The 72089-nt window shown below is 42.7% G+C and overlaps 1 protein-coding gene across 1 annotated transcript; it reads right to left on the reverse strand.

Annotated features, from left to right (window-relative positions):
* Positions 1-12250: 12250 nt before the first annotated feature.
* Positions 12251-58471, reverse strand: LOC124595048 (dehydrogenase/reductase SDR family member 11-like). The gene is made up of 6 exons (XM_047133612.1): positions 58287-58471; positions 50586-50748; positions 38177-38306; positions 25609-25738; positions 22024-22170; positions 12251-12485 (listed from the first exon to the last, which is right to left on the reverse strand). The coding sequence occupies exons 1-6, from the start codon at positions 58422-58424 to the stop codon at positions 12444-12446; spliced, it is 750 nt and encodes a 249-aa protein (XP_046989568.1). The 5' UTR covers positions 58425-58471; the 3' UTR covers positions 12251-12443.
* Between the last annotated feature and the right edge of the window lie 13618 nt (positions 58472-72089).

Genomic DNA, 72089 nt, shown 5'->3' on the forward strand with positions numbered 1-72089 from the left:
CTGCTTTCGTTAATGGGAACTAACCTTCTTCCTGAACACTAAACACATCAAAGAGGGGAGAGGTTTCTGTGGGTTTGGCAGGGGATGTTGAGTCGCGCGGCTCAGCTTCCTTCTAATTTCCAGAACTATCTCTCTTTGTTTGTTGGGTTCTGAGATGTTCTTACTTTGTTAGAGGCGCTGGCCTCGCGGCAGGAGCTCGATTTCAGCGATGGTGGCCGCGAAAGGGCGCGATCAGCAGTATGGTGGAAGGAGTGATGGATGCAAGACAGTTGGGTGGTGTCGCTCTAGCTGGATTGAAGTGTCAGATAGAGTTAGTACACGACCGCCATAGTGGACAGGAGGAGTCCATTGGTTTCCAGAACGAGAAGCCAACAGGTGTTTACGTTTAATTGAAGGGGATCGTCGTCCACCCTGGTCGTTTTCCACTACTTATTGATCTTTAACTCCTGGTATTCAGTGGAGTAGCTGTAGTACTGTGATCCCGCACATTAATTTTGATCCTAGTTACAAAACTCTGACTGCTGGTGTAGTTCAATTTCTGAAAGAATGAACCTAGATAGTGTCGCCTTAGTGACAGTTGTTTCATATTTGTTCAGTTAATCTGAAGGCCTACCCGGTGTTCTTTTCTAGATATTTCCTGACATCTTCGATGTAATGGGTGTTTATCCTTAAACTCTATCACTGAAGTGTGCAAGTCGCTGTCTTCTCTGATCTTGACTTAAGTTGGACAGCTATTTGATTTAGCTTTCCCGTCTGTCTGCCTCATCGTGAATTGTTCTGGGTCTCTGTACCGTCTCTCCTGTTTTTGGTTCAATACGGCCAAGTGGAGGTTGTGAGCCTTGGTTCCTGCCTGCCTTTTGTGCTCCTGATAGCCCTGTGGTTTTACAAAGGCACTGAGCTATTTCGCACTGGTCTTATACTCCCCTCCCATGTGTATTCATTAAAACTACTCCAGAACAAGAGGTATGGAACCGACCATTAACACACACCTAAGTGTATTCCAGTTTTGCCAGCGTGAGGGCCACCCCCTGCAGAAGACGTCGCCGATTTGATGGGTAGGAAGGATGCTCAGCCCTGTGACAACCAACGGACTTAGCTCTGCAAACGACTCACCGAATAAAGAGTTACTTAAAGCAATTTATATGCGTTTGCAAAATTTCTCTTAAATGGTGAATGATTTAAGAATTTTCCTGTTTGTTTAACTGAAAAGAAATTGTAAGCTTTTGATAAGTATGATGGAACCACTGATACTGAAATATTTTAAAGAAATTATACATAATTAGAATTTTGCCCTGAAAGTACAGTGTTGGGGGGAGGGTCTTTCAAAGCGTGGTTTTTTAAATGGATAATACTTTAAGAAATTTCATGTTTGTTTAATTGAAAGAGATTGTAAGATTTTATTAAAGGTGGTGGAATCACTGAGACCTTAATATTTAAAAGTAATTATACTTTTTTAATAGAAAAAATCCTGTTGTTTGTTCATCGCTAAACTTCTGGACTCATTGGGAGTTTTAATGGATTTGAAAACACGCCTTTAGGGAGTCTCTTAAATTTTTTTCTCTTAAGTGGTTAACATTTCCTTTCAGAATTGGGCAATGGCAAATTTTTTCAATCGCATGAATACCCCTTTAGTCATGCTACGTGTTTTTTTATTTGAATTGTTTAAAACCTGTTACTATATTAATTAAAATATTGGAAATGGTTTCTTATTAAAAAGATTTTGGGTCTTGGTTAAGTAACGTGTATAAACTAAAAGGTGAACGATGTTTTCCCCAGACCTTGCCTAGCCATTTCACGTTCCCTTGGATTTGTTTCTAAAACCGTTATTACGTTCTGACTGGCCGTGTCATACATAGACAGTGTGTCATAAAGATGTATTGGTGAAAAAAAAGGCGATTAAACACGTAATTACGAGGTGCGACAATAAAGTAATGAGACTGATGTGAAAAAAAATGTTGCTCACTGTTTTAGTCAAGTTTAGTGTTGTTTCCTTCGAAGTAGTTCCCTTCTGACTGCATCCACTTTTTCCAGCGCTTCTGCCATTGATGGCAACATCTCTGGAAATCATCTTCTGTAATATCCTCCAAGACCATCGTCACAGCTTTTTGGACATCTTGTGTTGTTTGAAAATGGTGTCCCTTGAACGCCGTTTTGACTCTTGGAAATAATAAAAAGCCGCACAGAGCGATATCTGGTGAATAAGGTGGCTGTGGTAGTACTGAAATTTGTTTTGAGGTTAAAAATTGCTGTACTGACAGAGCAGTATGGGATGACGCATTATCGTGATGTAGAATCGAATTACCAGCAATTTTGGCATGGACACAAAGAACTCTTTTACGAAGTCTTCCTAAAATTTCTTTGTAGTTATATTGGTTAACTGTTTGTCCAGGCGGCAACAACTCGTTATGAATAATTCCCTTGGAATCAAAGAAGCACACAAGCATGCATTTCATTTTTGACTTTGACATTCATTCTGCCTTCTCTGAACATTTTGTACCAATGAAAAACTTGAGCTCTTGACATAGCCTCCTGTCCAAAAGCCTTCTGAATCTTACCGTAAGTTGTCGTCGCGTTTTCACCCAATTTAACGCAAAAAGAAATGGCATACCGTTGCGCAGTATTACGTGGTTCCATTTCCATGATGAGGGACACAAACACGTGTTAACTTATTACAGCACAACTCATGACTGAGCAGTTTCATCGATGTGCCGCTGGGACTAGTAGAAGCTTATAGACAAGGTCAAAGATATTGTGCCTAGGCAAGCCTGCAGGGTTGCCACATCTCGCAAAGAAAATCAGTCTCATTATTTTATTGTCGCACTTCGTAGGTAACCTCAGAACCATAGTGATGACTGCATAACCCTTGCCATGCATTAACGAAGTCAGTTGAAGCAACATTTACGTCTCAGACTGGGTATTACGTACATACACAGCTCTGCCAAAACGTTATGACCAAATAGCCAGTATGCCCACCTTTAGCATGGATAACAGTGGCAACGCATAGCGGCATGGAAGCAGTTAAGACCTTGGTAGGTCTCTGGAGGGAGTTGGCACCACATTTCCACTCACAAGTTACCTAGTTACCGTAAAGTCCTGGGAGGGGGTCGACAGGTTATAATGCCATATTCAATCACATCCCAGATGCGTTCGATTGGGTTCAGAACTGGAGAGCTGGAGGGTCAGCACATCGATTTAAACTCGATACTGTGTTCCTCGAACTTCTCCATCACATTCCTGGCCTTGTGACATGGCGTATTATCTTGTTGAAAAATGCCACTGCTGTTGAGAAACATGATCCCAATGAAGGGGTGAATGCAGTATGCAGCTAGTGCAAAATACTCCTTGGCCATCATGGTGCCTTGGATCAGCTTCATTGGATCCATAGATACCCATGTAACATTGGCACATGCATGGGTCGTCAGCTGTAGCAGCCCATCATTAGGAGTGTTTGGTGCACTGTGTGGTCAGACACACTTGCACTCCATCCACTATTAAAGTCTCATGTTGTTCTGTCACTGTTGGCTGCCTGCCTGTTTTACCAGTCTGCCTAGTCTACGAGGTCTGAATTCTGTAATGGCTGACCAATCCCATGACGTCTGACATGCTTTCATCTTGGTTTCCCCACATGTTGAAGACACTCACCTTAGCACTCTTCAAATACCCAGCAAGTCGAGAGGTTGACACGCCACTCTCTCACTTTAACAACACTGTCAGTTAGTGTAATATTCATATTTTAGGGCAGGATCTCGATGTTCCCCGGTACTACATTTGGAATGTGTAGTTTATGACTTTTTTACACGAGAAAATTGTGGGCAGAATGTTCATATAACTGCATTTGTAGCCCGAGAGGCCATAGTAGAGGTGATGGAGAACAGGGAGAGAGATGGATTGCGGGCCATAAACGCTGAATCCAGTGACCTGCCTGAGCGAATGAGTCTGGGGACCAGTGCTCTGTGGATTGTACCAGTAGAGGGACTTCAGACCATGGCACTCCCCTCTTTGAGCTTAGGTTCGGAGAAGGGGGGCACCTGTTTGCAATATATTTTACCTGAGCTAGACAACAGTTCATCGCAAAGGTGGCCAGTTGGCAGAAAGTGGGTGGAGGAAGCAATTTAAGGGAGACTACTGTAATCTGAGCTTTTGCGTAAATGGTGGGAAGGTCACAAAACGCTGAGCATTCTGATGTTAGAAGCTGTGATGATACGGACAGAGCAGCAAGACTGTAACTCCCTTGACACCAGGAAGTCGCCAAATTCTTTTAGCGAGCGAAAAAAACATATATTCCATGGGCACGACTGACTGGGAAGTTCAACAGCCTTCCTTCAGAAATTGGAAATGATCAGCCTGGAAAGATTAGAGCTCTCCATAAATGAGAGACTGTGGTCCTGTCTAGGTGGACGTTTCTTGCCGAAACATGGGCATGCCCTAGTCCAAAATCTTCTTTTTTCAGACAAGAGAGATTGAATCGCTGATTGGCTCCTTTCAGTGTATGTAAAGTAGAGGCTTGCTCCGCTAGCATGGGAACCCCGTGCGTGTCTGGATTGACTACCAGGCCAACAGAACAGACAAGAGGAGAGATTCAGTGACTGAGGATAGTTCGATTGGTTTGTAAATGTGGAGGCAGTTTCTTTTGTGCTAATTCGGCTCCCATAACGAGGCCTGGTGAAGGTGGTTATGATTCTTGGCTTTCTTCGTCTTCTCGTCCTCCCCTGGTGGAGAATTTCAGGTCTTTCCCGAGTGGGGGAGACCTGTGGTCCGTATCTTGTGGTGGACTAAGAGCCACTCGCAGTTCCCAACCGCGCCAACAGGGGTACTGGATATCATCTTGGACATATCGTGACCTTATTCGTCCTGAGTCAGCTGTGTGACATTTGACAATACTAGCATGCACTATCTTGCCTGTGAGTCAAATAGTTTTGGCCAGACCAGTGGACGGGCGCACATCACACTGAAATCTGCTGGGATTTCAGGGCTCTGAGAGGGAAGTTTCCCACGTTCTAATGATCAGAACACCAAACTGTGTAGTTTGCAAGTTTTGTGGACACGTTACAACATTAAAATTGCCACAGCACGCCACTCCTCGCCCACAGAGCGCCGTTTTCTGCAGCCGCCTGAATCGAGGTGAAAGGGTAAAGTATTGCTGCACTGGTGTAGGGTTATCAAATGGTATTTACATCCCTGTTTTTCAGTGAACTGTAGTTTGTGGAGTACTTCTTGGTCGTCGTTGATTCCAATTGAACAGAGTTGTACCTCACAGTGGATTCATGTAAAGTATGTCAGATTGCATTGAAAAAGTGATTAATTCAGAGGAGAATTTGCATAGCTTCCAAACCAATGAATGCTTTGCCAATCAAGCACCTTCCCTTTTCTGATATGTGTTAATCATTTTTTGTAACATTTATGAGCTCTTTATAGTAATAAAAGTATTAATGAAAAGTTGTCATTATTTTGGCAAGCTTAATTACGCCACTGTTCTCAGTCATGCCCCCTCAACTATTCACTGTTCTTATTTATCATCGTGATACATAAGTAAACCAGCAATTCAAGGTTCAATCTCATTAAATTAGATAATTTGATTATTAATTTGAGTTCTGAAAGAGGCAGCAGACAAGGCAACAAAAGTGCTCTGAGTAAATTTACTAAGTCCATATATAAAAATTAAGGGAATTGCTCACGATTTGAAAGTTATTGAGAAGATGATACTTTTTTATGTAAAGATAATAACATTTAGCATCACTCAGAGATATATTTATGATTGAAGCAAGCGTTGCCTTGCAAAGTCGTGCAATTTCCGATATGCTCGTGCCAAGCCTCTTGGCCATCACGGTCTGCCCTCGATCAAGCTCAGATCAACCATCTTCCCCATCCCACATATGGACAGCATGAACACTTATACTGCTAGCACCGTGCATGTGTCGGACTAGCAATCATTCGTCACCAGGCGACGCTGCCATCGTCTGGAAGGGTCTGTATCGATAGTAGGTCGGTGTTCATAATGTTCTGGTTGATTAGCGTATTTTACATGCAAAAGTACGGTGTGTCTCGATAACGGATAATGATGTCCAAAATCGTTTATACTTACCCCAAGAACATATAGTAAGAATTTCGACAATTTGCCTTGAAGAGATATTATAGAAGTATCCATACCTACAACTTTTACTTTTGGTGCACAGAAATCATGGTTTTTTTGGATATATCTTGAAAACGAAAAAATATTTTTGAAAATGGGTAAATGATGTTTCTAGATAAATGTCTAAGGAAAGTGCAGTTAAAGTTTGAGGCATTTTCTGTAGTTAGCTGTCTAGGTAATTGTGGCCCACAGTTCAAAAAGTGCTAAAAACAAGTTTTTGGTTTTTGCGGTTTTCTGCATAAACACGGTAACTTTGAATCTCTTCGTCTCAGTGACGAAAAAAGCTTCTCCAAAAAATGGCTCTGAGCACTATTTGACTTAACTTCCGAGGTCATCAGTCCCCTAGAACTTAGAACTACTTAAAACTAACCAATTTAAGGATATCAAAAACATCCATGCCCGAGGCAGGATTCGAACCTGCGACCGTAGCGGTCTCGCGGTTCCAGACTGTAGCGCCTAGAACCGCTCGGCCACCTTCAGTTTCTCAGCATGAGATCGAGATGCAGTAGTACAAAATTTTATATAAATTTGTAATTGTCATATACTTCTATATAATTTGTGTGATGTCCCTGTTTCCTCTCCTTCCTCGTTCTATCAAACAATCTTGTCCTCACCAATTCTGTAACTATTCCATTGTCAAAACTTTTCCTCTCTGCCAGGATCACAGGTACGGTTATACCACGTTTATTCTCCGCTTAGGCCGTATTAAGTTTCCCGCGCTATTCCGAGAACAGAACTTGAAGTGGGTGCTAACCGGGGACTGTACTACTCGTAGTGTAGCGATCTGGATGAACCGAGAAGATAATAAGTAATCTTTCTTACCTCTTATTCCTGTTAGTCCTTTATTTCCATTCTGATAATCCGTATCTAAGGATTTCGTTTACCCAATCAACTAAGTACACAAACAGCGATTGGCAGTAACCCGTTCGGGTTTATTTATTCAGTTCATCTAGTATAACCCCGTCCTATTTTGTCTGCGGGAAAACTTTTTCTTTCCAAATGTTATGGGGGTGCCTTGGCAGTGACATCATGTACACTATGCACACATTCAAAAATCAACTTACGATTCGTTTAGAAACGAACTTAGAATGTGTTCAAAAATGTTCAAAAACAAACTGGAACGCGTTTCAAAATCATATGAACTCTAGATAGACCAACGTGCGTTGGATGCTAGGCGCTTTGTGAAACAAATTTTTTTTTTCTTAAAGAAGTGGCAAGGTATTTTTTTTTCCTCAAGAATATGGATTTGGCGCCCCCTGAAATAGTCACCTGGGGCAGATACCCCGGTTTGCCCCTCCCCCCCTCCCCCCCCCTCCCCACCCCCCCCCCCCCCCCCCCCCCACCCCCCCCGTAGACCTGGGCCTGCGGTGATTTCGCTTCGGCATAACAAGCCACACACTGCGCTCATTCCTGAGAGGTGTTGTGACTTCCGATAATTGTGTAGCAGTTGACGCCTGCCCTATTCACCGCCACAGCCTGCACAAATACAGAGGTTTCTGGCGGTCGGGACTGTTAATGTTCATTTTAAAGTACTAAGGACAACGGCTGTTCTCCACGAGAATTGCTCTCAAAAATTAAAAATAATTACTTTTTTTTTTACATGGATTACCGCATTACAAGTTTGAACTCACTTCCATCATAAATTATCCACAGCAACAATTTAAATGGCTACATGATTCCCCTCGATACTTGCGCCGGATGCAGGAATTACTTTCTTTACTTAAGTATTGTAGTTGTTTCCACTGGTCATCACATCGACAGAACACATAGTCGCGATTCTTTAGCAGCTCTTATTTCTGCTGCAGTTGCCGTGGCAAGCACCTGTCTTTTAATATCAAATTGATCTCGTAATGAGAACGTTTATACCATACTTTTGAAAACACTTATATTATGTGTTATATTCCTTTCTACTTTACAGATATTCTCGAAAAATAGCAGCAACGAACTGTACTTAATTTTGTTATTTTTTAACGCCGTGGGCTTTTATATTTCTAAAGTATTGCAACTTGAAAAACTGGTAATATTACCAGACTCGTCATCATTCAAAAGATTGTTAATTTCCTCATACAGTTCAGAGTTATCATATGGAGAGGCTGGACGCGATCGTTTAGTTGGATGCGAGCACATTCATCTTCCAATAATACAGAGGCAAAAATAATAGTTCTTTTTCGAAGTTTAGAGCTGTTTAAAATGCTAAAAATGAATTAAAAACTTGCGTGTTTGCTACATTATTGTTACTGTCTCTTCCCTGTTACTGTATCTCCTTGAAGAAACCTCTGTCCAGTTGACCTTGCTTTTAGCACGCCTAACCTGTGACGTTCTCTTGCCAGAGTTGGGATGAAGACCAGCAGCCTGTGGGACAGCGATGTGGGACCAAGCGCTCACAACTGCGGTTTAAATGGCTGAAGCAGAAGTCCCGTCTGTGTGTGTTGGTACTATAATTGCTAGATCCAACACGCAGAAAATCGGTATTTTAGGACCTGTGGTTCAACAATTCGGTGGGACAAGAACACAAAAGTTAGGACAGAAGAAAGGAAGTAATTTTCGATCATTAGGTATTGTTTTATAACATGTTACGAACTAAAGTAGTACAATGGTACAACTGCACTCAAAAGTACTTTTCTGTTCATAAAAAATACCGGTATCTGGCTGGTATTTGGCAAAAAGTCTTCTTGCCATCTATAATTGATAAATTCTTCTACAAACATTCCTCATTACAAATAACTGCTCATTAAAGAGTTGTATGGGAAGAAAACACGCATAATTAACAAGTGTATACTTTGTATTTCTTGAGAATTCTAATGTAACATTAAGACATCACATGGGCCTGTGTTTAGGGCTGATAGTGTAGTTACTTAATACTCACAAACTTTATAAAGCTTTTTTCAAATTGTCTGTATTTTCACCGACCGAATGAACTGAGAACATCGACGGGCGTTGTTCACACAATTGAAAGTCATCGCCTCTGTATCTCTCTACAGACGAAAGCATGAATCGAAAAAGTACGCTGGTGCAAGATGCGATCACCTCCACGGAATGGAAGTGCAAAGAGAAGTCTAGAGAGTACAAAATTTGGATCGAGAGTTAACTGGAAAAAGACAACAGTAACAGGAAGTAACAGGAAAGAGAATAGCTGGAAACATAACGATAAAATTAATTAACAGAAAATACACGAAGTTACGACATTCTGCTTCATTAGAAGCAAAAAAAGAAAAAAGAAAAAAGACATGACTGACGAAGCAAGGAGACATAAACAGCAGACTAGCACAGGGTTGGTTCAAATGGCTCTGAGCACTATGGGACTCAACTGCTGAGGTCATTAGTCCCCTAGAACTTAGATCTAGTTAAACCTAACTAACCTAAGGACATCACAAACATCCATGCTCGAGGCAGGATTCGAACCTGCGACCGTAGCGGTCTTGCGGTTCCAGACTGCAGCGCCTTTAACCGCACGGCTACTTCGGCCGGCCTAGCGCAGTGAAAGAGGGCCTTCCTGGCAAAGAGAAGTATACTGGTATCAAACATTGGCCATAATTTGAGGAAGCAGTTTCTGAGAATGTACGCTTCGAGCATAGCATTGTATAGTGGTAAAACATTAACTGTGGGAAAATTGGAAAAGAAGAGAATCGAAGTATATGCTGCTATCAATAGAATGTTGAAAATTAGATGGACAAATAAGATAAGAAATGAGGAAGCTCTCCACAGAAGTAGATGGTAAAAACTGTAGAGGAAGACAGAGATTGGAACACATCCAGGAGGAAATAATTGAGGACGCAGGGACAAGTGTTACTCTGAGGTGATCAGGTTGGCGCACGAGACGAATTCATGGCGAGCCGCATCAAACCAGTCACACGACCGATGACGCAAAAAACAGCGGCGTGCCGATAATAATACAACAATGGAACTGTACAATTCGCGCTTGTCTTTAGTTCAACGGCGGATCACAGACTGGCGTTTTTAACACTGTAGGATCTGAAAATGTTTATGGATATTTACGAGTCACCACCCATCTTCCAAAGTATTAAAAATACACCACACTCCCTCTACAAACTGCTGCATTGGTGTCCTTGCCCGGATAAACTTCCATTTGGATACCACCATCGACGCATTCAGAAACTCAATTGGGAACTTTTACACACACAGTTTTGAAATGAATATGGATTATACTTCATATTGTTAGCAGTATTCAGAAGCCGGGACATTTGGCGTTCCGTGTATGGCTTATGCCCCCAACAATCGGGTCATCTCAAGAATATCTGGTAACCTAGCGGAGACACGGTCAGAGATGGCAGCAACATCAAAAGTGATTAAGTTGCGCAACATGTGCTATTTAGATTTAACTTAACTGAACCTCTTACGAAAAATCCGTGCCAAACTGATCATTTTCTACCCTGGCAACGAAAAAGGTTACAAGGGGACAAAATGGGTACTGCTGGGATTGAAATTAATACAATTACCGCAAAGAAAAAGAAACGACAGAAAGCAAAGGAATTAGTAAATTATCCAACGCTTTACTGCTAGGTGATGCTGTTACAAAAACTTCTGCCAGAGTTTCAATTTGGATACGGTAAACGCGGAAGAGACGAATATATTTATACACTCTTATGAGTCATAGAACAATAGCTTTTTTGAGTCATGGAATAATAGTGCAATATTTTTGCAGCATTAAGTATTAATCCTAAACTTGAATCATAGTTTTCATTATGAGATACAACAGTTGTTATTTACGGTATTTCATGTGGATAATTGTATCAAAGAAAACAAAAATTTTAGTTTTTGATGTAGCCTTCATAATAAAATTGGTACTGGTTGCTAAAGTAACAGCCATTTTGTTGGTAAATTTCAGAATGTTGTACGTTTCAGCCTTGAATTACCTTGCCCCCCCCCCCCTCTTCACCACACCTACGCCTCTAAAAGTAATAATTCTGCTGCCATTGTGGGTTGTGGGTTTGAAACTTTATTTCTCAGTCTCATCTCTCTTCATGTTAAAATAATACATAATTGTAATTTCCATACCGTGTGCGACCTTCCAGTAAACCCACTGATGGGTATCATTGTTAGATAATGCAAAAAAAATTTTGCCGCATTTTTATCATTCTTTGGGCCACGGGTTTTTTGTGCTTTACTTCATTTAGGGAAATAAATTCCATCAAAAGTATCTATGGAATGGTAGTTATTGCTTGTAAATTGATATTTGCCGCATGATTTGAATGGTTCAATTACTAATTTTTATAGATGGCGTTGTCCCAAAACTGCTTTGTGTAAGGTATAAACCTAATATACGTACGTAATCTGATAATGCTGGGTTGTTCATGTGATTGTGAGTGTTCCTGGTTCTTCTCAAAAGTTAACAATTACACATTGGACCTATGGGATTTATATTGCTATAGCACAATAATTGTTGCAGTAATGGTTTCATGTTCGTCTTCATCATTCATTTAATGTATCCACCATTATCTATACGACGTAGCCTCCGGAAATTTGTAGCACATCAGTGCGTCAAAGATGCGCCAAGTCTCTACATTACCAACAGATCATGTGATCTGCAGTTCTATCCAGCATTCGAACTGTGGTGTCCAAATCGTTTCATTACGGCATACTGTTTGCCTAATCGTTTAAATTTGCGCATAGTATTTGTGCCAACAACACTGAGAAGATACTTTGTATCAATCTATTTAATGGTATGTCTGAACTTGTAATTGCCATTGTTTTTCTCCCACTTTAGATCCTTCTATACTGTCTTATCAAGATGGCCTATGGCCACTTCACCTATAGTTTTCAGTTTGCACTTACGTCGTATTAGCAATCTTGGCAAGATACTTTGTGTTGATTTTTTCATGTCATTTCATGTTTTCTAACACACGCATAACAGTTTATCTGATATTTTGTCCTTGTACGTCTTTTTGAATACGGACAGTGACCCAAAAATGTCAGTGAATTAGTAAAATGCAAACTAGTAAAATAATTCCGTTTAAGACACATATGCAATTAAATTACATGGATAAAGAAAATAGTGTTTCAGTAAGGCCCTATTACGCTGTGTAATTTCTTTGACAAACGTTTTACAAAAGCTAGGTCTAAGTTAAAATTTGTGTAAGAGATACATTAAATGTGCCGGAGTACACCAGCAAAAATTTTATGATACGTCTTTTACAAAATACATTTGACAAAGATCTTTTACAGTGTAATACAGACGTAAGAGATTAATAAAGAAACAAATATTTAGTTCGAAAGTTGAATTAAGTTACATGTATTACATGCAAATAAATGTAAAATATAACAGCTGGTTTGTTTGACGAGATACATAGCGTCGTCACAGTGTACTGCCAGTAGGGTGGACAATGACCTCGTGTACCTGAAACAAATAACGTTTCACTTAGATATTCACAAGGCTACTACAAAGATTTTAAGGACACTAAAAATAAAGATATCCTGATCCTGAAGATCAGTTTGAACATCCAGTACTTTACTAGGTGTGGTATGCATTGTCCTTTTGACTTACCAGCTGTCTCTACCCACTGAGATATAGGAGGATCTGCAAAGCAACACTGAATCTGAACCATCCTGTAAGTTGGCGTTTTTATCATTAACAAATCGTGGGCTAAAGAAGTCACACAGCAAAAGCCTAGAACCAACTGATGGCCAAACACCGGGGCTTACAGTTTATCGTTTGTCACAGGCTGGCTTACCTAACCAAAGCGCCACTAACTGTTTACTGAGCGACTAACACGGTGCGGGTACAGTTACAGCTTGCCTATCGAACGGATTACAGTGGCAATAAAAATTTGATTTCCAGTATTTCATAAAATTATTAACTGAATTTAAAAATAAATATGCTGTCACAATCTACACGTTGGGAGCTATAATTTAATGTTAAGGGTTTAACACAGTAAGACAAGTACTGTAGGTGGAAACGGAACAAATCATAAGGCAGCGTAACTCGGGGTGCGCCTATTACTTACGAGGAGAACACGGCAAGTGCCATATCCCGATTTCCCAGAAACTTCGTTCAGTGGAAGAGGGGTCAAAGTAAACGAAAACGTGTCTCGATTTATCCGTAGTTCCTTGGTCTTCACTGAGTAAACGACGGTCAAAGATTTCTACGTAATTTAGATGCTTTACATCGCACGATGTTCTCAGCCGAAATGGTGGCACTATGAGCTGCGTTGGGGCCTCTAATTTTTTCGCCCCGTGCTCGAAACCGATTATTGTTTTCTTTTATTCTTTTTTCTTTCTTTTTCATTTATTTCCCCATATAGAAGGTTACCCCATACGAATGTTTCTAATCAAGTTAGGTGATACAATGACATATTAACTGTAAAATTACAACTTGGTTTTACAGTTTCATACATTCATATAAGTGTGTATAGTATTTTCAGCGGTTATATGTTTTTAAATTCTGGTATTCCGATATTTCATTCTTATGATCATTATTATTTTTTATTCTTATCCTTATTTTTCAGGAAGATTTGGTGCATTCCCTTGGATGATACCGACCATAGAAAGGAAGATTTGGTGCATTCCCTTGGATGATATCGATCATAGAAACAGCCGAAACATGGGAATTTAGAACATCACAAGCATCGCGCGAAAGTGGATTTGCCAAAGTGACATTTATTCGTATGAATCTCACTCGGGAACGAAATGTCGTTAACACTGCCAAAGATTTCACATGTTGGAAATAATTTTGCGGCAAACGAGACATAACACAACACTTAACCGAAAATTGGCGTTTTAATTGATTATGGATCAGGATACACAACAGAAATTTCCAGGAGAACAATTTGAAATAATTCCTCATTCATTTGTTACTTTTATTTTTAAATTTTCTTAAAATCCATTCGCCAAACATGCAACTAGTAGACGAAAAAGGACAATATTATTTCAATATGCACAGGAAAACATTAGAGTGGTAATGATCTACGGACATTAGTAAAATAATGAAAAACAAAAATAAATATCGGGTTTTGAAGCCGGGATGATAGCCACTATGCCACAGTTTTGGTTGAACCATTTACTCGCTACAAGGTACATAAAGAACCTGGAAATTCTGACCTTTGTTTTCTCAGAAACAGTCGAGTATCTACGAATAAGCCCAGACACATATTCGTTACTTTTCACTCCTCTTCCACTGAGCGGAGTTCCTGGAAAATCAGGTTAGGAGACTTGTCGTATTCTTCTCGTTAGAATGTATTTATCCAATATTTGAGAATGAGAGTACAACAAACTTTATACGTACATAACTTCATATCTTAATGTAAGTCTTCCTCGCTGACACCCCAGCCCTCACAAAATGATGAAATAAAACAAGTTTATTCCTTACAATATCTTCGTTGTTCGTGCAGTAAAACTTCAGCATCATGCATGATATTTTAATTTATTACTTCTTTGCTACAAATTCTATTGATAACATGTGTTGCAAACATTACCTCCATATACTGCTGAAAGCACTTGCAAAATTATGTCACTGTACGACACATAACTCGGGAGATATTACGTGTGAACATTGTGATGCTTTTATAAATTACTCAGATTACACTCATCTGTTTTTCATAATGTGATTACTTAATGATTTCCGACAAACTTTAGACGTATAATTTCAAAGCTTTTGTGAATATTTTCTCGTTTACATCCTTAACGCAGAATATTTAACACATTGACTCATTTTCTAAAGCAATCAGACGTTTGAAGCTGTTTTATATACGGGAGTTCTATTCTTTACAGTATCGCGGGTTTACTGGTACAAACTATTTCCCGAATCGTCGCCTAAGATCTACAAGCGGTGTCAACGTTGGTTTTGCACGTCAGTATTTCGGTTGCTGTCGGTTTATTCATCAACTGTCATATATTATTTGTAGTTCACTGTAGCTGCATCAGTTTACACATTGTCATCGTCAACTGGACATACTTAGTGATGTTGTGGATGCTACAAAATGGAGTGCCAAGTAGAGAAATAGGAACATTTCCGACATATTTTTGTGTTTGATTTCAAAAGATGGTGACAGCACCGGAGGCTATCACAAACATTTGCGCCGTAGTTGGAGATTATGCCACTCGACAGAGCAGGGCAAGAAAATGGTTTTCCCATTTAAGGGGGATCATTCGACGTTAGTGACTCTCTACGTTCAGCAAGACCTAAACGCATTAATCGACAATGATCCACGACAGTGTACTCGAGAACTGGCAAACGTGATGAACTGTTATCATTCTTTCATCGCCCGACATTTGCATTCAGTGGGAAGGCTCAAAATTCTGGTGTATGGGTAATGTATGCTATAAGCCAAAATTACGAAAATCAGCGGGTGGCTATATATGCATCTCTGCGTGCTCGTCAGTAACTGGCTTGCGAACAACACCGACCATTCCTATCTGCGTCGTTACTGACGACGAGAAATGGTGTCGCTATGCCAACGTAAGGAAAAGGAAGGAATGATAGCTCAAACAAAGCAGCAACTCTTCGTACATAGACCAGAGTAGACCCAGAAAAGGTCATACGATTGCTTCCCCGAGGTGTATCCATAACTACTGGCACTTATTGTCAAAAACAGGAAACTCTTGCGGAAGCAATCCAAGGCCAAAGACCAGGAAGACTGTTTAAAGTGTTGTTACTCCACGATAATGCCTGCCCGTAGTCTGTTTACTGCACAGAAGTTGGTTGGACAAGTCATTCCGCGCCCACCTTTTTCACCTGTTCTGGCGCCTTCACATTTTTCACCTTTTCCGTTCTCTATCAAACAACTTCCAAGGAACTTCCTTTCCGGATGAATATACGCTCCGAACATGGCGCGACGAGTTCTTCGGCTCAAAACCACGTGATTTCTACAGTCGCGGAATAGAAAAATTACCCCAGCGTCAGCAGAGTGATGTAAATAGTGAAGGAAAATACGTTATTGATGAGTGAAGTCTTTGCTATGTCTATCTGTTGTGTTTTTTTAAACTTATGTAAAAACTCTACGACGACGTGCACCAACCTTATAGTATATGAATCAGTTATCGATGCAAGGTAATAACGCAGATTCGAGTCATGACCTAAAACTCAACTTGAATGTAAGCTATGTCGACATACCTGTAGAAAGTGGTGATTTGATCTGCTATTTAGAGATTCAGTCGTGATTTTAGTCACTGCACCAATTAAAGTCGCTTAACCAAATAAGTCTCGTTCAGAGCACTGAAGATAACATTGTTATTATGGTCTTCAGTTCGACGACTGATGCAGCTCTCACGTTAGTCTGGTCTGTGCACGCCTCTTCCTCTCTGCGTAAGTGCTGCAACTGATATCCATTTGAACCTGTTCACTGTAGTCAAATCTTGGCGCCTCTCAACAATTTTAACTCCCCCCCCCCCCCTTTCCAGTCCATCACGCACCCACCCACCCACACACACACTCACATACACACACACACACACACACACACACACACACACACACACACACACACACACTTTAGTTACCAAACTTACAGTTCCCTGATGTTTCAGGTAGTATCCTATCAACTGATCCCTTATTTTAGTCAAGATGTTCCATATTTTTCTCTTTTCCCATTTCGGTCCAGCATGTCTTCATTACTTATTTGATTTACTCATCTGAACTTCAGGATTCTTCTGCAGCACCACAAATTAAAAATAAACTCGTTTCTCTTCTATGAACGGTTTATCGTTCACGTTTCACTTCCACACTAGGCTACACTCCAGACAATATTAGGTACAAGCAGGATAAGTGTTGATGTGAAAAATAATATTTATTGTCAATATGGTGTTTACATAGGACTCCATTGCAAGATTATTGGCATTCCGCACTGTCGGTTGTAAATGTCACACTCACAATTGTACTGTTTATTCATGGAGAATAGTAGCTGACGAGAGAAATTTGCGAAACAAATGCATCGGGTATAGTCTACAAAGACTAATTTAGCTATGCAGTTAACAGAGTAGGAAAGAGTGTGTACACTGTACTTTGTGTGCCCGAATGTCCCAAGCTGGGGCATGGGCCTGTGAAGTGTTGCTGAACACACTCTGAACTTCAGTCACCGGATGACGTTCACGAGAGCTCGCAGTCGATCTCAAGCTTATCTAGATGATTCCAGGGACTATTCAATACTAGCAACAGAACTACTTTTCTAAGGGTTTCTTTTTAATTGTCGAAATTTCATTATTTTCTCGCCAAGCCACGTGCACTGTTTACTTTTGAAAAATGTTATCGATGTAGAATATCAGTTATTTGACAGTCAGGCTCCTCCGCATGCTGCTTTTTTTTGTGAGCGATGGAGCTTAGAGGTTACAGCACCCTGTAATACAGTTTCCTTTTGAAAATGATTGTCACTTTTTGTCCAGAATATTATTCGAATTAATTTTCTAGTTTGCTATTGAGAGCCAGGAACTGTGTGTATGATCGGATATCTAAGATGAATTATTTAATTATATTGCAGAATAAAGCAGCTAATTGAATAAGTAAATTCCTTGTGGACCTGTGACCGCACCGTCACTGCGTAAAACTTGCTACATTTCGGTCACTACTGCAAGTGGCATTCCTCAAGTAAAAGTTTGGTTCTTACATACTAATGGAAGAGGCTGTTATCGAAATCTGACAGGCTACTGAGGATGAGGAGGAGGGGCAGTAGACGTCATTTATTGGTATTTTCATTATTTCTTTTCGATGATGGAAGTAGTCCTTCTTCATTGATGTTTGCTTTATTGCTTCCCCCTGGTGGAAATAGGCGGATGGGAAATGGGCAGCAGTTGTGACGCAGCGCTGTCTACGTCTACTTGCTTCCTAATGACTGCTGGAGAAAAAAAGAAACACCCTGATGAGAGCCACTAGCAATAGTGGCCGAAACGTTGGAAGTTTTACACAATCAAAAAACGGACGATGTGGCAGTTATTTGATAATCCTGCAAATGTCCAGTGCACCTCGCAGCACCCAGTCCTGCACAGCATGGAATATCAAAGCTGGACAAATCAGCGGTCGCGGACTGAAGGACATCTACTCAACTCATTGTTGTAACTCCAACTTCACCAGTTACACCAAGTGTTGACATAAACGGAGATAACGGCCAACTGACCCACTATGTCCAGAACTCAGCCCTTTATGTCCTCTAGTCGGCTCACTCGCTGACTCGCTCTCCCCCCCCCCCCATCCCACCCCCACCCACCAAAATTCTCCTACGCCCATCTCTATTCTCTGCTGTTGATGGCTTGCCTGAACATTTGTTTGAGCGTATTTACACTCCTGGAAATGGAAAAAAGAACACATTGACACCGGTGTGTCAGACCCACCATACTTGCTCCGGACACTGCGAGACGGCTGTGATCACACGCACGGCACAGCGGACACACCAGGAACCGCGGTGTTGGCCGTCGAATGGCGCTAGCTGCGCAGCATTTGTGCACCGCCGCCGTCAGTGTCAGCCAGTTTGCCGTGGCATACGGAGCTCCATCGCAGTCTTTAACACTGGTAGCATGCCGCGACAGCGTGGACGTGAACCGTATGAGCAGTTGACGGACTTTGAGCGAGGGCGTATAGTGGGCATGCGGGAGGCCGGGTGGACGTACCGCCGAATTGCTCAACACGTGGGGCGTGAGGTCTCCACAGTACATCGATGTTGTCGCCAGTGGTCGGCGGAAGGTGCACGTGCCCGTCGACCTGGGACCGGACCGCAGCGACGCGCGGATGCACGCCAAGACCGTAGGATCCTACGCAGTGCCGTAGGGGACCGCACCACCACTTCCCAGCAAATTAGGGACACTGTTGCTCCTGGGGTATCGGCGAGGACCATTCGCAACCGTCTCCATGAAGCTGGGCTACGGTCCCGCACACCGTTAGGCCATCTTCCGCTCACGCCCCAACATCGTGCAGCCCGCCTCCAGTGGTGTCGCGACAGGCGTGAATGGAGGGACGAATGGAGACGTGTCGTCTTCAGCGATGAGAGTCGCTTCTGCCTTGGTGCCAATGATGGTCATATGCGTGTTTGGCGCCGTGCAGGTGAGCGCCACAATCAGGACTGCATACGACCGAGGCACACAGGGCCAACACCCGGCATCATGGTGTGGGGAGCGATCTCCTACACTGGCCGTACACCACTGGTGATCGTCGAGGGGACACTGAATAGTGCACGGTACATCCAAACCGTCATCGAACCCATCGTTCTACCATTCCTAGACCGGCAAGGGAACTTGCTGTTCCAACAGGACAATGCACGTCCGCATGTATCCCGTGCCACCCAACGTGCTCTCGAAGGTGTAAGTCAACTACCCTGGCCAGCAAGGTCTCCGGATCTATCCCCCATTGAGCATGTTTGGGACTGGATGAAGCGTCGTCTCACACGGTCTGCACGTCCAGCACGAACGCTGGTGCAACTGAGGCGCCAGGTGGAAATGGCATGGCAAGCCGTTCCACAGGACTACATCCAGCATCTCTACGATCGTCTCCATGGGAGAATAGCAGCCTGCATTGCTGCGAAAGGTGGATATACACTGTACTAGTGCCGACATTGTGCATGCTCTGTTGCCTGTGTCTATGTGCCTGTGGTTCTGTCAGTGTGATCATGTGATGTATCTGACCCCAGGAATGTGTCAATAAAGTTTCCCCTTCCTGGGACAATGAATTCACGGTGTTCTTATTTCAATTTCCAGGAGTGTATTTGAGCTAACGCTCTCTTGGTTCAGATTATATGTCTGATCAGTCGAATATTTTGCTATGTATACAATTGTGCGTGTGATTTCTGTGTACCACTGACAGCTTCATTGTAGTGTATTTGTGTTGGCTACACGCAGTGTGAAAGGCTAGATTCCGTGGTTAACCTCAGTGTTAGATTTTACCATTGATATGGTAAAATTATTTTGTCAATAAGCTGTGGCAAAAGTTTTGTGGTTCATATTCTGATCTTAAGTTGTTTTAAGCATTTTGCATTCAATCTCTTATTTCATATTATGTTTGCTTTAACAGAAATTACCTGTTATTAACGTATGTGGTAAAATTGTGTTGCAGATTTCCTTGTCTAAATACCACAGAATCAAGCATAGCTTGTAAGATATAATTATTAAGGACCACCTCATAGAGGTAAGCTTGTCATTTTCCTTACATAACTGTTTGCTTCACCCAAGGTTACTTGCCATGTCGTTTGGCTAAATTACTGTCACATTCTCTAAGCAGTTACTAAATTTTCTTGTATCAAATTGTATTCAACTAAATTATTCAAGACACATTACCCTCGCCACTAATACCCATTCTTAATATTTTGTAAATTTGCTTAGAGATAAATTTTTGAAATTCGGTTAATATTAAAAGGCCTTATGCTGACCATTTCTCGAGATGGTTACCATTAATATTTCCTTAACTTCTTTGTTTGGCCTACGTTTCACCTACGTGATGTTTGTTAACAGCCGTAATTTATCTTCTGAGCTTCGTGGCTGGTTCTCCAGTGACCGTGGTTGCGTGTTACAGTTACGCAACGCCTTGATGTTTATTGGCTGCCTCTGAGGGGCATCCGTGATTGCCTTAGTTCCCTCATTCGCGCTACCTGCTAATAAATTTTAAAATAAGTAGTGGGTATATCACTTAAAGTTCTGGTCTAAGGAGACTTATTTAAAGTTTTACTTGAAGCTGTACATCTCCCTTGGAATGTGCTTCTATTGCCCATGTTATGAATTTGAGGTAGCAAAGTTTTTTTTAAGTCTTGATTATTATGCTATGTGAATATATCCGAATCATTTAACCGTAATTACTGGTTTTAGCTTAAACTGGGATTTTACTTACTCACTACTTGTGGACAACCTTGATCTATTTTTCTGTTTTGGTACTTGATTTTCAGTAGATTTTAAGCTGATTTTAGCTGTATGTTTGCCGTCTTGTGTGTTAAGGGCCTGTTTCAGTTTTAAAAAAGCTGAAAATCCTTTGAACGCCTCAAGTGACCTTTCTTTAAATTGTCTTAAAAGTATCTTTGATGTTGTCCTTCGAGCAGCTTCTGTTTTATAAGGAAAGTAGTTTTCTTTAAAAAAAATTACTGTTTTATATTTCCTCTAGCACTGTTTTTGTGACTTGCTGAGATAAAATCATCTTTTAAAGCCGATTATTGCTGTAATCAACTAATTAACCTTACCTTGTCAGTCATAATTATTTGTGGTTATTGTATTTATTTATTCATGATATTATGTGATGGTTAAAGTGACACTGCTATTCTGAGTTCGCCCTTCCATGCTTTTCTTGTCCTACCCCACTCTGTGTTTAGGGATTTCACTTACCAAAGGGTAAAAAGAAAGTGATTGCTAAGCATACTTCCTAATTAAAGTGTATTCAGAGATGCTTGTTAGAAATGTAATGTATACTGAAATAAAGGCCCACTGTCAGAATAAAGAAATTTAGCTAGAATTTAAAAAACTAGGAGAGAATCAAACTTAATTTTTGTTCTTTCCAGAATTACTACTGATCGTGCAAGAAACGTACAACCAGTCATAGCGTATTGCGCATCTCCATTATGACAGTACTTTGAATGGAACATCCTCGGATCTGATCTACTAGAAACGTTACTCTACAATTCAGGCAAGGTTGAAATGGCTCTAAGCACTATGGAACTCAACATCTGAGGTCATCAGTCACCTAGACTTAGAAAGTACTTAAACCTAAGTAACTCAAGGACATCACACAAATCCATGCCCGAGGCAGGATTCGAACTTGCGACCGTAGCGGGCGCCTTGAACCGCTCGGCCACAGCGGCCGGTTTAAGGCAAGGGAAAGCAGGATCAGGCAGATGGTATAAACCATACAGTGAAACAAAGAGCTACCCACGATGGTATTATAAGCCTACTAGCAAATGTTTCTTCACGATCCATAGCATCTCAAATGGTGGAGAAAAAGTATCCGAAACCTAAAGTAAAATTCAAGGGCTGCACTACCTTACCTGGACTCGAGGGTGTTGGGACAACATGTAGACAACAGCCTCCGCCACGTCTTCAGACTCCAGACAGGGTACTGTGTCGTAAACAGTGGGTGTAATCGACGTCATATTGACCAGGAACTCAGTCCTCACGATTCCCGGAGAAACTTCCTGTTGAAGGAGAAAATATTTTTGATCTAAATAATTAGTGTGGAAAAAGACTGTTTAACTACAAACCAAACAGATACAGCAGCTATTTTCCAGTAAACTATAATCAAATATCATTGTCAGTCGTGGTCGTACGTCGACGTAACATCGACACTTATAATATTCAGGGCATCAGACATGTGTTACTACAGAAAGGGGAGTTCAGTTTACCGCACAGTTGATCCAAGTATTCCATCAAATCCACCATAATCTACTTCCATATCTACATCTGTACTCCACAAACAACGTTATGGTTTGTGACAAAGGATACTTTTGGTACCACTTTCGTTTCTACCCTTCCCTGATAAATTCGCGAATGGTGCATTGGAAGATGGCTCCCGGTAACCCTCCACTGGGCTCTAATTTTTCTGCACTTCCTGTCGTGGTCATTGCCAGATATTTATGTGGAATAATACTTCACATGCTTTCCGTCCGAAAAGTTACGAGGCTGATTTTATTCCGAGAGTAGAAGCAACGTCAGCGCATTAACTGCGGTGTCATCTTCAACTAACAACTTTAAACAACAGACGCATTAGACAAATTAGTTGTGAGCAGGCGATGTTAAGTAGCGGGCAGATTGGAGTATTGTGTCTATGGTGTTGTGTCGCAAATAGTAATGGAGCAACATCTCCAAATCAAGTACATGAAAGACGTTTTCCAGAATTGATTGAAATGTAAAACGCTGACAACATTTTTTCTGAAAAGATCATTACGGGTGACAGAAATTGGTGTTGTCAATACGAACCTACCGCGAAACGACAGAGTGCAGAAATTCACAGGAACGGTCGACGCTTTGACGGCGTAACTGACATTTAAGTCAGTGTGTCGGGTGAGCAGAACAACATCCCTAACAAGGATTTTTCTGGTATATTTACATGGTATGCTGCCATAGTCCCATCGGAAACTTTTTCACATGAATCACCAGCGTACAGATGACAGCTTCGTCAATGCACTGAGCTTTAATCCCTTGTGTACAGCATACTACCGTCATCTGCATACATGTGCAAAAAATGGTTCAAATGGCTCTGAGCACTATGGGACTTAACATCTGTGGTCATCAGTCCCCTAGAACTTAGAACTACTTAAACTTAACTAACCAAAGGACATCACACACATCCATGCCCGAGGCAGGATTCGAACCTGCGACCGTAGCAGTCGCGCGGTTCCAGACTGACGCGCCTAGAACCGCTAGACCACCGCGGCCGGCTATACATGTGCAAATCGCTATTCCATCACTTTTGTCGACTCGCCGTATTTCACCCTTTCAACTATATTTAGGCGCCACGGAAGAAGAAAGCAGGTACAAATGCTTCTGTGTATAGACATGTAAATATTTTCAGCTTTTTCTTGCAAAGAGTTTCAGATCTTGAAGTTACAGAAATTCAGAGCGTTACAACCCGTCACAGCACGTGACTCTTGGTTAGTATCAAATGGCGAGCACCACAGGTAACTCGACCCGATCTTGGTATTGGGCAGCTTTGTAGAGCCGAGAGTTCCTGAACCCGGGTCTGGGGTGCGCCGCCTATCCTCTGTAGCCCTGAGCCCTGGCCACGCTTCGTCAGCCACTGTGCAGCGTGACGCTGGACACTTGAGTGACATCCATTATTAAAGAAAAGCCGCACAGCCTCTCATTGTGATGTTTGTTGGTGTGGACGAAAGCAGTCGTTACTGGCATCCTCAGTGCCTCCGTGGACCTTGCTGTACACCTGCTGCTTTAGGCTTGATAAGGTACTAGTGACCCTGGATGAGTCGAGTTGTTTATAATTGAAGCCAGTGTTAATTTTCAGAAAAAACACTCTTAATTACTGGGTGGACCGCTTGGCGTTACTACGACTAAAACCAGAAAAATATTATGATGAACTCTGTACGCTACAGAAAATGCAGATTATCTTTACCACTAAAGAATGATAAAGCCCTCAACTTCAAAAATATTACCTCCGTCTATAGACATGTGCAGATGCAGGATCTCCGTGATGGACTGCAGTGACGTCAGAATTCCCTCAGTCACTACTAGCTATGATCCTTACTCATAACCGATGGCTCTCCACACGATGAAGTCAGGAGTAACACTCTTGTGCCTCTACAAAACTGTGGATTACTGGGGCCTCTCCCCAGAGTCCTGCCATAATCGCCGATTTGGTCATCCAGGGTAGTCCACAACCACGGTTCATCTCTGAAGACCATGCGACACTATTCACCAGCGGTTGTTGATTCGTGTCACAGACCCACTCCAAACGCAGCCGTCTGTGTAGGTCTATTGACGGCGGTCTATACATGGGACGGTAATTCCATAGTGAGGTTGCTGCTATTCTCCGACTAATAGTGCAAGATGACGCAGAATACTGCAGAGTGTCCATCATTTATTCTTCGATGGGAGGGAGCGATGTGAAGGGTTCATATGAAGAGGTTACTGTGTTGTTGGTGCAAATTATGGCGATCCTCCATCGGTGATTTACATTTACATTTACATTTATACTCCGCAAGCCACCCAACGGTGTGTGGCGGAGGGCACTTTACGTGCCACTGTCATTACCTCCCTTTCCTGTTCCAGTCGCGTATAGTTCGCGGGAAGAACGACTGTCTGAAAGCCTCCGTGCGCGCTCTAATCTCTCTAATTTTACATTCGTGATCTCCTCGTGAGGTATAAGTAGGGGGAAGCAATATATTCGATACCTCATCCAGAAACGCACCCTCTCGAAACCTGGCGAGCAATCTACACCGCGATGCAGAGCGCCTCTTTTGCAGAGTCTGCCACTTGAGTTTATTAAACATATCTGTAACGCTATCACGGTTACCAAATAACCCTGTGACGAAACGCGCCGCTCTTCTTTGGATCTTCTCTATCTCCTCCGTCAAACCGATCTGGTACGGATCCCACACTGATGAGCAATACTCAAGTATAGGTCGAACGAGTGTTTTGTAAGCCACCTCCTTTGTTGATGGACTACATTTTCTAAGCACTCTCCCAATGAATCTCAACAGCTAACCTTCAGTACCGCTACCTTAAAGATTTCTGCTTCAGTGCTCTGCTTCTTTCGCAACAGAGCTACGATTATTCTCAACTAAAATGCCGATGCTAGCTATACCTTCGCACTTTGACCTGCTCCCTTCTTTGAACTGCCCGTCAAAATTATTGCCCAGTGTTTCTTTAGAAATACCTCGGCAACACCACCAAGTTTTCAATAAACAAGTGTGGATATGTTTAAACAGTTGACATTATTCAAGAACTTTTGCGTAGAGTAAAATCTGACACTCCGAGAAAAAATTATTTGCCAGCTAATTCTGATCGTCCTTCATAGTCTCGACTGCATCAAAAATTTGTGGTGCTAAGTAACTTTCCATGTAAATAACATTATACGCTCAGATATCACTGTCGCCAGCTGTTTGGGACTGTGGACTCACCCCAACGCGGATCTTGCTCTTCTTGGCGACCAGGTCCTTCCGCAGGCCTTCGAGAAGCGTCCTGACGGCGTGCTTGCTCGCCGTGTACATCGCTGCGAAGCTGCTAACTGGCGGCACGTGTCCCACTACGCTGTGTACACAAAGAGAAGACAGGAAAACTTATTCACTGACATTTAGCGTTCAATGACCATGGAAGCGAACGAAAATCAACATTACACAGGAAACACTTTTCTGGCGCTCTGTTAAATCTGTACGAGCGATATATACTTGCCTCACACGACATTTTGTCCGTTTTCGCGACATTCAGTTGTCACCAGACCATGGCCTAATAAGCTGAAAGCCATATAAGCATAGAAGTAATATTTTGCATAACATCACAAAAGTCTTTCCTGTTTAATGTTGTTGTCTGTCATGTTCTATCAAGCATCGACGGAAAATTCAGTTAATGTAATAAAACGCCGTCATGTGTTCGTCGGACAAGTAGGAGTAAACAATACATTGTAACGGACGATTGTGGTCAGCATTTTCACGGGAGTTGTACATCAGATATCATTTGACAAAAAGCTAAACATTTGCTTGCAACAACGTATGTTCACACATGCAGTACACATAGTCATATTTCCCGAAACACAAGTTCCTGTGCTATCGTAGGCTCGTCCATTTTACGTTCTACAAAAGCAAATATGGCATTTCGATGGCGTAACTAAAACGAAGCAGGATGAAAGAGTATGCTCGCTTGACGAGGTCGACATGTGTACATGCAGACTTATCTTCACTGAATAAGCTACAATGATATCAAAAGCTGCAGTTACCAGTGCTATTGACATGCGGTTTTCACAGAACGGATTGGTAATCAGGGGCTCGTATTGTTAGCCAATTAACAGACCGCAATGGTACTTAGACAGTATATTTTTATGCAAACATACACTTTTCTAAATGGAACGATGCCCATTGACATTAAAAAACTAAAACTAGGATATATTAGAATGTCAGTGGTATTTGTTGCAGAATTCTAGTATGAGTCTTTTGCGTGGTATCGTATTTCGAAAAGTTGCCACACCGACATATGTACAATACATGTGGTAGCATACATTAAAGAATAAAGCAAGTGCACAGACAAGTTATGTGAATTTTGACTAGTAACAATACAACTGACCTTCACAGGTTGTGTTCAAAACGATCGCCGGTAGTGACAAAACACGCTTCCAGTCTGGAATGGAGATGTCCGAGCAGGTTGCGGTAACGCGTGTTGCATAGCATCGGGTGTAGTTGGTACGTCCTTGCAGACAGCGTCCTTCAACTTACTCCCACAGAAAAAAATCGACAGCGTCAAATCCGGAGAACGGGCCGGCCAAGGTATAGGTCCTCTGCGTCTATTCCAACGATTTGGAAATAGTTCGTGAACATATGCTGTAGTGCTTCGTGCACTACAGGCTTGAGAGCCATTATGTTGGTACCACTTGTTCCTCTTGGTCTGCAAATTAACGTATTCTAGCATCCGTGGAAAATGGTCTGTTTGGAGGCTGCGATACTTGTGTCCGGTCAATTTTCGGACTATAAAAAACGGGCCTTTGACCTGATGGTTCGCTATCCCACACCACACGTTTACATTCCATGGACGCTGACGTTCCACCTGACGAAGCGAGTAGGGGTTATTAACAGTCCAATAGTGCATGTTTCGGCAGTTCATGTGTCAAAGACTAGTGAATGTGGCTTCGTCACCAAACAAGATACGTGATACATATGAAGTATCCTGTCTAAATGCCCATCCACAGAAGTTAAGACGATTCTCATAATTGTTTCCACGCCGATGGCGAATGCATACGACACTTGCTTGACACATGCCACTTCCTCGTGCGATTGCACGGGAGGTAACGTGTGGATAAACTGCAATACTGCAATAGCAGCAAGAACATCAATGTCCTCCTCTTCTATCGTCACTTGTTTCCTTCTGGTACGTTGTCTAGGTGTTACACTATCACTTTGACGTAAGCGGTTGAGGAGGCTGATAAATAATTGGCGAGATGGTTGACGTGTCTTGGGTGCGGCATCTTGCCACATACACCGTACAACAACGAAATGCTTTGTTCCTGCACTCTCCATAGACCGACTTTTTCTGTACTGGTAAATCCCATCGTCCACTCACGACTACCATTTGGACTGTCATACACTGCCTAGCAAGTCGCAGTGCACTCAAGGAACACACAGGCACACTATAAGCAAACATAAAAACGCCGTACCTAGCAAATACGTCGGTCGAATGGCACAAACAAGTGTCGGAGTAGAAACTTTTCGCAATACGATATCTAATAAACGCCCCGCACTAGAATCCTGTAACAAACACCACCGACATTCTGATTTACCCTACTTTTAGTTTATTAATGTCAACAGGCATCGTTCCATTTTAAAAAAAGTGTATGTTTGCACGACAAATACACTTTCTAAGTATTATTTGATCTGTTTATGGGCTGACAATGCAAGACACCGACTACGAACCCACTGTGTGAAAACCTCTTAGTGGCCGTGCGGTTCTAGGCGCTACAGTCTGGAGCCGAGCGACCGCTACGGTCGCAGGTTCGAATCCTGCCTCGGGCATGGATGTGTGTGATGTCCTTAGGTTAGTTAGGTTTAATTAGTTCTAAGTTCTAGGCGACTGATGACCTCAGAAGTTAAGTCGCACAGTGCTCAGAGCCATTTGAACCATTTGAAAACCGCACAGCAATTGCACTTTCCATTTGCGCAATATTTGCGGTGTCAGTTGTAAGTGATTTACCAGTGTGTTTCAAGTAGCTGTTAAGTTTTAACTAAATGATATGTCATTTATGACGTTTGTAAAAACACTCCAAAGAAGTTCTGTGAGCTCCTGTCGGGTGCCCAGATGTGTGTGGGGCCTTGCGTTGCCATGGAGAAGAAGTTCGTTTGCTTTTTGTGGAGAGTAACATGCTGAAGTTGTTTCCTCAGTTTCCTAAATTGAGGGAGGACGAGTGCGTCAGCCTTATCAACAGACGTCCCGTTAAGCAGCAATGTGTTCAATTGCAGTCCGTCGATCACCTCGAATGGGAGTATACAACACAGCAGGAGCGGCAGCCGTTGATGGTGTCATTTGAGTATTAATCGATTGTACAATAACGTCATACCTTTGCTCTCGAGCTGTTACAAGTGAGATGTGAGCGAACAGCGATGTTGTTAGCCGTATCGCAGCGTTAGGTTACATCTTTGGTGTGCGCGTAGGTGTTAAAGTGAGGAAGCAGTCGTAATGTTATGTTTCAAATGTAAAGTATCAATTTATCGACGTGTTTAAATAAGATGATTATGTAATGTAATTGATCTGAGAAGGAGGAAGTGTAATGGAATCTTTTATTTACGTGAAGAGGAATTATAAGGTAATTTTCTTGAAGTCACTCTTTTATTATTGCAGCGCCATTTTTCACCTACCTTTCTTTTACAATTTTTAATTGATCATTGAACCAAGTGTGTTCCAAAATTACATCGATTTGCATCTAACGGTGGACTCATTGCACCTCACGAGTGTCTCTGTGTAGATATAGTAATTTGCAGGATTAGCATAGCGTTGCGCAAGACAAAGCAGTACTGCAACGCGTTATCCAGATTTACGAGGAATAGAGGTAAGGAGTAAATTATTATTATTTGCTTTTAAGGCCTCATTGGACCACTTTAGTCAATCGTTTCCTGGTCCTCTTCTTCAGTAAGCGCACGTTTCGTTCTTTCTTAATTGCTCAGTATCTTTTCATTCGTTCTGATTTTTCCTGTCTTTCCTCACCTGTAAATACCCTTTTCATTGTGTGTCGTTTGTTTACTTTTGGGTTAAATCTTATTTTCCTGTCTTTGAGTTTCTTGAGATTTTCGGTCTAGTTCTTCCATATCCTCTTTAATTTCCTTGATCCATCCTACTTGTTGCTTCAGATTCCACAGTTTCTGCATAATTTTTCTTGCTAATCTGGTTTCTGGCGTCCTCATTATGTGGCCAAAGAAAGAAATACTCTTTTTGCGTATAGTATCTCTGATGGGCAACAGTTCCCCGTACACTACTTCATTCGGCACTATCCGCCATTGTCCTTCCTTCTGGTATTTTTTATTTACCCATGTTCTAGCTATTCTTCTGTCTGCTGTTAGTATTTTGTCTACTCTGTTTCTCTGAGTGACTTTAAAAAGAGTCACGCTTGCGTATATTACCTCTGTCTGAAACACCGTCTTGTAGTGTTTCAATTTTGTTTGAATTGATAGACATTTCTTATTGTATGCAGACCATGTTAGCTTTTGAGCTTTTATCATTTTATTGGTTCTCTCTTGCAAAGCAGGTTTTTCATCCGACTTGTATGCTAAAATCTCTCCAAGGTATTTAAACTGCTTCACTATTTTAATTTTTCTGTTTTCTACTGTTACGTGGTGTATTACTAGAGGGTCTGTTACCAGCATATCGGTCTTTTCGAAAGATATCTGGAGTCCTACTTTTGGCGCTACATTTTGCAGGCTCACTATTTGATTTCTAACTTCTTGTACATTATTAGCTAGTAATGCTAAGTCATCTGCGAATCCCAAACAATTTAGGTTTATATCATCTTTCTTGGTTTCAACTGTTATGCTTTTAGGATTCTCTTTGTACCATTCTCTCATCAAGTATTCAAGAGCACAGCTGAAGAGCAGTGGTGATAGACCATCTCCTTGACTTAACCCTGTTTTAATCGTAAATTCCTCAGATAGTTCTCCTTTGAATTTTACTTTGGACTTGGTGCTTGTAAGGGTTAATTTTATCATTTTTATTAATTTGGGATGAAGTCCAAAATTTCTTAACGCGTCCAGCATAGAAGATCTGTGGATGCAATTATAAGCTTTTTTGAAGTCTACAAAGGTTATGACTAGTTGCTTCTGTCTCCTTTTGTAGGCATCCATTGTTAATTTTAATGTGATGATCTGTTCTGGGCGGCTTCTCCAGGGCTCCTCCTTGATATTCTCCTAGCTCCTTTTCAATTTGATCTTTACAGCGATTGTAGAGAATTCTTGACAATATTTTATATGTGCAATCCAATAGGGAAATCCCTCTGCAGTTGTTCGGATTTTATTTTTTTCCTTTTTTGTGTAATTGGTGTATGATAGCTATAGTTCAATGTTCTGGTAGCTCTTCTCCGATCCAGATTTTAACTATTCAGTGATCTAATGATATCTTCACGGGTTCTGCTGCGTATTTCCAGACTTCTGCAAATGTTTGACCTTCTCCACTTGCTTTGTAGTTCTTGAGCTCTTTCAAAGCTTTGCAGACTTTTTGAATTGTCGGTGGGTTTATATTTTCTGGTGGGGTTTTTATTGAAGTTTCTGTGTTTATTTCAAGATGCTCAGAAGGAACCTCGCAATTTAGTAGTTCGTTAAATGTTTCTGCTAAAATTTCTGAATTTCTTTTATCACTATGGGCCATCTTATTCTTTTTATCTTTTAGCATTGGTGTTGGGGGTTATATCTTTGGTGTTGTCTGCTAAATATTTTGTAATAACCTCGTGAGTTTCTTTTCTTACTATTTGTTTCTATCATAGAAAGTATATCGTTTTTTAAAATTGACGTTTAACTCTCCTTAAGACAAAATATTTTGATTTTTTTAATTCAATCAGGGCCAAATTATGTCATTCAGAGACAATTGAATATTTCTGTGTTGTATACCAGTTTTAGTTCTGGGATCTGGGACCAGTTTTCCAAAACTAATTATTGTAGGTTTTATGTCAAAGTTCATTATCCAGGCAGTTTATGTTGTTCAAAATTCTTGCAGTTAGATTATTCAATTTATCAGTATCAAAGGCATGCCTTCTCATTATGGCAGTTCACTTTAAGTACTTCTGCACAGCTATTATTATTCAAAACAGAGTACGTCTGTGATATTATTATTATTACTTAAAGAGAACTTTCACCCTGTACGGCCGTCCGGCATGCGTGTTATAGGATAGTATTGCGCTGTCGTGTTGCGATGATGACAGACGCCTCGCCCAAAAGACCCACCGTGCTTTTGTTCACTGATAGGTCTCCGTAGACATTCTGTAAGGTCTATGAATATCTACGATGATGATGATGTTTGGTTTGTGGGGCACTCAACTGCGCGGTCATCAGTGCCCATACAAAGTCCCAAATTTTACACAGTCAATTCTCTTTTCGCAATCCAGTATAGTCACTCTCACAAATGATGATGATGATAATGAAATGATGAGGACAAAACAAACGACGAGTCCCCGGGCAGAGAAAATCCCCAACCCGGCCGGGAATCCAACCCGGTATCCAGAGGTAGCAACGCTAGGCCCTAGACCACGCGCTGCGGACGATATCTGCGATGCTCTGGTGCTCCACCGAAAGAAACTCAGTCACAGCTCTCTGCTTGGCACGCGCCTCTGTTAGCGGCACCATTTTAAACGTTGTGTATAGCTCCGCCTCCTAGGGAAACTTCATGAAACTATAGGAAAATTCCACACGACGTCTCAAAACAGATTCCAAATTTTTTCAACCGTAGTTGGCCGAGAAAAAAATGTGTTGCATTACGTATTGAACACGTCACGTATAATTTGTTGAAAGCTGCAAAGGGTCTTCAAAATAAAATTGTGAACAAGTGCCAGCACATACAACGATGACTCAAAAAAATATTTCTACTTTTAATACTTATGTAACTATGAAGACCCAGAAAAAAGAAAGGAAGGTAAGAGTTTCACATGCCGACGACATCGAGGTCACGACAGAGGGAGCATAAGCTCGGCCTGTTTCAAGGATGTGGAAGAAATCGGCTTTGCCCTTTCAAAAGGATCACCCCGAGATTTTCCTGGAGCTATTGAGGCCAAGAGTCGTAGCACTAAAATACACTCCTGGAAATTGAAATAAGAACACCGTGAATTCATTGTCCCAGGAAGGGGAAACTTTATTGACACATTCCTGGGGTCAGATACATCACATGATCACACTGACAGAACCACAGGCACATAGACACAGGCAACAGAGCATGCACAATGTCGGCACTAGTACAGCGTATATCCACCTTTCGCAGCAATGCAGGCTGCTATTCTCCCATGGAGACGATCGTAGAGATGCTGGATGTAGTCCTGTGGAACGGCTTGCCATGCCATTTCCACCTGGCGCCTCAGTTGGACCAGCGTTCGTGCTGGACGTGCAGACCGCGTGAGACGACGCTTCATCCAGTCCCAAACATGCTCAATGGGGGACAGATCCGGAGATCTTGCTGGCCAGGGTAGTTGACTTACACCTTCTAGAGCACGTTGGGTGGCACGGGATACATGCGGACGTGCATTGTCCTGTTGGAACAGCAAATTCCCTTGCCGGTCTAGGAATGGTAGAACAATGGGTTCGATGACGGTTTGGATGTACCGTGCACTATTCAGTGTCCCCTCGACGATCACCAGTGGTGTACGGCCAGTGTAGGAGATCGCTCCCCACACCATGATGCCGGGTGTTGGCCCTGTGTGCCTCGGTCGTATGCAGTCCTGATTGTGGCGCTCACCTGCACGGCGCCAAACACGCATACGACCATCATTGGCACCAAGGCAGAAGCGACTCTCATCGCTGAAGACGACACGTCTCCATTCGTCCCTCCATTCACGCCTGTCGCGACACCACTGGAGGCGGGCTGCACGATGTTGGGGCGTGAGCGGAAGACGGCCTAACGGTGTGCGGGACCGTAGCCCAGCTTCATGGAGACGGTTGCGAATGGTCCTCGCCGATACCCCAGGAGCAACAGTGTCCCTAATTTGCTGGGAAGTGGCGGTGCGGTCCCCTACGGCACTGCGTAGGATCCTACGGTCTTGGCGTGCATCCGTGCGTCGCTGCGGTCCGGTTCCAGGTCGACGGGCACGTGCACCTTCCGCCGACCACTGGCGACAACATCGATGTACTGTGGAGACCTCACGCCCCACGTGTTGAGCAATTCGGCGGTACGTCCACCCGGCCTCCCGCATGCCCACTATACGCCCTCGCTCAAAGTCCGTCAACTGCACATACGGTTCACGTCCACGCTGTCACGGCATGCTACCAGTGTTAAAGACTGCGATGGAGCTCCGTATGCCACGGCAAACTGGCTGACACTGACGGCGGCGGTGCACAAATGCTGCGCAGCTAGCGCCATTCGACGGCCAACACCGCGGTTCCTGGTGTGTCCGCTGTGCCGTGCGTGTGATCATTGCTTGTACAGCCCTCTCGCAGTGTCCGGAGCAAGTATGGTGGGTCTGACACACCGGTGTCAATGTGTTCTTTTTTCCATTTCCAGGAGTGTAGTAAGCTCAAAAGGATGCGTCTAAAATCAGCAAACAACACTCTCAAACGCTTCAAGTAAGACGTATTAGCAGATTAATAGGCAGCTATATGTGAAGGATCATGTGCTAAATACCAAAATTAAAATCTGGTCAAATGAAACAAAGTCATATCGATTTCTTATGAAGCAAACAGTTACATTGATCGGAGTTCTGTATAAAAATGGACAAGAATGCAGAGACGGATGAGTCTACTAAAGGAAATGGCCATAATTGAAATGAAAAATGAAGAGGGGAACATAAAGGAGGATATGAAGCAATGTAGCACCTTATCGTAACTCTTGCTAACTTTTAGACCGAAGGCGCAATGCAGTAAGTGAAACCAGTCTTCACAGCAGATACAGAAGTAATAGGAAGACAATTGTCAACGGGGACGTTTCCATTTTAAATTATTTTTCTCTCTGGAGGTGAGGAAGAATTAGTAAACTTGTTGAACGGAATCGATAGGCTGCCTATCTGTTATTCCCAGGTCCACGAATACACAAGAGTCATCGTAAGCTACTCATTCACACACAAATAATGTCGTTTCAGTAAGTTCTAAGAATGGAACCATGATTGTTGATCCTGTAAATATCTGAAGTGGCAGTAGTATCCATGTTCTCATTGTGCCTTTTTTCCCTTGAAGAGATGTATTGTACATACTGTACTGTCTTACAAATTTATTTATTCACAATCGGTTTCGATCATTGATCATCTTCACAGTGGAGAAATATTGTGACAAATTCACACGTCATACGTGCTATTTAACCACAAAAGATGCCAAAACTTCAGAAAAAGATACCGACGTGAAGGACCTTTTTCTGATGTTTGAAAGTCAGATGTGGCCTCTTTTCTGGTTAAATAGAATATATGACGTGCAGTTGTCACAATATTTTTCCACTGTGAAGATGACCAGAGATCGAAACAGGTTGTGAATAAGTATATTTTTAATACAAAACACCGTGTACCACGCATTTCTCCAAGGATATCGATGCTGTTGACAGTTGGCCGAAACCTTTTTTTGATATTCCTTTTTTGTCTACCTACATTTCTGTTATAGTGAACTCCAAGTTTAAACTAACTATTCATCCTTCGTACATCGTTTCTGAGATTATGCTACGATAACTCGTACTCTTTACGAGACTTTAATAGGTGAATAGTACATTTAATGTTATGGTTCAAAAGGTTCAAATGGTTCTGAGCACTATGCGACTTAACTTCTGAGGTCATCAGTCGCCTAGAACTTAGAACTAATTAAACCTAACTAATCTAAGGACATCACACACATCCATTGCCCGAGGCAGGATTCGAACCTGCGACCGTAGCGGTCGCTCGGTTGGTGTATCGCCTAGAACCGCGCGGGCACTCCGGCCGGCTTTTAATGTTATACACTCCTGGAAATGGAAAAAAGAACACATTGACACCGGTGTGTCAGACCCACCATACTTGCTCCGGACACTGCGAGAGGGCTGTACAAGCAATGATCACACGCACGGCACAGCGGACACACCAGGAACCGCGGTGTTGGCCGTCGAATGGCGCTAGCTGCGCAGCATTTGTGCACCGCCGCCGTCAGTGTCAGCCAGTTTGTCGTGGCATACGGAGCTCCATCGCAGTCTTTAACACTGGTAGCATGCCGTGACAGCGTGGACGTGAACCGTATGTGCAGTTGACGGACTTTGAGCGAGGGCGTATAGTGGGCATGCGGGAGGCCGGGTGGACGTACCGCCGAATTGCTCAACACGTGGGGCGTGAGGTCTCCACAGTACACCGATGTTGTCGCCAGTGGTCGGCGGAAGATGCACGTGCCCGTCGACCTGGGACCGGACCGCAGCGACGCACGGATGCACGCCAAGACCGTAGGATCCTACGCAGTGCCGTAGGGGACCGCACCGCCACTTCCCAGCAAATTAGGGACACTGTTGCTCCTGGGGTATCGGCGAGGACCATTCGCAACCGTCTCCATGAAGCTGGGCTACGGTCCCGCACACCGTTAGGCCGTCTTCCGCTCACGCCCCAACATCGTGCAGCCCGCCTCCAGTGGTGTCGCGACAGGCGTGAATGGAGGGACGAATGGAGACGTGTCGTCTTCAGCGATGAGAGTCGCTTCTGCCTTGGTGCCAATGACGGTCGTATGCGTGTTTGGCGCCGTGCAGGTGAGCGCCACAATCAGGACTGCATACGACCGAGGCACACAGGGCCAACACCCGGCATCATGGTGTGGGGAGCGATCTCCTACACTGGCCGTACACCACTGGTGATCGTCGAGGGGACACTGAATAGTGCACGGTACATCCAAACCGTCATCGAACCCATCGTTCTACCATTCCTAGACCGGCAAGGGAACTTGCTGTTCCAACAGGACAATACACGTCCGCATGTATCCCGTGCCACCCAACGTGCTCTAGAAGGTGTAAGTCAACTACCCTGGCCAGCAAGATCTCTGGACCTGTCCCCCATTGAGCATGTTTGGGACTGGATGAAGCGTCGTCTCACGCGGTCTGCACGTCCAGCACGAACGCTGGTCCAACTGAGGCGCCAGTTGGAAATGGCATGGCAAGGCGTTCCACAGGACTACATCCAGCATCTCTACGATCGTCTCCATGGGAGAATAGCAGCCTGCATTGCTGCGAAAGGTGGATATACACTGTACTAGTGCCGACATTGTGCATGCCCTGTTGCCTGTGTCTATGTGCCTGTGGTTCTGTCAGTGTGATCATGTGATGTATCTGACCCCAGGAATGTGTCAATAAAGTTTCCCCTTCCTGGGACAATGAATTCACGGTGTTCTTATTTCAATTTCCAGGAGTGTATTTTACTCTTATGACGGCGACGTGGAATAGGAAAGAAGGAAGAGAGTGGTGCATTGTGTATCGGCATAGTCTGTTTCATGAAAGTCTGAGGGTGAGGTCAATATTAAAAGCATGCAGAAGAATGTTGCACTCCCGAGAAGAACACGATAAGTGCCACAGCCTAATTTCCTAGAAACGTTGCTCGGTGAAACAGGAACAAAATAAGCAAACACGTGTCTCGGGTTATCTGCAGATACTCTACCGTTTCGGGATAAACGATCGTCAAAGTTGTCGATGTAATGTGAATGGCTTTTAGCGCGCGACTGGTGGCATCATGGCTTCTCACTTTTGCGTCCCGTGATTGAAACTCGATCATTGTTTTTATTTATTTTATTTTACTTTATTTTAGTTTCTTCACTTATCTACCCATACCTGTAGAAGGTCGCTACACGATGTTCCATATCAGAAGGGCGTTATATTAATTGTAAAATTACAACTGGGTTTCACAATAATTGTCCTCCTTTTATTTCATAAAATTTCTGTGTATGGTTTTTTCAGGGTTACAATCTTTTTTATTCTCATAGTCTTATATTTCATTCTTATATCAATTCTTATCTTTTATTGTTATGTTTATTCCTCAGAAAGCTTGGTGCATTCCTCAGATGACAATGAACACAGAAACATTCGAAACACAGAAATTTCGAACATCACTAGGATATCGCAAAGGCATGGCTGTCACAGTAACATTTCTTCATACGAATCTCACTCGGGAAAGAAACGTCCTTAACACTGCTGAAAATTTCATGCATTGGCAATAATTTCGTGGCAAACCATGCATAACGATCCACTTCTGCGAAAGCTGGCGCTTGCCATCGATTATGAAGTACACTAGAGGAATTTCAACGAAAACAGTTTCAAAAACTTTTTACATTGATTTATTCTTTTCCATTTTAAGTTCATTCTCCAGGCATACAATTAGTAGACGAATAAGGACAACGTTATTTCAGTATTCCATGGAAAACATTCGTGCAGTAATCTACAACGGACATGGATAAATAAATGAAAACCAAATTTAAAATTAATAATCGGGTTTCGAACACGAGGCGCAAAAGTGTGAAGCCGCGACGTTGGTCAAAATGCCGTCGCTGTGGTTGGAGTGTTGCCCCACAAAAATGCTTCTACATTACACTAAAAACTTTGACCGTCGTTTAATCAGAAACTATCAGATATATAGAGATAACCCGAGAGACATATTCACTGTTTTGAACCCTCTTCCACTGTGCGAAGTTCCTGGGAAATCGGGTTATGGCACTTGCCGTGTTCTCCACGTCGGTAAGACACAGAGTAAGAGGATGACATTACTGGGAATACAAATGAGATTATAATTTCAGATGGACTGTTAAATATGAGTGGTCTTCTAAAGTAGATGAGCAGGCCACAGGACAACAACCAGTGGGCTGACAAGTAGATAAGGGAACTATTCCTCCATACCTGCTGATGTGGATGACGAAGCCGTCGTCGACGCCCCGGCTCAGCATGTCCTGCACGGCCTCCCTGGTGCAGATGCTCAGACCCAGCACGTTAACGTCCAGGATGCGCTTCCAGTCTTCCGTCTTGCCAGCTGTTCAAATAGAAACAAGAGCTTAAACTGATCAGCCAAAAAATTATGACCACTAACCACCGCGACGCTGGTGGTGTTGCGGGCTCGTGACGCGGTAACAAAGGTATGTAAGAGGGGCACACACGGACGGGTGATCACCCCAGAGAAGCTATGGGCTACAAATGGGGATATTCATTCAGATAAACGACTTTGACAATGGACAGATTATTATTACACAGAGCCTGTGAACAAATATCTCGAAAACGGCGAAGCTGGTCGTATGTTCACGTGCTACTGTCGTGAGAAACTGCGGAAAGAGGTAGAAGGACAGTGAAACTACCACTAGGTACTAAATGTTTACAGGTCCACGACTCTTCACAGAACTTGCGGTTCGGAGGCTCGTCTAGCCTGTAAGGCAAGACAGATGGTGATCTGTGCCGTCTCTGCCGAAAGAGCACAATGCTGATCCACTCACAAGTGTTTAGGAGCACGCCATTCAACGTACATTGTTGCACATCGAGCTCCACAGCAGACCACCCCTACGTATTCACACGTTGACCCAACGATATCGTCAATTACGATTGCATTGAGCACAGGACCATCGGGATTCGACCGTCGAAACCTGTTAACTCATGAAGTGAATCACATTTTCGATACACTAGGTCGATAGTCGTCTCCACGAACGACGTCATCGAGCTGAACAGCAGCTCGAAACGTGCAGCGCTTGGCGGACGCAGGCTTGTGAAACCACTATTATGCTGAGGAAGACATTCTCCTGCGCTTACATGGGATCGACGGTATTAATCGAAGGTACGCTGACAGCTGCGAATCACCTGCAACCTTTCATGCTCGATGTCTTCCCCGACGTGGATGTCATTTCCGTGTCTCGGAGCCACCACCGTGCTACAGTGGTTTGAGGAGCCTTATCGTGAATTTTCACTGATGTCTCGGCGACAAAGTTCGCCTGACTTAAATCCTGTACAATCCATAGGGGACGCTATCGAGCGCCATTATCGCGTACGCGAATTACGCTAGGGCTACCTATGCGTAGACATCTAATGCCTAATATTTCCAGAAATTTGCCGACAGACTGTCGGATCCCTGATACGCAGAATCAGTGGTGTATTTTGTTCCAAAGACTGACAAAAAAAGCTATTATGCAGGTGGTCATAAAGTTCTGGATCTTCAGTGTACACTTGTGTGGCAAACTTAAGGAGGAAAGTACCTTTCGCATGATGTCACTGCCAAGTAACACAGCTTGATTCAAACTTGAACCATACATATAAGGAACTGCTACAATATAGCACAGAAGGTAAGTGAAACAAATAAGCAATGAGACGAACAGGTATGACGCTATTATTCAAAAACATCAGTTACACTGAAGTCAGGACGATTCATGATGGTCCGCTTGACATTACAAAAGGGCAGGACATGATTTTTAATAGCATGTGTGATCACCGCAGACAGAAATGTATGCTCTGTAACATGCTCAAATGCTGGCCACAGGTCTGGTAAGGAGCTCTTGTGGTAGAGTGCTCCATTCCGACATCAGGGCAGTTGACAGTCGTTGGATGTTCGCTGGCGCCTGTGGTCGTGCTGCAATTGCAGTACGTCTTCCCGCAGCATCCCACACGTTCCCAAAGGGATTTGAGTCGGGCGAACGGACAGACCAGTCCATTTGCTGAATATCATCTCGTTTCAAGAGCTCTTCCACCCGCTCTCTAAGATTTGGTCCCTCATTGTAATCCATAAAAATTTGGCACACGAGAATAGGACTCACGCACGGAGGATTCCACACAAACTCGATGACGTATGTAGACAGCTCATCCATTTCGGGAATCTAGGATTTCGACTATTTTTGGCTGTTATCGATACTGGCAAGATATCGGTCCAACGGATTCGAAGATTTCCAGAATAACTTAATTTCATGTGTAAAATCCAATAATAAATCATGGAAGAAATATTTTTCGTGTGATACAATTATAAATATAATTATAATAGTTTCCTGATTTTTTACTTTAATTGTACTGTGAAACATTTCTTCTTGCCAGATTTCATACTTGTACATCAAGGGGAGGTACCCAACAGGTTTTAATGAGTGAATTTGCGGATATCAAATTATGTGACATAAACGGCCGAATCCTTCGACTGAATTGACTTAGGAGCGTAATATTTTTAAACCACCAAAGGACCATAGACCTCAGTATCTGACATAAAAGTCAGTTTGATGTATCTCCCAGTTCCTGAGAAAAAGGGGTCTTAACCGATGGATAGACATCCAGACAGTCGGATAGCAAACGAAATTTTTTTTTTCGTGTGATGTAATTACAAATCAACAATATTTTGAATTTTTCCTTTGGTTGCGGTGTGAAACCTTGCTTATTGCCATGGTTCTAGGTCAACGAGAAGTGGCCTGTATGTTTAGACGAATGCTCTGCGAATGTCAAAATGGCGATATAAATGGTTGCTTGTTTTAATTGCATTGATTTAGATGCTTCACTTTTATGCATCAAAAAAGGACACATGCTATAATATATGTATGTATGTATATATTATACTGGGGACCTAGAAACGACGGGGAGGCTTCGTCCCGCCATACCCCTCAGTGGTTCACAACCCCACAACAGGCCACAGCAGTCCATCCACCCCACCTCCGCCCCACACCGAATCCAGGGTTATTGTGCGGTTCGGCCCCCAGTGTACTCCACCTCCCCCCCCCCCATCCTCTTCCAGGAATGACTCATACCAGACGAGAGTCGAGTGTAACCCCAAATGTTTGCGTGGTACAGTAATTATGGTGTACGCATACGTGGAAACGGTGTTCGCGCAGCAATCGCCAACACAGTGCCACTGAGGTGGAATAAGGGGAACCAGCCCGCATTCGCCAAGGTAGATGGAAAACCGCCTGAAAAACCATCCAGAGGCAGGCCGGCACACCGGACCTCGACAGTAATAAGCTGGGCGGATTCATGCCGGGGACCCGGCACGCCTTACCGCTCGGGAAGCAGCGCGTTAGACCGCACGGCTAGCCGTGCGGGCTTCCAATATGTGTGACATAAATTTCAGCATGACGCATCTGTCCATTGCTGAGAAAAAGATTTTGAACAGTCTGGCAGACAGACAGGCAGACCGGCAGGAAGGCAGACTGACAGACGGGCAGCAAAGTGATCCTATTAGGATTCCGTTTTTCCAAATGAGGTATGGAACCCTAAAAATGTATTAGGACTGAGTGCATCCCTAAAGCGACGCATATGGGGAAGTAGCAGTCACAATAATGTTGACTGGCGAGTGTAGTGTGCTCAAAGATTTGAATGGCAGTGCGCCTCTGTGACATTATTCCTCCTCACCCCGTAACACCTGGAGCACCAGAATGATCATGTTCGACAGTGGTCCTGATTGTATTACGCAATCCCACATTAAGAGGGTAAGTCCCGAATTACTACTCAGAATATGTTCTCATCCAATAAGAGCAGGTTACCCCAATCCTTGTTGGTCAATTCCCTACGCGCTTGGAAAATTCGCAAACGGCGCCGCCGATGTGCGAGTGTTAACGGAACACAATGTCACGATCGTCAGAGAAAGAGACCACCACCGTGCAGTACCTCAGGAGAGTTCGAGATTGTGTGCCTTTTAAAGTTACGCATATGTAGGCTAGCTAATTGGCCACCCAGTACTGGTACGAGGTAAGATGAATTTCTTGTACAGCTGAACGCTAGCAGCCGAGGTATCAAGAGTGCCAAGGCAGTTCCAACTAGGTGACCGGCATGGCAGAATCCAGGTACAAAGACGAGCAGCGTCGGCAGAAATGGAGAAATCAAAAAGCTGGGAATTTTGACTGCTGTTGCTCGGAAAGCCTTTCTGCAGCAGGTGCATCAAAAACGGCGGAGTGTCAGACAAGCTGAAAGAAGGCATCTTACAGTTCTCTGAGAATCTTTAATTATGTACTGCCAAGTATTAAAGCAAATCTGAATACATTTGGGATCTCAGAAAAGTGAGGCACATCCAGTTACACATTATTTTTCAATCTCTTTAAAACTACAGAAGTTAATATTTCACAGTGACCAAACATTTTCACAATGAACCTCTGAATTAACAACTGTTAACGGCTTAATGCGATTTCAGCAAATATCTCAGACTATAGTATTGCACAATAGCTGTCACCCCAGAAAGCCACTCATCTGTATCTTTTGTATTTATTACTTATGACTTCTTTTATATCTTTTTTATTACACAAATGTTTGTCGAACGTAGTATTCTCCACATTTATACAGCATATAAATTTATCATGAATATCTCATATCTTAACGTACTTGTGTAGTTATTTAATGAACAGTTTACCATTTTGCTGGTAACTTTATTTAAATGTTGCTTGCAATTGCTATCAAAACCTGTGCTAATTTAAGAGTGGTGAATCGCATGTGTTAGTGGATACCACAACTGAAAAGATAACCAGAAGACGCTACTGTCAAGAATTCATAAATAATTGGTTAAAAAAATTAATGACAGTTCTTTGTCATCTAAAGAGAGTACGCTTGCGCAAGAATGATATTTATTTATGAACAAATCTTTATTTCGAAATACTGTGAATGATCTGAGTGTGACTGTATATGTATTAAATTCCTTTACTTAAATATTGATCTAATATATTTGTTTAGTCCAGTAAATGTTCAAGTTGAATCAAATCACACCTGTACAGCTTAAGAATGATGTTCAGTATTTTTGGTGGAGATGGCCATCAGCCAATGGAAAAATAGACATTATCATAAAAGAGGAACAAGATAAACTCCTGTCAAGAAGGTGTAAACTGTTTTATAAATATTTAATGATAATTCATTGGCATTTAATGTGAGCATACTTGTACAAAAATACTAACTAAGTTATCTACCAGCAAACCTTTATGTGTAATTATTGCCATTTAGGTGAATGTGACGAAATATTTAAAAGCTTTTTTTGTTTAAATATAATAAATAATATATTATTTTAGTCTGGGAAGTAGTCAGGCTGAGTCAAATCATGCATGTAGAACTTAAGAATGATGTATTTTGGTAGGGATAGCCTTCAATGCTAAAATGGACAGCAGCAGAACACTAATGGAGTCAAATAGAAACCGAGACTTTTCGAATGAAGAGCTCAAGGGAGCGATTCTGGGCACTTGGATGTTCGTTCTGGAAGGAGGCAGACCTGCTTATGATAATGGGTGATATCTGACCTAGTAGGTGACAGATTCTGGGCGGTGAACGGCGGCTACAGTACTCGCTTGAAGAGACTTTATGTTGTATTTTGAGAGATCTTATTCCTGCTAACTTTTTCCGCTTGTATTACAGAACTGAGGACAGACAGAGTATACGTTTCTACTCGTCATCTCGAGTGTGTTAATTTGTAAATCATCATGTTGAACTATGAACTGTTTTTAGTTAGGGAATATTTCGTGTACTATGATTATGAAATGGACTTAGTTTTCACGTATTTTCGATGACTACTTAAATTTGTGATTTTATCACTATTCTCGTAATGCTTAACATAACTTTACTGCATTTGATAAGGATATTTTCTGTTCTTATTTTAACTGCATATCGTAGGAACACTTATTTAAGATGTAGTTCCTCGAATAAACATTATTCGACATAATTCTCTTTTGTTGACGCCAATTACAGACGTTGGAATGGAAACCTTATTACAAAATTATTCATTTAACTTTTATTTTGTACTTGCGTGTATTTTATTAACTCGCAATTTACCCAATGCTTAGACTATTTGACTGATGGATCACAGCTACACGTTACAAAATGCAGCGAATTATCTGCGTCACAAGAAAGCAGACATGCGCTGCTCGAACCTATGACTACATTGACCTGTTATTTTTAAACAGGACGGTGCATAGCCAAAGTACCTAAAGTACGAGTAACCGCAGGTAAAGAGGCAATTGGTTTCCCCCTATCGGATGATGTTTAGAAGAGCAACTACACCCGCAGTAACTGTTACGTACTATCGCAACTTGTTGTCCTCTTAACTGTGATCGCAGCTGCACGCCCCGTTCGACGTGGGTCCCTTCTTGCCTGTTACACAATTCAGCGGCCATCTGCTGCTGTAGTTGACCGTGGACCACTTCCTCTCCTTCAGGCAGCAATGCTTGTTTTCCGGAACGCTCGCCATGCACGTCAAACAATACCGTGGGTAATGCCAATTTCTGGGTAACACTCGTCAGACTTCGTCCATCTTCCAGTTTCCCTACGATTCTTCCACCTGGCCGGCCGCGGTGGTCTAGCGGTTCTAGGCGCTCAGTCCGGAACCGCGCGACCGCTACGGTCGCAGGTTCGAATCCTGCCTCGGGCATGGATGTGTGTGATGTCCTTAGGTTAGTTAGGTTTAAGTAGTTCTAAGTTCTAGGGGACTGTTAAGTCCCATAGTGCTCAGAGCCATTCTTCCAACTGATAAGATATCCATAGGATACCGGATTGTAAGGTCTGCCCAGGAGCAGATACAGACTTAGCTCACAATTTGGCAGTGAGGAAGAATAGGCTGAAGTTTAAGAGATTAGTCTGGAAGAATCAATACGCAAAGATGTGGTACACGGAAGTACTAAGGAATGAAAAGATACACCTGAAGCTCTCTAACGCTATAGCTGCTGCGATAAGGAATAACTCAGTAGGCAGTGCAGTTGAAGAGGCACTTACAAAGCTGGAAGGAAAAACATAGGTACAAACAAGGTAACTGTGAAGAAACCATGCGTAACAGAAGAAACACTTCAGTTAATTGACGAAAGAAGGAATTACAAAACGTTCAGAGACGGTCAGAAATATTGAAATACTAGTCACTCAGGAACGACATACATCGGAAGTGCAGGGAAGTTAAGGCGAAATGGGTGCTTGAAAAATGTGAAGAAGTCGAAAAAGAAATGACTGTCGAAAGTACTCTGACTCCGCACACAGAAAAGTCAAAAGAACCTTCGGTAAAGTTAAAAGCAAGGATGGCAACATTAATAATGCAATGGGAATTCCGTCGTGAAGTGCAGAGCAAATAGGTGGAAAGAGTATATCTAAAGACTACACGAGGGGGAAGACTTCTCTGATGACGTGATATAAGAAACAGGAATCGATATAGAAGAGATAGGGGACCCAGAATTAGAATGACAATTTAAAAGAACTTAGGAATACTTAAGATCAAATAAGGCAGAATGGATAGATAAAGAGTCCATCAGAATTTTTGAAATCGCTGAGGGAAGTGGGGCCCGCATCTCGTGGTCGTGCGGTAGCGTTCTCGCTTCCCACGCCCGGGTTCCCGGGTTCGATTCCCGGCGGGGTCGGGGATTTTCTCTGCCTCGTGATGGCTGGGTGTTGTGTGATGTCCTTAGGTTAGTTAGGTTTAAGTAGTTCTAAGTTCTAGGGGACTGATGACCATAGATGTTAAGTCCCATAGTGCTCAGAGCCATTTGAACCATTTTTAGGGAAGTGGGAACAAAACGACTATTCACATTGGCTTATAGAATGGATGAGTTCTGCGATATATCATCTGACTTTCGAAAAACATCATCCACACAATTCCGAAGATTACGAGAGCTGGCAAGTGCGAGAATTATCGCACAATCAGCTTAACAGCTAATGCTTCCAAGCTGCTGACAAGAATAACATACAGAAAAATCGAAAAGGAAATTGACGGTGTGTTAGACAACGAGCAGTTTGGCTTTAGGAATGATAAAGGCACCAGAGGCAGTTCTGAGGTTGCAGTTGATAATCGAAGCAAGAGTAAATAAAAATCAAGGCACGTTTATTGGATCTGTCGACCTGCAAAGATCGTTCGACAATGTCAAAGGGAGCAAGACGTCCGAAATTCTAAAAAAAAGAATAGGGATAAACTACTCGAAAAGACGGGTAATATCCTATATACACAACAGCCAAGAGGAAACTGTTGGAGTGGAAGACCAAGAACGAAGTTTACGGATTAAAAAGTGTGTAAGAGATGGATGTAGTCCTTCGCCCCTACTGTTCATCGAAGAAGCAATGACTGGCATAAAGGAAAAGTTCAAGAGTGGAATTAAAATTCAAGGTGAATGGATATCAATAATAAGATTCGTTGATGACGTTGCTGTTCTATGTGAAAGTGAAGAATAATTACAGGATCTGCTGAACCGAATAAACTAGCAAATGAGTACAGAGTATAGATTTACAGGAAATCGAAGAAAGACCAAACTAATGAGAAGTATTAGAAATGAGGAAAGCGAGACAGGATTGGTGATCACTAAGTAAATGAAGTTAGGGACTTCTGCTATCTAGCCAGCGAAACAACCCATGACGGATGGAGCAAGGAGGGCATGAAAGCAGACTACCACTGGCAAAAAGGGCGTTCCTGGCCACGAGAAGTCTCCTAATATTAAACACAGATCTTAATTTGAGGAAGAAATTACTGAAAAATTACTACGTTTGGAGCTCAGCAATGTACACTAGTGAAACATGGACTCATCATCTTGATGTTGCAGCTCTTTTGCCTGTGTTTGCCTTAACAATAACATATGTTTTTTAGTGGGTTCCGCCTTTAGCAAAACACTATTTTGTTTTTGTCCTAGACATGGACTGTTGGTAAATAAGGACAGAAGAGAATCGAAGCATTTGAGATGTGGTGCTACAGAGGAATGTTGAGAATTAGGTGGACTGACGAGGTAAGGAATGAGAATGTTTTCCATAGAATCGGCGAGAAAAGGAATATGTGAAAAACACTGGCGAGAAGAAGAGACAGGATGGAAGGACACTTGATAAGACAACATGGGATAACTTCCATAGTACTAGAGGGAGGCTGTAGAGGGTAAAAACTGTAAAGGAAGCCAGATATTAGGATTTTATGCAGCAAATAACTAACTACGTCTGTTGCAAGTGCTATTCTGAGATGAAGAGTTTGGCACAAGAGAAGAATTCGTGGCAGGCCGCATCAAAACAGTCAGAAGACTGATAACGGGAAAAGAAAAAAAATAATTAAATTCTGGTACATTAATAACCAGTGTAACCCCCAGAATGTTGAACGTAAGCGAACAAACGTGTATGCATTGTGTCGTATGCATTGTGTTGCTTAGGTGCCGGATGTAAGTGTGGAGGATGAAGTTCCATGCGCGTTGCGCTTGGTCCGGCAGTACGGGGACAGCTAATCCTGTTTGTGGTTGACGCTGCAGTTGTCGTCCGATGATCTCCCATAAGCGCTCGATTGAAGACAGATCTGGCGTTCGGGCAGGCCAGGAAACATGTTGACACTCTGTAGAGTTTGTTGGGTTACAACAACAGTACGTGGGCGAGCGTTATCCTGCTGGAAAGCACCTCCTGTACTGCTGTTCATGAATGACAGCACAACAGGTCGAAGCACCAGACTGACGTACAAATATGCAGTCAGGGTGCGTGGAATAATCACGGGGAGTACTCTTGCTGTCATAAGAAATCGCACCTCAGACCACACCTCTAGGAGTAGGTCAAGCGGGTCTATCACGCTGACATGTTGGGTGCAGGTCTTCTACCAGCCTCCTCCTGACCAACACACGGCCATCACTGGCACCAGGGCAGATCCGGCTTTCATTAGAAAACACAACAGATCTCCACGCTGCCCTCCAATGAGTTCTCGCTTGACACCACTGAAGTGGCGAAAGGCGGTGGTTTGGCATCATTGGAATGCACGCTACGGGGCAGCTGGTTCGGAGATGTCCTTGACGTAACAGATTTGTAACAGATCGTTGTGTCACTGTTGTGTCGACTGCTGCTCAAATTGCCGCTTCAGATGCAGTGCGGTGCGCCAAAGCCAAACGCCGAAAACGATGAGTTTGCCTCGGTAATGCCACGTGGTCGTCCGGAGCTTGTCTTGTGATCTTACATTCTTACGAACACCGCTCCAGCAATCGTCTATGGTGGCTACCTTTCTGCCAAGCCTTTCTGGAGTATCGCAGGAGGAACACCCAGCTTCTCGTGGCCCTATTACACGACCTCGTTCAAACTATGCGAGGTATAGACAATGGTGTCTTTGTTGGTTCAAAGGCATTCTTTACTAACAGCAACCCATCAAATCCAATATCAAAGGTACCTAACGCTAACGACCGTTACAGCATGCATTTAAAACAAACCTGATTTGCATCTGCATAGTGGCGCTATTAGCGCCACTATTATGCGACTGGCACGAAATTTGAATAGACATCATCTCTCAACTGTAGGAACACGCCTACCAACTTTCGTTTAGGTGGCACAACGTCTTACTTGGTGTTGTAATTTTTTTTTCTGTCAATGTACTTGTCAGGCCAATTTTTTTCTGTGTGGTGCATCAAGCTGTATCTGTTGGATAGGGTGGATAGCAATGTGCGGCTGTTTGCTGATGATGCTGCGGTGCACTGGAAGGTGTCGTCGTTGAGTGACTGTAGGACGATACAAGATGACTTGGACAGGATTTGTGATTGGTGTAAAAAATGGCAGCTAACTCTAAATATAGATAAATGTAAATTAATGCAGATGAATAGGAAAAAGAATCCCGTAATGTTTCAATACTCCGTTAGTAGTGTAGCGCTTGACACAGTCACGTCGATTAAATATTTGGGCGTAACATTGCAGAGCGATATGAAGTGGGACAAGTATGTAATGGCAGTTGTGGGGAAGGCGGATACTCGTATTCGGTTCATTGGTAGAATTTTGGGAAGATGTGGTTCATCTGTAAAGGAGACCGCTTATAAAACGCTAATACGACCTATTCTTGAGTACTGCTCGAGCGTTTGGGATCCCTATCAGGTTGGATTGAGGGAGGACATAGAAGCAATTCAGAGGCGGGCTGCTAGATTTGTTACTGGTAGGTTTGATCATCATGCGAGTGTCACGGAAATGCTTCAGGAACGCGGGTGGGAGTCTCTAGAGGAAAGGAGGCGTTCTTTTCGTGAATCGCTACTGAGGAAATTTAGAGAACCAGCATTTGAGGCTGACTGCAGTACAATTTTACTGCCGACAACTTACATTTCGCGGAAAGACCACAAAGATAAGATAAGAGACATTAGGGATCGTACAGAGGCATATAGGCAGTCATTTTTTCCTCGTTCTGTTTGGGAGTGGAACAGGGAGAGAAGATGCTAGCTGTGGTACAAGGTACCCTCCGCCACGCACCGTATGATGGATTGCGGAGTATGTATGTAGATGTAGATGTATTTTTCCTGGTTGCTTCAAGTTTTCTTTTAAAACGCCGATTCATTTTATTGTTTCAGTTTTAACTTCACGGAGACTTTTATTCCAGAAACCGTTAGTTGATTTGGTTGATTACTTTTTCTCAAATTTTTCAATGGAATTTTAGCCTCCGTTTATTCGTGTCCGAATAAATATTGGTACACTTTTCAATTTCTTTATTTGCTCTTGGTCTGTTTGAACCATCTTTAGTATAATTTAGACCTACAGTTTTTCTGATAACTTTTCTTTTTCTCTTTCGGATTTCTTCAATGTCCATCTTTCTGTTTAAAATGGGTGTTACAGGCCCGATTAAGGAACATCTGGTTTGATGAGTTTGTTATAACGTCACAGTTTCGTGTATTTTGAAATGAATGTTTTGTTACAGATATTTTTTAAATTTCGAAAGCTATTTCCACTTTGTAACAGCGAATTTGGTAACCAGTGTTTTTCAGACCAGTTTCCTGAATGAGAAAGTCTATCGCTTTTCCCATATTTAGCTTTTAGAATTTTGGGAGCCAATTTGTTACTACACATGTGTTTTGTTTTGTAAAATGTTATGGTTCAAATGGCTCTGAGCACTATGGGACTTAACATCTGAGGTCATCAGTCCCCTAGAACTTAGAACTACTGAAACCTAACTAACCTAAGGACAACACACACATCCATGCCCGACGCAGGATTCGAACCTGCGACCGTAGCAGTCGCGCGGTTCCAGACTGACGCGCCTAGAACCGCTTGGCCACTCCGGCCGGCTAAAATGTTACTTGGAGCCGTAATATTTATACTGTTTGTCCTTGCGTTGTTTGAAAGTCATGTTTCATTTATTTACCCCTTCAGACGACTGTATAATCTAAATGTGTCATAAAAAAGGAAAGTTCCCTTTTACTAGTAAATTAATGGTCTTGACCATCAACTGTGTACTTACGCTGTGATAAGTTCCATCAAAATTGATGAAAGTAGTGTCAGTGGATGAGCATTTTACAACATATGTCTTGTTGCGCTCCAACGGCAGACAACACCGGCGGATCTTGAGAGCAGCTTAACAGACTCGTGCTTTTATCAGAATGAGTAAAAATTGCAGCCATCATACTGTATGGTTTCGTAAGAACTTTTCGGAAGACACTCGCATACTTACACGTCAGATCGGCCTCAGTGATCACGCCAGCGTTGTTGATTAAAATGTCGACGCCGGACAGGTTTTCTTTGATCCACTTGAACGCTGCCAGTACGCTCTTCTCGTCTGCGACATCGCCCTGAATAGCGTGCAGTTTACCAGGGGCGTCCTTGAGAGCGAGTGCCTGTAAGAAAAGAAGCAAACAGCGGATGAAGCGCTGTGACTCACAGGATTCTAGCAGAGCCAGGGCCGCAAGGAACAGTGGTGCTCACGTTCCACAGTAGGAAATCAGTAATGATTAAATGTCGTATGCATTCTTTTGGACAATGCTTAAAGTGAGTACTTTAATGTGAAAGTGCTTAAACGCTTCTTGCGATATGTCATACCTGAACGACTATCTGTTTTCACCACTAAATATATCTAAAGGGTAATAAGTTACAGCTGACACTGTAAAAAATACAATTAATTAGAAAAATATTGCTCATTATAATGAAAAGATTTCTACTTGAGACAGTCTAATTACCTTGGCTACAGTTAGTGTTACGTGCAGCAATGCATAATGCCGCAAGTTAAAATCTAGCTTTCCTGCCTATCACAAGAAAAAAAAAAAATTGTTCGCTAACAGCTCAACTAACTTCACTGCACTCTGTGTTTCGTGCAATCATTAGAATTCACAAACATCCACAGAGTGAAAGTCAAAATCAAAAGTGAAAATAACGCGTTTCCATCTCTTTTCACTTAGGATCCCACAGATTTTGGACTATTACTGCCACCCTGACACACATTGATTAACGAAAGGAAAACAGTGGTCAGGTAACTACTTCTGTTTACAGATGTTTACATTTCCTGTCAGCAAGAAAAGCTGTTTGCAGTCTTAGGAAATGTCATACAGGTTGCCCACTTATCGCAATGATGGCTGTAATTCGTGGCGAGGAAGCAATGACAAAACGTTAAGCAATAAATACAACTGCAATAGCGAGAAAGGAATGCTTTAATGAGCCACTGACTGAATGAAACCCAAAAGATCAGTGACAAAGGTTGGACGAAGGTTGAAATGTGTGGTAAAAATTACAACGGCGGTTGGGAAAACACAGCGGAAGAAATAAAGGAACTCAGTTATCCATCAAGTAAAGGAATACCATAGTACAGGGCACATAAGGAGCAGATTACTGAGTGAGAAAGAGTTTCTGTTACAAAAGATGCTTTCTTGCATCGAATGTACAGGTTGAACTGACAAAGAAGTTATTGGTAGTGTACGATGAGAGCACAGTACTGCATAATACAACCTAAATCATGGGGGGAAATCCACAGGAAAAGATAGAGGTATTATTTTAAATGCAGCATCACTGAAGGGAGTTAAAAATGAGGAGCACAGGTGACGTAATAAGTGAACACGTACGGGAAAGAATTCACTTGGAAGAGAATCTAACAAGTTCGAATGACACGTTTTAAAATTCGATGTTGTGCCTCTCCTGCCATCAATGACGGTCATTTGTCTATGAATCTCCGCACTGGTTTACAATGCCAGTTTGCAGTATAGCAGCACAAACCGTTGGAGAAACGATTCCATGTCACCGACAATAATGGCCATCAGAGTCACAAGTCATCACCAAGTTATTATTTGACATAAGTCCAAATTTCGTTAGAGACTGAACGTCATAAGCTGTACTGACAGAGCCATATTTCCCAAAATAGAAGTTGCTGTTTTGTTCATTTTTCCTTTATTCGTTATCGAAGTGCAAACGTAGAGTTTCAGTGAAGTAATTAAAGCACAGGTAGATGGAATAGTGAACAGACTTGACACGGGCAACATCTAGGAATACTGCTTCATTTTCGGTGCATCCACATTGCAGTAGTCCAACATTAAAGACCACAGTTATCAGATATGAAATGTGAAAACAACAGGAATATGAACTTAGTAATGAAAACTTTGACACTCATATAAAAGGATGTATTCTAGTGCAGAAAGTTGGTTGTTGGCAACAGAGTGAAAACGAGTTGTGAAATCCACTATTACTCGATTAACACGGTTGTTCCATGGGTAGGTTGCTGCTAGTTTCTTTGCTTCTTCGGATTAAACGTCTGTTGTGTTTCCTGAAAACAAATGTAAAATTTGTTAAACACTTCAAAAATGGTTCAAATGGCTCTGAGCACTATGGGACTTAACAGCTGTGGCCATCAGTCCCCTAGAACTTAGAACTACTTAAACCTAACTAACCTAAGGACATCACACACATCCACGCCGAGGCAGGATTCGAACCTGCGACCGTAGCAGTCGCGCGGTTCCGGACTGCGCGCCTAGAACCGCGAGACCACCGCGGCCGGCATGTTAAACACTTCATTGAAACTCTACGTCTGCACTCCTGAATACCGGCGCAGCTATTATTCAACTATGTGTGGACTTTAGGACCAGACTTTATCGCAGCAGCTGCTTTTTCCACTATGTCTGGTAGCGTTGAGGAAGACGGTAGTCCATAAAAAATGAGTCTGGTCACTGTTGCACATGCGTTCCCTTCTTATGTTTTCGTGTTTAATAAACATGTTCACATCTGCCGCAAATGATTCTGCTGTCTGCATTATAATACGGGTTTCTTCCATGTGTTAGCTAGCGAAGACTATAGTCATGTGCCTACACATTCTTCTTCGAAGGCACCCACGTACTCGCAACGAGGTTTAAAGTAGTCCGGAAGAACAGCTGTAGTCGCTTCGAGAGTACACACTTGATAGTGCCAATTACGCACAACTGATCCATTGTTCTTATCTGTATCAAATCATGCTCTTACTCCTTTAAAGTCTTATTCCTATAAAGTCTTCAGTTTTGGTGTTAAGTTTCCTTCGACGGACATGCATCCTGCCTTTAGCACAACACGTAATCACCTCCTAGATAGATTTCGAAAGAAAGCATCTATCATGACCCATTAGTTTCCTAAAAGAATTCTAACTGCGGTTATTGCAGTCCTCATAAATACTGTCCAGTGTCCGCTCATCAGCGCGCCACAGTACGCTTGTCGTGGTGTTTTTGGGGGATTAAGGTGCTCATTCACGTTGCCTTATGTTTCCTTCAGCTACTGGACGTCACATTTCGGAACTTCTCTTTCATCTTCATTAGTATCACAATCACTATTCCTCTCCAAAGCGCCTGTATGAATTTTTGCGCTTTGAATTGTGCATGTAATGTGCATGAAAACAACTCATCCTCTACCCCACTCCTCTCACCTTTTCACTTAGCAGTTGCCAACGCCCACACGATTCGTTGGCTTCCACTCACTCACAGCTGCCGTTGTACGCGCGCTGCACTATCAAACACAGTAACAGCCTCTCTCTCACTGTGTACCGAGATACAAAAGAGCGAGGCTAGTACTGTGACCTGCAGATGGCGTTGTCACATGCATATGTACTTTCACAGGTGAGTGACATTAACAGTTGAGGTCTTTCTAATTTTTCTAAACCGAGAGAAATCGCCAGACGTAAAGGTAACCTCAGGCGTATCCCAAGGGATCGCTGGAGCTCCCAATAACCATCAAGCCTTTGCCCGAACTTGGGGATCGGAGGCTCGTCTATCCCGTGAAGTAACATAGATGGAGTTCTGTGGCTTCTCTGCCGAAAGAGCACAATGCTGATTCAATCACAAGTGTTTAGGAGCTCACCATTCAACGTGTATTGTTGCATGTAGAGTTCCACAGCAGGCTATCCCTATGTGTTCACATGTTGACCCAATGATATCGTCAGTAACGATTGCAGTGGACACAGGACCAGCGGAATTCGACCGTCGATCAATGGAAACCTGTTAGCTCTTCTGGTGAATCACATTTACGCTACACTAGGTCGATAGTCGTCTCCACAAACGACGTCATCGAGCTGAACAGCAGCTCGAAACGTACAGCGCTTAACGGACGCAGGCTTTTGGAAGCAATATTATGCTGTTGGAGACATTCTCCTGCGCTTGTATGGGACCCACGGTATCAATCGATGATACGCTGACAGCTGCGAATCACTTGCGTCTCTTCATGCTTGATGACTTCCCCGACGTCCATGTTATCTTTCAGCAGTACAATTTTCCGTGTCTCGGAGCCACCACCGTGCTACCGGAGTTTGAGGAGCTCTATCGTGAACTCGCATTGATGTCTCGGCGATTAAATTTGCCTGATGTAAATCCTGTAGAACCCATAGGGGTCGCTATCGAGCGCCATTATCGCGTACGCGAATTACACTAGGCCTGTCTATGTGTAGACATCTAATGCCTAATATTTCCAGAAAGTTACCAACACACTGTCGGATGGCTGATACGCAGAATTAGTGGTGTATTTTGTTCCAAAGACTGACAAAAAAGCTATTATGCAGTGGCCACTTTTACAGATGAGTGGCATTAATAGCTGAGGTCATTCTAATTTTTCTAAACCAAGAGAAATCGTCAGACGTAAAGGTAACTTCAGGCGTATCCCAAGGGATCGTTAAAGGACAGTTGATTTCCAGAATATGTATAAATGACGGGTTAGACATCGTCAGAAGTTCCATGAGGTTTTCCGCGCTTGATTGCGTTATGTACAGAGAAGGCGGAGCGCTAGAAAAGCAAAGCGAGATACAGGACGGCGTGCAGAGGATCGACACTTGGCGCTGGAGTCGGAAGTTTATCCTCAACATACATAAATGCAACATACTGAGCGTAAACACACGGAAAGATCCGTAACTGCATGATTGCACGATTTCAAAACGAACACTGGAAGCAGTCAAGTCCGTTAAATAATACGTGCCAGTACACGTCAGCATTGATTTAAAGAGGAACACCCACATAAAGCCAACCCCAGGTAAGGCAGATGATAGGCTGAGATATACTGAAAGGTGTACTCCATCCACAAAGAAGCTAGCCTGTATTGTTGAGAAGAACGGTGTAATGTTCCTTCAGACATGCATGCATGTTCTTAGCAACACAGGCACTGTAAATTCATATTTTTCTGCCGGGATCAGATAGCGACATTCAATTAAAATGTCCTCCCCTGTGTAGGAATTACGTAATGTGTGTATGAGTATAGACTGTGACGCAGGAAGGACGACATATAGAAATATGGGTCTAGCTATGAGTCGTGTACGAATAGCCAAAGCGTATAAGGTGACCACTCGAGCAGAGTGGGAAACCCAGGTCCATGTGCCGATCGAGTAAAAATTTTCACTGTTGCTATTGCCTTATATAGCTGATGGTTGTCACCATTCGCGACTGCGAATACAGTTCGTGTAAATATTTTTACCAGATAGGACTGATAGAGGAAGTGAAAAACGTCGAAAGGAGAGCAGCGCTTTCTCCACTGGTTCACTTAGTAAGCGCGAAAGAATCAGGAAAGATGCTCAGCCCAATAGTGACAGATACTGCAAGAGAGTTCTCTGTATGAAGGCGTGTTTTATTATTAAAATTTCGACAGTGTACATTAGTAGAAGTATCAACCGAAACATTGCTTCTCCCTAAATATATTCCCTCTAAAGACTCTGAAGCAAAAATTCAAGAGATGCGAGCTCACAAGGAGGCTTACGAACTATCTTCTTCACTCACACTATTGGTGACTGGAGCAGGGAAGGGGTATCATCCGCCACACTTGGAGTACACGAGATGTGTGAGAAAAGTAATGAGACTGACAACAGTGCAAGCAATGTGGCAACACTGTATTGTTCTATTTGTGTAGACCAGTGTGTTCATCCCTTCCACAGTTAGGCATAGTCCGCGTTTCAGCTCGCTTCTGCCATGTCGTGATTTTTGTGTTTTGTTTGGTGTTACGAAAATGGAACAGCGGAATTTAGAGCAGTGATACGCCATCAAGTAATGTGTCAAAGTTCGCCTGTTTAGCTAGGTGGTAACGTGCTCGCCTCCCATGCAATCGGGCCCGGGTTCGATACCGGAGATTTTCTCCGTTCGGGGAGTGGTTGTTGTGTTGTCCTCATCATCATTTCATTCTCATCACCGGCGCGCAAGTCGCCCAATGTGGCGCCGACTGAAATAGGGCTTGCACTTGGTGGCCGAACTTTCCCAGATGGGTCCTCCCAGCCAACGAAGCTGTATACGCTCATTTCATTCTTTCTGTGTTAAACTTGGGGAATCCGCGACTGCGACCTTTGAAGAGTGGGAAAAGCCCTATAGGGAACATTATTAACCAAATGCACAAGTTGTTAGCTGGCACAATGCATTTTTGGAAGACCGAGTATACGTTGAAAACGAACCTCGCTGAGGGAAATTTTCAGTTTCAAAAGTCGACGAAAACGTTCGTGCTCTTGTGAGATAAGACCGACGTTTAACAATAAGGATGATAGGTGACCTGTTAAACTCTTTCACCACATATCAAATTTTGACCAAAAATTTGCACATGCCAAGTTTGTGCCAAAAATGTGCCGAAAAACCTCACAACTGAGCAGAGCAGTCGAAGAAACGCGTGCGTTAATCTTCTTGAAAGGACAGCCAATGATCACGAATGGTTCAGTGGTGTGACCGCAGGTGATGAATCTTGGATTTTTGAGTATAGTCATGAGACAAAGCCGCAAAGTCAGGGGTGGCACACGGAGACATATCCTGGACCGAAAGCTCAAATAAGCAGATCAAAGATCAAAACACTGCTGATTTGCTTTTTTGACAGTAGGGATATCGGGCATAATGAATTTGTTCCTCCAGGACCAACTGTGAACCAAGCGTCTGCAAAGATATCCTTGAAATGTTCTGTAAAAGGACCAGTCGAGTGAGACTGACATTGCAGACAAGTGAATGCTGGATCATGACAATGTCCCCTGTCACACGACCACTTCCACGACGGAATTTTTCGCCTCAAAAGGCATGCCTGGTGTTCCACAGCACCCCTGTTCTTCTAATCTGAGTCCTCGTGACTTTTTTTTTTCTTTTCCTTACCGAGCGAGGCGGCGCAGTGGTTAGACACTGGACTCGCATTCGGGAGGACGACGGTTCAATCCCGCGTCCGGCCATCCTGATTTAGATTTTCCGTGATTTCCCTAAATCGCTCCAGACAAATGCCGGGATGGTTCCTAGAAAGGGCACGGCCGACTTCCTTCCCCATCCCTCCCTAATCCGATGAGACCGATGACCTCGCTGTCTGGTCTCCTTCCCCAAAACCACCCACTTTTTTCTTTTCTCGAATATGAAAAATGTCTTCAAAGGACGTCATTTTGGGACTCTGGAGAAGATTGAAAAAAATGTGACCAACATGTTAAAGGCTCTACCACTTGAAGCTTCTCAGCGCTGCAAGCAAGGATGGGAACTACTACTCCTCTGGTGTATAGCTGCAGAAAGGATTTTGAAGGTAACAATATTATTGTTTGAAAAAAAAAAAAAGAACTTTGGTAGATAATACAAACAGTGTCAGTACATCTCTTACATCCCTCGCAGATGTAGCTGTATGCTCATAGTTATATTTTAAGCGCGTTTCCAGTCAGTTTTACCCTTTAGAACTTGTCTTTTATGTAAAAACCTGTACTAAACAAGAATAGGCCAGAGGGACAAGTGCTGCGGTATTCTGGAACTGCTGACATGGAACTGGAAGGAGTATAACAGAGAAAATGGGATGTCAAACGAGAAGGAGCATATGCAGAATAAAGGAATGGTGATTTTTCGTGTAATAGGTAAGAAAGAGACCAATGACTGTCAGTCACTAAGTAGTTGAAAGAGAGAGAGTACTGAAAGAAATGGACTGAGTGGTTGGGTTACGGGAGGTGTGTTTTCTGTGGAACTCCTACCTTGACCCTGTCGACCCTCCTTGCCAGGCCGACGACGGTGAGTCCGTGTCTGAGCAGCGCCTGTGTGATGGCGGCGCCGATGCCGGAGCTGGCGCCAGTCACCAGTGCGACGCGGCCTGCGTACGTCTCGATGCCCATGCCTGCTGCTGTTGGCTGCACTGATGCGACCGACTACCAAGGCCGGCCCCACTCCCTTTATATAGACGCGATCTCCGGCGTCGGGGAAAAGTGCTGCGTCACCATCATTCCCCTCCACAGCGACAACTCGAGCTCCACCCGGCTACACTTTGACTGATAAGGAAGGCGGAGATCCGCACACTCCCTCTGGAACTACCTTACCGCCATTTACTTCGTCTTCTCGTTGATCTTGAGGTGTAGCGCCGTATAACGATCCTGCCTTGGAGGCGGTTAAGTGGGAGATGTGTCTTTGTCAGAGCTGGATAGTGACAGATGGTAACGCGAGACTGGACGCGCACGTAGTTTATGTATCAGCCGATAGAGGACAATATTGGATAGGGGACTGAGATTTTAGTTTCGATTGTGCCCACTAGAGTGCACTAAAGTAATAGAATGTTTTTCATAGACTGTTCTAGTATTTTCATAAAGTGTTATTATGTCTTTTTGTGTATGTAAAATGTTATGAATGTGTTTTAGCGGTATGAATGATGCGTGAGTGTGGTTTAAGGTTAATATGAAGATAATTGTTTAACGAGTTATGTAGTAGGATTTAGTGTGGGAACATTTCGAAGAAGTATGGATATTGACAAAGGGGATTTTTGTAGAATACATTTGTTAAGTAAGTTTATGGTAAAGGGAAAGTTAATTCAGGTACAAATAACTTTATGCATAAACAAAACTTCAGCATATTAGATAATGACGCCGGTAAAAAGTGCAGTCGTTAGGTTTACTATTTTGCGATTGGTTATTGAAGAAAAGCGCGGATTGGCGCGGGAGAATGTTGTTTTGCTATTGACTGTTGAGTAAACTGACGAATGGTAAAGCAACATTCTTCGCGCGCCTTTCTCTGCTGGTAGAGAAGACAGAGGTATTATAGAGAAATGTGGGAGCCTAGCCATGAAACAGATCGGACGTGTGTAGTAGTAGTTCCGATGGAAACGGTTAAGTTGTCGTATCTAACAGTGTTTCACACATCAAAAGTGTGGTAAAGTGAGGGCATAATTATTCCGATGGGTGTGTAGAAATTTCGGAATTTTTTGACGAGAAAAGACATATCTTCCGCGTGGCGTATTGAGTAGGTCGGTGGCTAAAAAACTGTGACTGCATTTGGTACCGACAGACATAATATTGGGCGAGCATTCTCAATCAAAAACAATCAGTATTTTTGTAGCTATTACGTTTTCGGGAAATGCAACACCATAAACTTGCTAACGTGAGTGAAAGGGATTGTGAGTGACTGTTTTAAGACTAGCACGGGCTTGGCAGTGATACTTGTTCATCTAAGTTTCAGAATATATTAATTAAGGACAAAATTTCCAACCTTTCATTTCGTGTGAAAACTTTCTCCCGTAACGTAGATTAGTGACTTTAATTGCAGCCTTTTTCACGTCGAAGTACAGTAGCTTTCGCTCGGCATCCCTACTGATGATATGCTGAGACAACGTTCACAGGTAGGTGCAGGTTCGTCTTAAAGGGACGGAAGGAATCGCGCCGCCGCGATCTGCCGGATGATAGGCAAACAAATAACAAGTTCACGAACTTGTTGTGAAATGCACACTTCTGGACGTCAATGAAGTCCTAAAATCTAAATATCTCGGAGAAATCATTCAAAAGACTGGAATGACCAAACGAGCAAACAATTAACTCTCCATTAAAGTTACTTTTTTTTAATCATCAGTCTTCTGACTCGTTTGATGCGCCCCACAACGAATTCCGGTGCTGTATCTCTTTTCGTAGATTCAGCAGAGAACTTCCTCATCCTTTATCTTGACAGTCAATTTAATTTTCAACTTTCTTATGATCATCATATTTGAATGCTTCGATCACCTCCTATTCAAGTTTTCCCACAGTCCATGATTCACTACCATAGAATGATGTGCTCCAAACGTACATTTTTAGAAATTTCTTCCTCAAATGAAGACATGTGTTTCATAATATTATATTTATTTTGCCGAGAAACGCCATCTTTGCTAGTTTTATTCTGCTTTTTATATCCTCCTTGCTTCGTCTGTTATGAGCTACTTTGCTTCAAAGGTGGCAGAATTCCTTAACTTCGTCTACTTCTTGATCACCAGTTCTGATGTTAAGCTTCTCACTCTTCCCATTTGTGCTACTACTCGTTGCTTCTGTCTTTCTTCGGTTTATTTTAAGTCCATATCCTGTACGCATTAGACCGTTCATTCCATTCAACAGATGCCATAATTCTTATTCGCCTTCAATAGGACAGTAATATCATCAGCGAATCTTATCATTGATATCCTTGTACCCTGAAGTTTAATCCCACTCTTGAACCTGTCTTTTATTTCTGTTATGGGTCCCTTTCTTAGACCCATTTTAATTGCAGCATTTCATTCTTGGGCTACTAGTGTTATTGTCCCTTCTTGGTTCTTGTATGTACTGTGTATTACCTATCGTTCTTACTCTTGTTTTTCTCAAAACTTCGAACATCTTGCACCACTTTATTTTGTCGAATGCTTTTTCTAGATCGAAAAATCGAAGGAAAGTTTCTTGAATTTTCTTCACTCTTGCATTCACTACAAAGTTTAACGTCAGGATTGCCCAAATTGATCCCCATATAACAGACCCTCTCAGTTTCCATTCTTCTGCATGTTGTTCTTGTCAGAACTTGGATGCTTGAGATGTTAAGCAGATTGTGCGATAGATTTCGCACTTACCTGTTCGAACTGTTGTCGGAAATGTGTCGATGATAATTTTGGGAAAGTCGGATGCTACGTCGGCTGTCTCACAGCAACTTCAATATTCGTTTGGTTGCCACTTTGCGCAGTGATTTTAGAAAGTCCGTTGAAAAGTTGTAAGAGGTCCGAGCAGATGTAATTTCGATGTATTGCTCATGCGCTGCCTGCGATATGCAAGGTATAAGAGAATCTCTGACCAGAGAGCAGTGTTGACTGCAGTAGGAACTGTGTAGCTGTAGCAGTAAGTTGTTGCTTGTGAGCAGTCTGCTCTGGTCTGGTCTGGTGTATCGTGTTGGCTAGGCCGGTCGCGGTGCAGCGATGCCGGAGCCTGACCATTATTGTATAAGGTAAAAAGCAGCCTCGCGCATATGTAGTAATGTTATCTCAAGTCCCATGTAAATGTTTTAAAAATCTTGTAATAATTATCTTTCTCATAAAAAATAACTTTTAATAACCATTCATTTCAATTTAAAGAATTTACTAATTTCTCCAATGCATGATCATCCCGATTATTGCAAAAGAAGAATAAGTTGTTTCCTTTCATAAATGACAAATCTATCGGCCAGCGTTGCACAGGGCTATGCCAGAAAAATTTATTGTAAGAGCAGATATATATGCGTTATCCGGCGACTTCATTGAGGTAAGAATTTTTGTCTTTTTTATTCAGAATGATCTTTCAGGGCCATGACGCAGCACTGCTGACGTCCAAAATTTACCAGGTTAAATTCACAGTCAATTATTGAAAAGTTATAAGTGAGCGACAATTTAATTGAGAGGTTAGTTACATTGTGTTATTACCAGGTTACTGAATTTATTTTTTGCTGGGACGTTACACTGAATGTGAACGACATAATTATAATTTTTACTGTTGAGAAGTTTAGGAATTTTTCTGTTTTGAGGTTACACTAAATTAGAATATTATTCATATTATTTATTTTATTTTGTGGGGAGGTTACAAAGTTACCTATCCCTTCTGCTTTATTTCATCTCAAGTCTTCCATCGCTCTTTTAAATTCTGACTAATACAGGACCCCCATCTATTCCATATCAACTCCAACTGTTTCTTGTAATGCGTCATAAGACAATTTCTCTCCCTCAACTAGACCTTCAAAGTACTCTTTCAATCCTATCTGTTCTCTGTTCCATGTTTAAGAGTTGGACTCCACTGCACTCTTAATGTTACCACTCTTACTTTTCGCTTCACCGAAGGTTATTTTGACTTATCTATCTTTTCTACTTTTAACCAGTTCTTCTGGCGATGATTTCTTTTTTTAATTTTTTCACGCTTTTCCTACAGCCATTTCACCTTGGCTTACCCACAATTCCTATTTATTTAATTCATAAGTGATTTATTCCTGTTTAGCCCTGAACATTTTCGTGCTTCTTATTTCGTCGATCAACTGAAGTATTTCATGTGCCACCCAAGGTTTCTTCGCGGTTGCCTTCCTTGTACCAATGTTTGTCTGTGCAACATCTCTGATGGCTCTTTCTAGATAGATCCACTCTTCAACTCGATTGCCTACTGTGGTATTCCTTATCGCTCTTCCTTCCACCCTGGCTCCTCCAGACGACTCTCTTAAACTTCAATTTATTCTTCATCATTTCTAAATTGTCATCTGATTCGATAACTGCTCCTGGGTACGCCTTAAAATCCAATACCTGATTACGTTTTTACTTTTTTATATTCATGAGTCAAAGCTTGGAAATATTACTATGTTTTCAAATTGTTGCTTTATCTGTTACAAAATTTTACCATAATATGTCATAGGAACAAATTTCTTGTTATTCTTTATTGTCGTCTGTGATATAAAATGTTTGCGTTATTCTCCTATTCTTTATCTAATTATGCGGTCGTACTGTTTGGCTTTCCATTTACCCATCCGCTAAGGCTATTTGTTTGAATAAGCCTAGCTCTTTGTGTATTTCCCCTCTGTCTAAAGGGCAAGTGAACAAGACTGTACATCACAGAAGTGAAAAAAGTTCGCTAGTTTTACAATCAGTGATAAGATGTGGTACCGATAATATTATCGGCGAACATAGGTGTTGTACAAAAATGCGAATCTGCCTGTTGTTAATTTTAGTGCTCGTCGTATCCCAAGCTAATTATTTTTCTCTAATTCATTAGAGCCTGTGGCTAAGTTCTTTGACCATAAGCTACATGTTTCTGTATGAGCAACATCTTTACACCTGCTATGCCTAAGTTCTTTGACCGCAGCCCACATGTTTGTATGTACACACAGTGTATTTCACGAGTGCACATCGTAATAGTGAAATATGCAGCTAAACTTTATAAAACTGAAATATGGGCGTGAAAATGATAAGTGTGTAACTAAGTGGAAAAACTGTCACCACAGCGTAACTGTAATAATGATGCTTCAACTTTATGTAAGTAGACATATATTTTCGACAAATACTGCCTTGCCACTTACAATTGTCCCACTTGTAATCTGTTTAGTCACTAGCAAATACTTTTTTGTATTTATACAGTGATCTCCTGCAATATAAGCATGTACACGAATGTGTAAACACCTGAGGATGGGCGCAAGCCCGAATCCGGTCGTGTGACAAATAAATAACCTTTTATTGTGACTGGTAGCGGAAATTTTTCTACAACCTATAAAGGAACAGTCACGGAGGGAGTACAACAGCATCCACTATGGATAAAATTCATTCAAGTTAGTAATCACTACAAACAGAGACATACTGGTTGCTTGTGGATAACAGGCTTGTACAAATAAGGGTGTTTGTAGAGATTTAATGACTGTGGCCTCAATCATTAAAATGTAGCTACTCATAGAGGTGCAGTGCGGGTGCAATATCGGTAGATATTCTAATGCATTAATAAGGAACCGATTTACAGTAGAAAAAAATAGTTCCAATTTTGACCACCAGGTGCAAATCTGGCGCTGTAAATGCAAGAAAAACAGATAGCAATGTGTCCATATGCAATGGATTAGGAAAGGGCTGTGGGAAAAAAAAGTCAAACAAGTGAGAAAAGCATAATGTTTATTTTATTATTAACCACCACTTACACAGTCTGTTCATTATGAGCAATGGCGACGTCGACGAGATGCTACATCCATAAAACGACGTCATCAACAGTTGTTGGCAGCAGCTGCAGCGGGATCGGAGCAACGTGTTCCTTTTACTGGCCTTCATTTCACATAGAGACCGAATGTATCCCTATTAAACGAATTCCTTTAGGTATTCCCAGAGCCAAAAGTCACACTGCTTTAGGACATGTGATATGGCAGGCCATGCACGTGGGAAACGTCTGGAGGTAACACATTCGTGGAAGGTTGCATTAAGCAAATCTTCCACTGGGCAAGCGACATGAGGTGTTGCCCCATCTTGTATGAAAACAGTGGATTACACATAGTTGAGCTCTTTCAAAGCAGGCATCATATGCTATACAAGGAGGTCTCGATAACATGTAGACGTCACGATGCACCTGACAGGCCCCCTGGCTGTAGTCTCTTCAAAGAAGGATAGACCGAGAGTGAAGGTGATTGTAAATTCACATCACACATACGTCGAGTGCAGTGGCTCTTCATGCATAACGTGCGGTTTAATAGTACCTCAAATTCGGCAATTCCGTCTGCTCACTGCAGCCCGTAACTCCATAGAATATTGCCCAGCCACATGTCATCAACTTCGACATGTGCCAGAAACCAAAGTGCAAGTTTAAAACGTTGCTGATATTTCAGTTGTTGCACCGACTGGATCTGTTGGGGGTACCAGCGTAAAACAGACCGCAAAACATACCGTACTGCTGACCGTGGAATGTACAATTCTCGTGACACTGCACGAGAACTAGCACTGCCCAGGGCACGTGCTGAATAGTAACTTACAGCAACAGCAAGCTCGCCAATAGCTTCCACCTGGACAGGACACTTTCATCTTCCAGGTGTCACACCAAGCTTACCCGTGTTTTTTTCTTTAAACAGTTTAATGAAACGCTGCCTCTCTTCAGACATTTCAGTTGGCGATAGTCTCTCAGTGCAATACTGTAATTGCTGTCTTTCACATAAAATAGTTTCACTAGAAATTCACGGTCTCTTTTCTCGATAGCCACACTTTTACGTTATGACTTTTCAGATGACAGTGTCATACTAACAGTGTAGAATGGCAGATTTGTTCTTGGTAACCAAAACGGGAACTAATTTGTTTTCCAGAGTAAATCGGTTTGCTTTAATGCATCAGTATATACATCAAGTTTCGCTGTATACGATAATTACAACCCATACTGGACCTCCGTGAGTAGCTGCAATTTAATTATAACTTGAAAACAAGATACGAGGGTTGGAACTTACGTAGTGGCAACTATTTATTCGCAACCGATACAAAAGCATTACATGTTTGCACCTGTTACTGTCCTTCAAAGTAGTCACCAGCATTGTGTAGAACCCGTGCCAGCGATGTGGAAGGCGTAGTATACCGTTGGCAGAGCCTGTTCTGTTGATGGTGCGAATGGAGCGGTCTACTGCCTGTCGAATCTCTGGAACAGTTCTGAAGCGAATGTCACGAAGTGGTTCCTTCATCCTCGGAATCAAATCAAAGTCACAAGGACTTAAGTCCGGGGAGTATGGTGGATGGTACAGTACTTCCCAGTCCCAGCGACCGAACAGAGCAGCCACAGCTTGCGCCCATGGGCCCTCGCATTGTCGTGCAAAATGATGGGTGGGTTGCGCAGAAAGTGTTGTCGCTTCTTTCGCTAAGATGGTCGCAGGTGATGCTCCAAAAACTAACAGTAATACTGTGCATTGACGGTCTGCCATGGAGAAATGTAATGCGTTAGGATAACACCATCACAGTCGTAACGAGAATCACCATAACTTTCACGATACTGGGGCTCTGACGCACTTTCGACTTTCGCGGCGACCCATAATGACACCATTTGTTGGATTGGTGTTTCAGTTTTTGCTCGTACGATGTGGGCCATACGGCATACGATACGGCATAAGAAAGCCTCTCCTTCGCGCTCATAGCGCTCCAAGTGCGTCTGAGTAGTGTCGTAACGCATCTATTTCTTCACTTCCGTCAAGTCGAGCAGAACCCATCGTGATGCAATTTTTTGCATGCCCAGGCGTTCCTTCAGGATGCGAAGCACAGTCGTATACGCTAATCTGGTTTCATGAGCGAGCTCACGAATGGCGTCGATCTCTGTCCACTAATGCGGCAACAGCATGCAATTCTTCTTGAGAGACGCTAGGATGACCTGCCCGATGCATGTCTGCCACAGTTCGCCGACTTTCATTGAAGGCATTTACCCAACGTACGACTGTTCTGTACAGCAATGCCGGTACCCCGCACGTCTCTTGAAGACCTTGATGACACCATCGTGCTGTACCACCTCTGGCACATTCGATCTTGATCCAACTCCATTGTTCCTGTTTCGAAAACACAGTGACACCGTTACGTTAGACCGCTCGCTCACAAGTGACTGTGTTTCCCTCGATTGTGCGCACGCCTGTGACGTGGAACGGGCGAGTCCATTTGCTCGGAGGTAAGGTAGGTACGTCAACAACGTGTGCTATCAGCGACAATGGTAGATTCCATTTCATAGTGTCTCCACAGCAGTGTTGCCACTATTTAAGTTCCAACCTACGTAGACGGAATAAAGGAGCTAAGCTGTTTATTTCAAATGTAATAACCCTTGCTGTTAATACATTTATTTCACTGTGAGACAAGACGGTCAATGGCTTCGAGGGAAAATGTTCGCGATTGCCGACGGAACAATGATTGTACCCAGGCGTGCGCTTGTTCATCCGAAGGAAATTGACCGGGCCGAATGTCTCTTCAGGGCTCCAAAAATATGGAAATCGCTTGGGGAGGGACTGGGGCTGTATCGAGGATGTGTAAGGGCTTCCCAGAGATACTCGTGCTGCGTTGTCAACACAACCTCGGCAACGTGTGGGTCGGCCTGTGTGCAGTCATGATTTTGTAGGCAACGCCAAACATTTTTTCCATGAAGCCAGTCATTGTGCCATTGTCATGCACTCAGTTCCAAACCTCTGTGCAATGTCACATGAAGTCTTGTCTCACATTCTGATAAATGCGTTAACAGTTATGGCGATTACTTTTGAAGTAACAAACTGGTTACTTACTTCTTTCCATTTGTCTCATTTCTATTTGACTGCCTCTTAGAATCTGTACTTGTTGTTCTTGTGGTCTTCGGTCCAAAGACAGGTTTCCTACAGCTGCACATGCTACTCCCGTCTGTGCAATTCTCTTCATTTCCTGTTGCGGTCTGTATGTATCTGTTAGCTGCACATGACTATAATGAGCGTGTTCGTTTTCTACTGTCATGTATGTGTTGGAGACGGCGACAGAAGGGGCAGGGTGAAACCTGGTTCCTATGCGTAGCCTATTCCTGTTGAAGAACAGCAAGGTTGAAATTTCCTGGCAGATTAAAACTGTGTGCTGGACCGAGACTCGAACTCGGACCTTTGCCTTTCGCGGGCAAGTGCTCTACCATCTGAGCTACCCGAGCACGACTCACGCCCCGTCCTCACAGCTCTGAACACCAAGGTTGCCGCCGAACGGAACGTCCCCATCCGACGGACGGATCACCATCAAGAGTGTCACATGGCCTCACTTCATGAGGCACTTTGCAGAGGTTTGGAACTGAATCCGCGACATTAGCCGAAAGTCTGGTGATCAGGTACTTTGCGCTACAATCCCTCCTGTCCTATTTGCCGTAAAGGCAAAGGGAAATGTGTAAACAGCACGTGGATTACATGGACGGTCACTCGTCCAAGTACTGGCCACACCCAACAGCGCTTATCTGATAAGAACAGGTGCATCCACTTTTTTTTTCCCCTCCAATGGTCAGCCAGCCATCTGACAGAAAACGCTGAGCTATCGTGAAGGCACCTAGGCTAAGCTGTTGACATCCATATGACTGATGTCTGAATTGCACACAAAAACCGTCAGTAACAATTTATTTTACATAGTATGAAGCTCCGCATATTTCACTCTTACAAGGGGAGGCCGCCAATTGTGAAATTCAGATTCGATTCATACTGCGCATAATAAAAGCTCATGGGCAGAGGTGTAATGTGGCAAAACACCAAGATGCACTTCTCAGCCGTTGTCGAGAAAATCGACAGTTAAAAGAAACCGTTGTGATGAAATACTCTCTACGATTATTAATTTTGTACAGCGTCGTGGCGCAGCGGTAAGCGCTAGGGTTCGTAATCCGAAGGTCGCCGGATCGAATCTCGCGCTATGCAATTTTTTTTTATTATTAGTTTTTTGTAAGTTAAACATTAATGAATTGCTTATGCACGTTGGTGAAGGCGGATCGCTCTCCAATTGTACCGCCTCCATTTTTCCGTTTGTTTAACAGGGTGTACCAAAGCTCTCCCGTCCGCACTGATTTTCGACGATGTTATAAGTTGCGTTAGGGACCGCATCTACCTTCTTTCGAAGTTAGCAGGCAACTACGCTGTTATGCGGCGGCTCGTTTCGGCCCATTCAACATCTGTCCTTCAAGTGTAACGAGCGAGTAACGGAGTTTACATTTCATACCTGACACAGCAAATTTGTGTTCGTGGGGTCTCTATTCTAATTCGAACATTTGACTTACGCTATACGTATTCGTTTCGGAATATCGTTTCTACGTCTTCCGTTAACTATACGTGGTTAACATTATGAAGACAATTAATAACATTTGTGAAATACAACTTTGTTTGCGGAAAACATAATGATGTTCGAAGTCGCCAGTTTTTCCACGACAAACGACTTTCAACAACTTATATATGCATAATTGTTGCAACCGATTACCGGGAATTATATATATATATAAGCAGTGCGGACGTGAAAGCTTCGGTACACCCTGTTAAACAAACGGACAAATGGAAGCTGTACAATTGGAGAGCGATCCGCCTTCACCAAGATGCATAAGCAATTCATTAATAGTTTATATATATATATATTACAAAAAACTAATAATAAAAGAAGTTGCATGGCGCGAGATTCGATCCGGCGACCTTCAGATTACGAACCCCAGCGCTTACCGCTGCGCCACGACGCTGTAGAAAACTATCAATCGCAGAAAGTATTTCACCGCAACGGTTACTTTTAACTGTCGATTTTCTCGACAACGGCTGAGAAGTGCATCTTGGTGCTTTGCCACATTACACCTCTGGCCATGAGCTTTTATTATGCGCAGTATGAATCGAATATGAATTTCACAATTGGCGACCTCCCCTTGTTAGTGAGGTATATTTTGTTCAGATTGTTATTGAAAATTCGAACGAAAATAGTTCGTCGTCTTTCACAGCGGGGGCCGGCCGGGGTGGTCGAGCGGTTCTAGGCGCTACAGTCTGGAACCGCGCGACCGCTACGGTCGATGTCCTTAGGTTAGTTAGATTTAAGTACTTCTAAGTTCCAGGAGACTGATGACCTCAGAAGTTAAGTCCCATAGTGCTCAGAGCCATTTGAACCATTTCACAGCGGGAGTAAATTTGAATCATATTATTCTGGCTGTAGAGCGGCGTCAAGATTTAAATAGCTTACTACTTTGCCTGAGTATGCACCTGGAAGCATTTTTGAACGTTAATTTCAGTGACCCAACGCTGTAGCTGACAACGAACTGGTGAGTGCTGCCGATGAAAGAATGTCAACGGGAAATTATTGGACTTACCCACATTGTATACTAAGTCATCAACCTGAAGAAAATCTGCTAATAGAAAGTCTATTCATAGAGCTTGAATTTACACTCTGCTGACGAACGGAGAGAAAATTTCATACCTGCCACAATGTTGCACCACAATGGCAGCGTTTTCTTATTATAGTAACAGATAAAGTTTCGACAGGTAAGGATGACACTCAGATTCTGCTTATCGTTTCACAGTGGCAAGTCCGGCAATTCACACACCAGGATATCATTCAAGGTCATCGAAATGCTGTAGCACAGTGAGACAGCTATTCACAGTTACGGTAACTGGGGAATATCTGACAACTGAGGATGATGTGCAGTTTTCGCTTATCACATAGGACGGAGTAGGCAGCTTTCAGCGCCTCATTCTAAGCGGCAGATAGTGTAAGTGCTCACGAGTCAGTAGCACTCGATGCAGAACTTTTTCTTTCAGTATCATCTGTGTTAGGAAAGTGAATCGAGGTCCCCCATTTTTTATTCTTTTACTAAATTCGCAGAAAGTTTGAAGTCTGTCGGTCATCGCTTCGTGTGAGAGTGAATCATCGCTATGTGCTGAAGTATTCAACTCTTTAAGCCTTACGAACTTAAAGTTTGTTAATATTTTGTCACAGATAGTTCGCGTAGAAATTTGATTGATTTGGTACTACTATTGTTTCTTTGTGGCTAGTATCAAGATGTTTGCCATAAGCTCCACTTGGTCCTGATTTCACAACCATTAGGCTGTGAAGTACATTAAAATCCACGTAGAAGGAATACCTGCATCCGATACGAGCTATTAACCAGTGACTATCGATCTGATTAATTATTCATGATAGCCGTCCGAAGTGGCCGTGCGGTTAAAGGCGCTGCAGTCTGGAACCGCAAGACCGCTACGGTCGCAGGTTCGACTCCTGCCTCGGGCATGGATGTTTGTGATGTCCTTAGGTTAGTTAGGTTTAACTAGTTCTAAGTTCTAGGGGACTAATGACCTTAGCAGTTGAGTCCCATAGTGCTCAGAGCCATTTGATTTTGAATTATTCATGATATGTGTTATTCATAGTTTGTCTTTGATACGTACTTCACCCACCACGCACCATGTCTGTTCCTTTGTTTTGCTCACTAGTAAAGGTAAAGGAGAAGTTTGTATGAGAACTCGGACTTTTTAAAATGATTAATTCTTCTTCGATCACCACCAGACCACACGTTCATAATAACACAGTTAGCATTGTGTAATACATTAAAATCTATGTAGAAGGAAGGATAATATACAATATGTACAAGTGCCAAGAGGGAACAATTGCAGTGGAAGACCAAGTACGAAGTGCTCGGATTAAAAAGAGTGTAAGACATGGATATAGTCTTTCGCCCCTGCTGTTCAATCAGTACATCGAAGAAGCAATCACGGAAATAAAATAAAGATTCGAGAGTGGAATTAAAATTTAGGGTGAAAGGACATCAATGATAAGTTTCGCTTATGACATTGCTATCCTCAGTGAAGGTGAAGAATAAATTGGAAATTTGTGGTAAGGTCTTATGGGACCAAACTGCTGAGGCCATCGGTCCCTAAGCTTACGCACTACTTAATCTAACTTAAACTAACTTACGCAGAGAACAACACACACACCCATGCCCGAGGGAGGACTCGAACCTCCAACGGGAGGAGCCGCGCAGACCGTGACAAAGACGCCCAAAACCGCGCGGCTAACCCGCGCGGCCAGTGAAGGAGATTTGCGGGATCTGCTTAATGGAATGAATAGTCTAATGAGTACGGAATATGCACCGTGAATAAATCGAAGAAAGACGAAAGTAACAAGGAGTAGTAGAAATAACGAGGAGTAGTAGAAATGAGAACAGCGAGACAAGACTGGTGACCTTCTATCTAGGAAGCAAGATAACCCATGACGGACGAAGGAATGGAGACATAAAACGCAGGCCAGCGCTGGCAAAAAGAGCATTCCTGGCCAAGAGAAGTCTACTAACATTAAACAGAGGCCTTAATTTAAGGAAGAAATTTCTGAGAATGTACGTTTGGAGCACAGCATTGCATGGTAGTAAAACACGGATTGTGACAAAACCGGAACAAAAGAGTATCGAAGCACGTGAGATATGGTGCTACAGAAAAATTTTGAAAATTAGGCGTACTCTTAAGATAAGGAATGATGAGGTTCTCCGGAGATTCGGCGTGGAAAGAAATATGAGAAAAATACTGTCAAGAAGAAGGGGCCGGACGGTAGGACATCTATTAAGATATCAGGGACTAACATCCATCGTAAAACTAGACGGAGC

Source organism: Schistocerca americana, chromosome 2 (genome assembly GCF_021461395.2).
Source record: "Schistocerca americana isolate TAMUIC-IGC-003095 chromosome 2, iqSchAmer2.1, whole genome shotgun sequence".
NCBI lineage: Eukaryota > Metazoa > Arthropoda > Insecta > Orthoptera > Acrididae > Schistocerca > Schistocerca americana.

What these genes read in the sequence shown, in the direction of transcription:
- LOC124595048 (XM_047133612.1), bottom strand. Translation starts at nt 58,424, where the DNA reads ATGGGCATCGAGACGTACGCAGGCCGCGTCGCACTGGTGACTGGCGCC. An exon ending in AGAGCAAGATCCGCGTTGGG is followed by an intron (nt 22,171 to 25,608) that starts GTGAGTCCACAG and finishes CTCCTTCAACAG; the next exon opens with GAAGTTTCTCCGGGAATCGT. An exon ending in CCCAACACCCTCGAGTCCAG is followed by an intron (nt 12,486 to 22,023) that starts GTAAGGTAGTGC and finishes TATTTGTTTCAG; the next exon opens with GTACACGAGGTCATTGTCCA.